The sequence below is a fragment of the Amphibalanus amphitrite genome, unplaced genomic scaffold, assembly GCF_019059575.1.
Source record: "Amphibalanus amphitrite isolate SeventyFive unplaced genomic scaffold, NRLGWU_Aamphi_draft 000751F_arrow, whole genome shotgun sequence".
NCBI lineage: Eukaryota > Metazoa > Arthropoda > Thecostraca > Balanomorpha > Balanidae > Amphibalanus > Amphibalanus amphitrite.
The window spans coordinates 260,995-332,440 of NW_024882245.1; the positions used below are offsets into that span (position 1 = coordinate 260,995).

At 51.3% G+C, this 71,446-nt stretch overlaps 2 protein-coding genes across 6 annotated transcripts in view; one reads left to right on the forward strand and one right to left on the reverse strand.

Annotated features, from left to right (window-relative positions):
* The first annotated feature begins 8,493 nt into the window (after positions 1-8,493).
* On the forward strand, positions 8,494-59,910 carry LOC122365611 (heterogeneous nuclear ribonucleoprotein K-like). Of its 5 annotated transcripts, none has more exons than XM_043336975.1 (12): positions 8,494-8,650; positions 12,553-12,655; positions 47,522-47,619; positions 50,126-50,182; positions 50,676-50,719; positions 51,391-51,463; positions 51,897-52,010; positions 54,192-54,320; positions 54,693-54,877; positions 55,447-55,612; positions 55,913-56,082; positions 59,653-59,910. In XM_043336975.1, the coding sequence occupies exons 2-12, from the start codon at positions 12,553-12,555 to the stop codon at positions 59,681-59,683; spliced, it is 1,170 nt and encodes a 389-aa protein (XP_043192910.1). In that variant the 5' UTR covers positions 8,494-8,650; the 3' UTR covers positions 59,684-59,910. The 5 variants fall into 5 exon arrangements, with proteins under 5 accessions (XP_043192910.1, XP_043192908.1, XP_043192909.1 ...); XM_043336973.1 differs by having other exon boundaries at positions 8,545-8,650; positions 54,693-54,925; XM_043336974.1 differs by lacking the exon at positions 8,494-8,650 and adding an exon at positions 8,860-8,954.
* A 4,246-nt stretch (positions 59,911-64,156) lies between these two features.
* The window catches only part of LOC122365613, a 33,921-nt gene continuing 26,631 nt past the window's right edge, over positions 64,157-71,446 (reverse strand). Inside the window, exon 2 of the mRNA XM_043336978.1 lies at positions 64,157-67,015. Coding sequence (XP_043192913.1) covers positions 64,991-67,015 — 2,025 coding nt within the window. The 3' untranslated portion in view covers positions 64,157-64,990. The remainder of the gene's footprint in view (positions 67,016-71,446) is intronic.

A 71,446-nucleotide genomic window follows, 5' to 3' on the forward strand; every position in this document is an offset into this window, starting at 1 on the left:
CGACGTCCAGCCGATGTCGGGCCGAGGTTGAACAGACTTTGGGCCGACGTCGGGCCGAGCCTCGGCCCGACGTCGAGCCGACGTCGGCATGTTTACTGGGTTACTTTAAAAACACTTATAATTGCTTTTGTTGACCAGTTAGCCCACTCCTGGTCGGTGCTTGGCGCAGCCTTCGCGGGCTGGGAGGTGTCCGTTGGACACCCCTACCGTTCGGCCCCTGATCAAGCTAGAGCTTCGCGGAAAAAAAGAAGCGTGTCGCCCCCCAGTAAACATGCCGATGTCGGCCCGAGGTCGTTTGCCGAGGTTGACGAGATCGTTTGTCGTTGGACCGACGGGGCCGACGTCGGCATGTTTACTGGGACAACGCGCCAAAAATATCAACCGGCGGCGGGATTCGAACCCCCCAGCAAAGGCGGCGGAACGGGGAGGGCACCGGGGCACCGTGCCCCCCTTTGATTTTGGCATTTTAACGCTAGCCCCATGGGCGTTGCATGGAAAGAATGGGACCAAAAGTCGGCAGTGCCCCCTTTAGTTGAAGGTGTGCCGCCGCTACTGCCCCCCAGTCGCCGACGTCGGCATGTTTACTGGGACAACGCGCCAAAAGCATCTGCCGGCTACGGGATTCCAACACCGTGCGATTTGAATGCGAGGCTACTGCGCTAACCACTACACCACGCAGCCAGATGGCGAATTAAGTTTGTTTTGTTGGGTTTGAGTCGGCTTACGGGCAATCCCAAATGGGATAAAGTTTCCCGTCCAGTCCGGATCAGGGGGTTGCGGCATGGAGGAGGATTTGACTTCCCTGAGGATATTTTGAATACAGAAGCTCTTTATGAAACATGCATTTTATATTATTTTAACGGTCAAAACAGCGGCCGATGTCGGTCCGACGTCGGCTGGACCTCAGCAATTGATCTCGGTCCGATGTCGGCCCGACGTCGCCTGGACCTCGGCTGGACGTCGGTACATGCGGGCGTACCCGACATCCAGCCGACGTCGTGCCGAGGTCGGGCCGACGTCGGCATGCTGATGCCGAGATGCCCAGAGGCGGATCCAGCTGAGAGTTTTTTTGGGGGGGGGGGGCAAACCATAACAATTTATCGATTCTTTCCATGCCTCGTCCATAGGCGTAATGTTAAAATTATGCCGTTTGGGGGGGGCAAATGTCCATTTTGCCCCCCCCCTGGATCCGCCACTGGAGATGCCGACGGCGACGTCACCCCGACGTCGGGCCGACGTCGGCATGTTGACTGGGCCGTGAGTAACGAGAGGAAGCCGATGGTACCCGATTTTAGGGTTCTTGGTCATTGGTTGACCTTCCAGTCCAGGTCACAGTAGTATCCCAAAATTTGTCGATTTGGGTACGAACTGACATCCAAATGAAAATTATTTTGCAAAATAATTTTGGATTATCTTTTGGATTAAAATTATTTTGGACACGGCCTATGACCACGATATAAGCTAAAACTGAATTAGTCAAGATTCTTACAGATAGTATATAATTATGCCTACTATCTGACATCTGTACCTAAGAATCTTGACTCAGTCTAGCACTTATACCGGGGTTACATGAGCGATCCGTTCCAAATACGCACTACGCTAATGCGCATCAGCTCCCCACAAACGGGGCCCTGTTTCACCGGTGATAGCAGCACGCTGCTATCACGTTTCGCGAGCTGACGTCATGTCATGACGCCATACTGTTGACGTGATGGGCAGTTCTGGCGCACGATTGCCGCGACCTTGGCCGAGGCATTAAGTGACGTATGAGCCTCTAAAAGTAAGAGTTTACGCAGTCATGATAGTATATTCATTTTTAATATATATATTTTTTAATATAATGTATTTAAAATAAGTTGGGTTTAAGGAAAATTTGGACGTAAACTTCGAACATTTAGTTGACGACGTAAAACAATATTGCGGCAATCGTGCGCCAGAATTGCCCCTTACGTCAGCAGTATGACGTCATCACATTACGTCAGCTCGCGCAATTTGATAGTAGCTTGCTGCTATCACCGGTGAAACAGGGCCCTGATCTACGGCACCGGTTACATGAGACTAATTCGTTTTATCTACGTCAAACGGATCTTGTTTGGCTCACCCGGGCTGGCTCCTCGACGGCCGGTAATTCGCATCACAAACGGAATAGGATTAGCGTACAGTCATGGCGCAGTTGCGGCATTTACCGGGACGACTGAGCTAAATTTTAAATACTTATATCATTTGATAGGCTCAAAAACATTAAAAATTAACATGAAATCAAAAAATGAAAACAAAGTTTTCTTATTTTAAGTCAGTGAGCACTGATTCGCCATGCAGCGACAGCAGGGTGGTCAGAAAAAATTATCCATCAAAATATTTCATTCATTTTATTTCACATGCAAAGACTAAACCAAAATACCAACATTTTTTTTTTTGCTATTTTCTACGAGGCAGCCAATAAAAAAAAAATGCTTAGTATTTTGCATTTTGACGCTTCCAGTCAGCCAAGGGCTCCGCCACGGACTTTTGGTTGGGGGGGACGGTCTGCTGTTCGCCCATCGCCAGGGGCGGCGCCACGGGTTTTCGATAGGGGGGGACGGGGACGGGGGCTTGCCTGACCGAAAATCCCAAAAGTAGATACTGATCGTGTATGCAAAAAAAAAAAAAACGAGGCACGTAACGCCGCGAAACTTGGCAAAGCCCAAAACACATCGAATGGTGCATCCCGTTTCCAAACTTATCCTAGGACACCGAAGATCGATCACTTTTTCAAGCATCCTTGCCTCTAAATCAAAATTTGCAGTCTTGCCAACTCAAAGCTGGTTTCCCCCAAGCTGCGAATTGCTTAGGTATGGGTAGCAGTGCCAACTATTTTTACGTTTCGAACTTTCAAATTTTCGATCTTACGTCTGGTCAGCTTCATGGCTTCACCATCATATAGTCATGGAGGAAAAGTGGGAATGTCTTCTGCTCTGACAAGTGCGCCAAAACTGCAATATAATTTCAGAATCATGACATCACCACCTGATCCATATGCAACGGGCAGGGTGCAGCTAATGGCTAGCCGTCACTGTCAGTGGTCACTGGTCATGTCATCGGTGGTCACTCAAAAGTTCATGCTAGGTCATGAAAGGTCACCAGCCGTTATTTGATCACACTTTCTGATGGATTTTACTTACCAAGAGCTTCGCGGGAAAAACGAGCGCATGCACCGTTGAAAAAATTGAGTGAAAGGGTCTCGGGTCCGGCGACCTCTGCAGGTGAAATGCCCCAGGGTAGGATTCCGGTCCTTGTTGATAAACTTCGTCAAAAATGGCAGTATGAGCTGTGATGTCGGCACCATTGTGTTCGTCATGATCGAGCTGGCACGACCTGCATCGTTCTCATAACTATTCATTCACCCTCCAATCGTAACAACTACAGCAGGGATTGGCAAATGGCGGGGCACCCCCTTTGGGAGGTAATGAAGGTCTCTGGGAACCTCATCCCTCATCTCTCTAGCATTAGTGGCTCTACTTGGAACAGGTTTCTTGACTGGTCTGTTTCACCCCAGAATTCAAAGACTAGTCAAGGTAAAACCGAGCGCACCACAGTGAGTACAATTTGATAAGCCTGCATGTATCTCAATTTTCATGTAGAACCTTTCACGTATCACGTACCTACCTAAAACTCTTTCGTGCACTCATGCAAAAGCAACTGCCATATTTCAACAGCTGGTAATGGCATTTTCACAGCCGCTGACGTAAGAAGGGGAGGGGGGGGCTCGATTAGACCCCCAGCCGTTCGGCCGCCGACCGAACTTAGTTTTGCAGAAAAAAAAACGAGTGCTATCGAACCCCTTGACGAGAGGGAGCCGATGCTACCCAATTATAAGGTCTCGGGCTACTGCGTGCTTTTTTGGTCCTGCCTGTGATCTATCCGAACACTTCTCCCCACAAGTGCTGGGGTTAAATGGCATAGATTTCAAATGGTTCCTGTGGAAGATCTGCCATGCTTGAATTTGACTAATTAGGAATGGAAAATATCCATATAATAACGGAAATCTATGGAATTTCAGTAAACTTGGTTTTGTCGGCAATGGGGTCTGGCAGTGGTGTGGGGAGGTAATAACCCTGCCTGGCGCCCCAAAGGGGGGGGGGGCACGATCCCCGAGGCCCTGCCGATCACCTTATAACTACAGGCATCACAGCTCCACACCTTTTGCAGATGGCCAGGACCCCCTGCGATACATCCCAACAGCAATCTTTATTCAGAATCTGCCTTGATTAACCAACGATGCATTAAATGCGACGGATAACTCTACAATGCATTTTTATCAACTTTTGAACGGGCCTCGCCGATAGGGGGTACTGTACCCCCCTAACTTTCGATAGCGGGGGACCTGTCCCCCCCGTCCCCCCCGGTGGCGCCGCCCATGCCCATCGCCCTATTGTCTCCTCTAAACCTAGGGTACCCCCAAATTCAGTTTTCTCATCGGATTTAGGCCACTTGTTTTTCGTCATAGCCCTGATACGATGATTTTTTTTTACTAAAAAAAAGTAGAGAAATGTTAGGCCACCTGACCCATGCAATACCTTACCTATTAGGTAGGGTAAGGTGCCTAACTAGCGACCCCCTTAATTTGAACCGTCATTGCTCACGCTCTGTGGGTGTCACTGTACTACTGGCTTGATTTTCGGAGAGATCGTTCATTTTTCTATTAAAATATAGTCATTTTCTGCCCCAATATTCACTAAATTATTTGTAGTGAACATTTTGGCAAACCATTGCAAAAAACGCTAATAGGGAACTCTTCCCGATTAGCGACCGGGGAGGGTCGCTAATAAGTCTATGGGTTTCCCCATATTAAAAATGGCAAAAAATGCGACGCCTGAAAAGATGAAATATGATCTCAAAAAGGTAACCTATACGCAAAGCACTCAATCACTCGAACAGGGACGTTTATCCAACACATTTACGTAAGTAAAAACTGATCACGTGATGCACCGAAGGCGAAAAGAAGGCGGAAACCCAAATTTTGCGGGCTATCTCGTATGATTTTCGAGGTCCGCGCTGAATTCGGCACCCCTGCAGTCCGTGACGACATTTGGCATCCCCTGCCACACATTGCAAGCGCCAGCAACACCTCATTTTCATTTCTCTCTTTTCCCCTTTCTTTCCCTTCTTGAGCTATTTGCGACCATGTCAGGCGCAAATAGGAAATATGAGTTGCGACACATTTTTAACCGCCATGCTGTGCACAGTTGAGCGATTCACTATGGGAAAACGGCAATCAATTGAAAAAGGAATGTCGATTCAGAATAAAAAAGGTGCATCATCCTAATGTGCATCGCTTTTCATCAGAGAGGGCCCAAACACACACGTTTTGGATAAGAAACTCGTCATTTTTATTTAAACGCACCTGAAACGTCCCACCAGAAACATCGACGACCGGAAAAGAATTTAATTTGATAACCAAAGTATGGCTGACCTTTTGACGATGTTTTTACCCCGTTTTCTCCTGCCAGTTTTTCTGTAGAGAGGTAGGTCGCAAATCGGAAAGGGTCGCTAATTAGGCACCTTACCCTACCCAATATTAGATTGCACCTTCCTCATATTGTCACACCAGACGAAAAAAAATAGAAAAATAAACCTCAATTTTTTAATGGTATCTGGCTCATAGTTTTGCGCTGAATCTGAATCAGTTTTTAGCATTTGGCGAAGGTCGGGTCAGGTTAGGTGAGTTCAACAAGTGCGTCATGCGTGTCCCGCCGGCTAGCCAAAGTAGGTGTCAACCACCACAGACAGCTTCGTAACATGTTGCATTGGTACCAAACCTACTTCTCAAATGTTCAAATGGATGCTTAATTCGACATCATCTCCAAAAAGTTTCCTAGTAACATGCCTAACTCGAAAAAGTGAACCAAATTCATCTAACGGTAATGACCTTGACCTGATATTCACGTGACCTTGACACCAACCATAATGCATGTGTCTACCGTCATTTCAAATGTTGGCTCGGTTTTACGACATAACAAGTCTGGAAACGTTAGATAATGTGCGCTAACATACGCCGAATCGGTGTTTCGGCCTGACATGGTCTGGAGAAATAGGCCACAGGCCCAAGGGTCAGGGGGGCTAGGATCATGAAATTTTCAGGGGATGTGTAAAATTCCCGGGAAATACTTATAGTTTCGTCACGTTAAACCACTTTTTACGCGAGTTACTTGCGAAAAACTGAGGGATGGGGCAACCGACCCACCATAAGAACGAGGTTTAACCTCTCAAACACTGGAAACAAACATCTTCTCTCATCCTACAGTTCTGCGATATTCTTATTTGACCGATGGAAGTTTCCAAAGAACGAACGCGTTTACCCGAAAGAGTAATTTCCGTGTTACGCGTTTAATTGATTGAGAAATCCCTATCTGATCTGGATATACCTACTGGATTCATCATCGGAATGGCGCGTGTGATTGCGAACATTCGTCAGTAGACTCAAGTTGATATACCTAACGCGAAAACGCCTGTCGATATGGTCTACCAAAAAAAAAAAACAAAAAAAACAAACTGAAATCCGTTGCCCCCATAACAGAAAAAGACAAAAAGCACAGCGACAATATAGTTATCGACGACAGGTTAATTAAATTATCATTACCTATGTCTTTTTTCTTCGGAGAATCCTTGCACCTATGTTCTGTTTTCGGTGTCAGTAACAAGAGTCGATTTATCTACCAGCAGGAGAGCCGATTATTGGGGGGGACAAAAGATAGTATGTCCCACCCAACATTTTGGTTGGGGGGGACATGTCCCACCCGTCCCCCCCGGTGGCGGAGCCCTTGCAGTCAGCAAAGAATAGTTCTTGTGAAATACGGCCCGAATCGTGTGCCTCGGACGTTTCGGTTACATGAGCGATCCGTTCCAAATACGCACTACGATAATTCGCATCAGCTCCCCAAGAACGCATTCAGGGCCCTGTTTCACCGGTGATAGCAGCAAGCTACTATCAAATTGCGCGAGCTGACGTAATGTGATGACGTCATACTGCTGACGTAAGGGGCAATTCTGGCGCACGATTGCCGCAATATTGTTTTACGTCATCAGCTAAATGTTCGAAGTTAATGTCCAAATTTTTCCTAAACCCAACTTCTTTTAATTACATCATATTGAAAAAATATATATCAAAAATATATATACTATCATGACTGCGTAAACTCTTACTTTTAGGCTCATACGTCACTTAATGCCGCCGCCAAGGTCGCGGCAATCGTGCGCCGGAACTACCCATTACGACAACAGTATGGCGTCACGACATGACGTCAGCTCGCGAAACGTGATAGCAGCTTGCTGCTATCACCGGTGAAACAGGGCCCAGTGCACCGACTACATGAGCAAATTCGTATCAGTGACGTCAAACGGATCTAGTTTGGCTCTCGGCCCGATGCGCATTACAAACGGAATAGCATACAAATGTGGCGCACTTCCGTAGCAATAGAGGTGACTAAATTAACAATTTATTATCTTATGTCTTTTTTGCATTTAATCTGCTCAAAACATTCTCAATCAACTTAACAAAAAAAGTTGAACATAAAGTTGTCTTGCTTTGACTCATTGGGCAATTGCCTCTCTTGATTCGTCTGTAGTGCTGTCAGAAAAATGTTTCAAATGAAATTATGTGGATATTTACTATTTGGTTTTCACTATATTTATTGTTGCATACTTGACAAAATACCGACATATTTTTTTAATATTATTTCAAAAGAAGAAAATGAAAAGAATACCTATTATTTTGCATTTTAATGTTTCTTTTTGCGAAGAAATAGTTCCTGTAATACGTATCTTGGTCCTATTCGCTTCTAACCCCGCGTTCGATGTCTCCCGGACGGCAAAGATTCTATGCCGTCCGGGCCCGAAATGGCGTTCGATGTCGCACGGACGGCAAAGATTCTACGTGACGTCACGTAGAATCTTCGTCGTCCGCGCAGAATCTTTTGAGCGTACTACGGTGGGCAGAGAGGCAATGATGGCGCGTATTTCAAAAGCGGCGCAGCAGCTGTTTGCAGAAGTTGTTGACATTTGTGCGCGGTCTCTATGGAAACGTAAACTTGGGCCTTTTTTCGAAACTGACGCACATTGTGTAAGTGGCGCACAAAATGGCCGGTCTCGCCGTCCGCCTGTGTGCTTCATCGAACGCAAAATAGAATATTCTGCGTAGAATGTTCTTCGTCCGAGGAGACATCGAACGCGGCCTAAGCCTCTTTCCCAGCGGATTTTGTTCGGACCGCCGATTCGTATTAGCAGGTGGATACATGAGTCGGTAGTACGCTCCTGATTCGCATTAGGGGTGAATCCGATCGTGATACGTATTTGCTTTGCTCATGTAACCGCGGATCGGATCGCCGATTCGTACTAGCAGGTGGCTACATGAGTCGGTAATGCGTTCCTAATTCGAATTAGCGGCTAAATACGTATTTACTGTGCTCATGTAACCCCGATATTAGTGCGTAGTGCTACTGTGCTATACTGTTTTTGAGGAAATCTATGACGTCATAGTGGGAGCCCGAAATTTCGCGGGAAAATGACTAAATGTATTCGAAGTAGACTTGATCTAGCCGGCCTTGATCTGAAGCACGTTTACATTTCGGCGTGGTGTGGGAGTGTGTATTTCGCTGTGTTGCTAGTAGATTAGGTAAGTGTCGTTGTACTAATTATTTTCACTTTTTGCAAACATTTCCCCGAATTGAGAAGCTTCATGGCAGTAACGGAAGTCATTTGATTCGAAATAAAGAGTTTTTTCAACTGCGCCACAACAGTGCTGGCTGCGCCATTCTGCTTGTTTGCTTCTGCCTTGAAGCAATTCCTTTTTGAATGAATTTTTCACATTCATTTTGTCAGTATATCAATGGGAATATAAATCCAGACTCAATGTTGGACCCCATGTAAATGCCATTGGCTACGGAACAGTTTGGGACAAAAGTTGGGGAAACTACGAGGTAGGGATTTAAACATTGATCTTCAATCAACGGCATGAGTGAGCGGGGCTATGATCATAGGTATATTGTCATAAAATCATAAAATAGAATTCATTTCATTACGGAGCGAGCGAAGCGAGCGTAGTCTTTCCTTAGATTAACGGAAATTTCTGAGTATGAGCGGCCGGCCGGCCGGCCGGCCGTGCGGACGCTTTTGCGAGGCTTATATCTCAGCAACCACTTGACCGATTTACATGCGGTAATTTTTGTAGGGTAGCTTCATTCCTTCTACCAAGTATTGGACTATTCCCGATGCATGTGGGTGACCCCTTATGCACGTGCCACGTGCAAAACGAAGAGGTGTCAGTTTTGTAATTGTTGCAATATCTCGGTAACTACTTGGCCGAATGCGCTGAAAGTTGGCATGTAGGTAGGCACCCACTAGGCACTGCATATTCATGTGCCAGAGTTGGGGTGCTGCTGCACGTGCGCACGTGCAGGGGTCGTTTCCAGATCTCGAGAACGGCTGGACCGATGGCGCTCAAATTTGGTACACAGTTAGGGACAGGTTAGTAGGGTGCCGTGCATAAGTCAGTTGGGACCCATTTTGCACGTGCGCACGTGCAGGGTGTCACTCCCAGATCTCGAGAACGGCTGGGCCGATTGTGCTCAAATTTGGCACATCGCTAGAGACCGGTTAGAAGGGTGCCGTGCACAAGTCAGCTGGAGGTACCCCCTCGAAATTTCGCACGTGCAAGGCTCACCCTCTCGCTCGCTCCGTTAGTCGCCCCAAAAGGCGTTATACTGGTATGCTAAGCATTCAATTGAAAAATAAGGCATAAGTCTTTGAAGTCTTTGGAAGTCTTGTGTATATACGGAAGAAGGCATACTGCCTGTAACTTCCATTACTCCTTACTGATTGAGTGGGTATATGGCAGAGCTGGGTGAGGATGATCGTGGGAGAAAGTTTTAAATTGTACAAGGCCTATACTGAATACTCACTCAGTGCACAATTAAGTCAGTTGGGGAAACTACGAGGTGAAGATCCAAAAATTGATCAAGACTTTTGATGACCTGGGCGGTGTTTCACGGGACGCTGCTACCACGCTGCTATCAAATTGCGCGAGCTGACGTCACACTTGTGGTAGTGTTGGAGCAATGGGCCTGTTGATGTTTCCATGGAAACCCAATTTGACACGTATAAAAGCAGCGTGCTGCTATCACCTGTGAAACAGGGCTCATATATGGGCATAGATGGGTATTAGTGTACCTATATTAGGTCCGAGTGGACAATTGTGATGCTGTTGATACAAATATGTAACAGCAAAAAAATAGGTTTTAGGTTAGGTTAGGTTGTAGTAGGTTTTAGGTTTGTGGGTTTTAGGTTGTTAGGTTGTAGGTTTGTAGGTTGTAGGTTGGTAGGTTGTAGGTAAATAGGTTAGGTCAGGTCAGGTTTGAATATGTTTTTCTTTTATTTCCAAGAAATATAAGTATCATTTTTGGATTCAGGATGTCAAATAATGTAAGTATGTGAAAACTATCTGTTAACAGTCACTCAGACTGTCTCAATGTATACTTTTACCCATAAATGCAGCCCTCGCTACCACAGAAGAAAAACGGTATAATGTGCCGGTACTTGCGGTATCGCGTCTACTCATCAGAGAGAAAAGGCTTCCATTTTCCACTACGAATTAACGCGATTTGATTAAATTCGGCGAATTCACTTGTAAATAGAGATAGGAAAACGGCTTTTGTGTAGGTTTTGGTCGTCATAATCATCTGGCCATTCCATAAATGGATTGGTGTTTTGAAAGAAAATTGTTAAAAGATTTAATATTATTTTTAATAAATAAAGATATTTGATTTGAGAGTAGGTAATAATTTAGCAAAAATTGGAAAAACCATAAACAAAATAATAAAAATGACATTTTCGAACCATGGTGCTGCTTATATTTTTGGCGTGTCTGTTTCAGTCCACCATATTTGCCAATCACTGTTTGACCTTGTATTGTAACTCTGCAATTTAGATCCGCCAGTACATTGTGCACCGAGTGAGTGTAGGCCTTATGTGGTTAAAAAACATTCTTATGCCTTATTTTTTCATTTGGATGCTAGGATGCATGGAAAAGATGAAGTCTGATTTTATGGCCATATATGGTCATCGCCCCACTCACTCCAGCCGTTGATTGGCTGATCCAATTTTTGTTTGGCTCCTCCTAGTTTCCCCAACTGAAGTGGTGGCTCTAAATCACTAAGTAATGATATAAGGTTAAAGGAAAAGGGCCACCTTTAACATGGGGATTGAACCTGAGATAGCCATCTTGTAGCCCGTGTCCGAAAACCTATCTGTCTACTTCCTTACGGCCGATTTCGGCCTCCATTCGTAGTTATCGGCAATTTTAAAAGAAAATACGCCAGGAATGCGTCCTTATCCCAGGAATGCGTTCTTATCCGACAATACAGCCACCCGCGGCGAGGCTTTGGTTTTTTACCAATCAGCTCCAACCAGCTCAGCTTTAACCAATCAGCTTATCTGACACAATCCGACGAGTCTGTCTTCTGAACGCTGATTGGCTTGAGTGTGACGTCATCGCTATGCCATCATACAGTAGGTGCCGTAGAGAGTATCAACATAGTACCAATATGTTAAATAGTTTTAAATACTTTTTCGCGAATTGTGCACTTCTGGCACCAGTTTTAAAAAGAAAATGAAAAATAATAATGTCAAAATGAAAAACAACGATATCTTCATATTTCACGAAGGTGGCCCTTTTCCTTTAAGCAGCGATTGGCAGCCACTGCTGATTGAAATCGATGCACCAAAAAAGTAAGCAGCCTAAAGATTTTAAAATGTCATTTATATTATTATCTCGTATATGGTATTGCCAATTTTGGCTATTTAAAAAAGTTTTTTTTTTAAATTAGGTACCTATTCTCTACTTATTGTAAAGAGATTTAAACTTAAAACAATTAATTTTGAGAATATAGGGCCGTTTATTACCCGTAATTGCGAGGCTTGCATTTTTGCCCTTATATGGTCATACAAAATCCATATATTGATCTGCCAATTTTTGGATCTTCACCTCTTAGTTTCCTAAACTGACAAGGGGTGGGGGAGCACAGACCTATTGGCCCAAGCCTAGGGCACCCCAAATCCTGTTTTCTCATCAATTTAGACCACTTATTTTTTTTTGTCAGCCATGACACAATGCATTTTTTCATAATAGAAATTAAAAGGTGTATGGCAGCCCTTCAGACCCATGCCTTTATATTACTTTTTTAAACTCCTATCAGTATCATGAATGCCTGGTATTTATATAGGTACTAGGTAGGTACCTTCTTTAGGACTGATCACAAGTTTACTTTCAGTGTGATCCCAAGTACCTGATACCTGATACCTGATGAATGAATTCTTGAATGATTTTTCACCCAAACAGCTCATAGTTATTTACCTTATTCTTTATGCCCTTTTGGCTCATCAGTTTGAACAATTTTGGTCTAATCTGACTTTTTAGGCATCATTATTCCACCACTTCGAAGCTTTTTTCATAACTGGGTAGCGCACAGTACACACCATCTCTTACAGCAGCCTTTCATGTCACGCATTTGTTGATTCCAGATGTCGGAGATGTCCGTGAACGGCTCTGGTGAGGCGGCAGCGGCAGCGGCAGCCGCGGCGGCAGCAGCAGCGGCGGCGGCGGTAGTGCCTGCTGCGACTGAAGGTAAGGTGGTCTATGATCAAGTATTTTATGATGCATGGTTTTGCGTCTGAAGCAGTGGAATTGTGGGGGGGAAATTAGTTACCATACCGCTTATACAGGAACATATCGTTTCTTTTGAAATCACGTCAATGTTTGGACGTCTTGCGTGTGCCGTAGTACTCGATCCAACCTCCTCTCACACGGCACCAGGCATTATTACTCAATCCAGCCTTCCACACGACCGCTGAGCGTGCCGAGCCTGCCGCATGCACCTGCTCCGGGACGAACTGCACCACCGGTGGCCGAGGCTTGCATCGGCCGCCCCGGATCGTCCCAGTCAGACGCTGCCCTCTGACCACTAGAATGTTTGACACAGTGCAGCCCCCCCCCCCGCGCGCGCCAACTGACGCCAACCACGGTTGGTAGACGACTGAGGAGAGCAGCCATTTGAATCTGCCACGTAGAGGACGTGCCTGTGGAGGACCGACTTCAGGTAGTGCCTGCGCCTCTCGCCACCTACCCACCCGGCCCTGGTCTGGACGGGGAGCCGCACATGAATCGTGAGACGGTTGGGACGCACCTCGCAGTCCTCCCACTCAGAGCGAGCCGTACCAATGGCGGCGGTAGCTGGGCCGCAGCGGCCGTCTCCGGACACGGACACCCCTCGGCTGCTCCGGTGGTCAACTGCCGGTGCTTCGTCTGGGGAGGAAGGGCACACACCGGAGCACGTGCAGCTCAAAGTGACCTTCCCACCTTAACATTAGTTTTGAGTTCAGATAACCAAGATGGGGCCCCTGGCTTGCACTTACCGGTTTGAGCACTCACAACAGCGAGAAGTGCCTCAAATCAAAAATATCTCAGTTCAAAGTTACAGCGCTTTGATTCAGAGGGGCTAATGCGTTGTAATGCCCCCTCTGAATGTGTGACGTCAGCGCAGATCTAACGATTTTAAAACTTTTACTTAAACGTTTGGTAGCACGCGGTGGTTTATGCTGCTTTGTGTGCAACAAATGCCGCACTTTCAGCAGCATAAAAAAGTCGCTAGGAACAGCGGAGATCCCAAAAAGTAAATAAAAGTAAAAAAGTAATATCTGGTGAATATTTTTCGGTGAAATTTGGTAGATATTCGTTTTCGCTCTTTCTGAACCGAGCAACATTACTTTCATGCCAATTCATTAACTCTTTTGAAGGTGGGAGGGTCCCTTTAATGGTGACCGAGCCTCGCCAGCCTGCGTCTGCGGCTACTCTACAATTTCCACGTGAAACCTGTGCTGCTGCGCGACCTCTACAGGGTGGGGCAGAAAGATTTACCTCTTGATTTTCTTTAATATTTCGGCCCCGAACAAAGATATCAAATTGATTTCTGGCACATATATGCAGTAACATGTACACATCTCAGCGACGGCATAATGACTCAATATGGTCACCTTTGCCTTCACCACTGCTTCGAAACGTCCCTCTGCGGAGGGGCACGAGCGCCGCACTGTGTCCCCGCCAAGATTCGACGGTGCCGTCTCGAGGGCCAGCTTCAGGGCGGCGATTCTGCTGTGTGGCACTGCACAAACCCTCCTCTCTAAGATGGCCCAGATTGCGAAGTCCATCGGGTTCAGGTCTGGACTTGATGATGGCCGAATGTCTTTGTCCCAGAACCCAGGCATGTGGGTCTTCCACCACGGTTGAGCGATGTTGGCCGTTTGCAGCCGCGCACCGTCCTGGACGAAGACGTATCCGTCTCAGAACGACTGAGTGACCCAAGACAAAGCATGTTCCTCCAGCAGATGGACTTGAACCTCTGAATTCACTTTCACAGCCTCCTTGATGAAGACCAAGGCTCCTTTTGAGCCGTCGGATGCGACGGTAGCCCAAACCATGACACCAGCAGGCTTCAAGCAACAAAAAAAATGGTGCGAATAGCAGGATCAATGCTGGATGGACCATCTGCCAAAATGTTGACGCTTTGGGAGTGTCTCTGGGGCTCAGGCATGAACATGTTGTCATTGGACCAGCAGAATGCCTTGTTACCGGCGCTCCTGATCTCCTCCAATGTCTTTGGGACCCTGTGTAGCCGGTTTTCCTTGGATGCCGCCGAAATTAGGTGTCGACGTTGCATCCTGTATGACATAAAGCCTAAGCCGTCGTTTATGATTCTCTTGGCGGTTCTGGGCTAAACAACGAGTTCCCTTGGCAGTTTGCGCATGCTTCGCCTAGGAATTGAAACACCTTCTTGTGCACGATATCAACTGGCTTTTTGAAGCGGAAATCCCTTGTTCTGCCTGGCATGTACTTCGACGACACTAGCACTGTCTTTTTAAGTCATTTAATTATACTGCAAACAGTTTTTACGGCAACACCGAGCTGTTTGGCAACGCTTCGGGAGCTGTGGCCAGTCTACTTCAGCGCCGCAATTTGGGCTCACTTAGTCATCTTCGCCATAGCTCACCAACAACTATTACAAAATGTAAAAACGATCTTAAAGTTGATACATGAGTCAGTTGGGAAGCTGCATGTAAAATTTTATCAAAATCCGTTCATAACTTTTTAAGTAATGGACTGAAAACAAACAGGTAAATCTTTCGGCCCCACCCTGTACAGCTGCAGGCGCCATCTGGAGCCCCTGGCTGACGAGAGATCTTGAGTCGCACAGGAGGACTAACAACAGCCAGCTCTCTGGACCGATCGGCCATTGCGTGAACAATGGCGGTCCTAAGGGGTCAGACCTGCCGTGGCGATCGATTGCAACAAACACTTCTACCTATATTGTTTACTTTATTCATTGTATTAAAGGGACCCTCCCACCTTAACATTAGATTTGAGTTGAGATAGCCAAAATGGGGTCCCTGGCTCACAATTACCGGTTTCGGCACGCACAACATCGAGAAATGCCTTAAATCAAAAATATTGAATTTCAAAATTGCAGCATTTTGATTCAGAGGGGCTAGTGCATAGGAACACCCCGCTGAATGTGTGACGTCAGCGCAGATATCTAACGATTTTATTTTTAAATGTTTGACTTAAACGTTTTGTAGCACGCGGTGGTATATGCTGCTTTGCGCGCAACAAGTGCCGCACTTTCAGCTGCCAAACTATTGCTTCCAAATAAAGTCGCTAGGAACAGCGGAGATCCCAAAAAGTAAACAAAAGTAAAAGTCTAATATATTGAAAACCGGTGAATATTTTTCGGTGAAATTTGGTAGATATTCGTTTTCGCTCTTTCTGAACCGAGCGACATCACTTTCATGCCAATTCATAAACTTTTTTGAAGGTGGGAGGGTCCCTTTAACTTGGCTACTGGATTAACAAAAGTGTAAGTGAAGGCAGAGGGGTAGCAACCTTTGAGAATGAAATAAAGTAGAGCGACATTACCACAATATGTTGGTCATGAAGAAGCATCTCCGGGTAGCGCCTATACCTACTTGGTTGGAAAAAAAGAAACACGCGTTCCCCGGTGGGGCGGGGCGCAGTGTCCAAAGCTGGTATTAGTAGTATCCTGCCTTGTCGCCAGGTGGCGGTGCCATACTCTTCAGTTGACAAACAGGTCCATGTAGCTATTGGCAGGGCTGCGAAGTCGGAGTCGGTTGGAGCCGGCAGTTCTGCTCGGGTCGGTGTTGGAGTCGCCAAAATCTTACAGAGTCCGGAATCGGAGTCAACATTGCATGCCTCAGAGCCATGCTCTATACTTGTTTGCTTGACAATATCACGTCAGGTGACCTTTCAAAATGAAAAATTCTGTCGAATTTTATGCCATATCCTCATATATAAGGTCGGTCCCGTAGCTCAGTCGATAGAGCGTTGGACTCGGCTCCGCGTGGTGAGACCACGCGTCCCGGTTACAACAGTCCGGGGTTCGCCGATGTTCATGGGCCTCCTGGCGGGTATGGTTCCAGTTGTTGGCAGGCCGTAGCCAGGCGAAGTCAGTGAGGAGACCGGCCGTACCCGACTATGTGCGCACGTTAAACTTTGGACTCTTACTTCTGGCATAGACCAGCAATTGCGCGATCGGAAGGTAGAGGGCAGGGCCAACGCAACAAGCTCCGTTTAGCGGGGGTTGCGTTGCGTCCTTGTGAATCCTTCCATTCAAAAGGTTCGAACTAAATTTATTTTTAAAAACTGCATAGGTACATTCAAGTAGGTAGTGTACCTAGTTAACTCCAATGTCGGCGGCAGTCGCATTCTGGCCGGCCGGCGTGCGGGCTGCGCGCGCGGCGCAGAGGAGTGGAGCACTTGTTTGCAAGTCATGAACTTTTAATAAGCTGTTCTACGACAAATAAGGACGCAGGAAGAAAGAAAAAGGAAGAGGAGACAAAGTGATAATGAGAATAACGGTAGACGGTGGCTAGTGGACAGCAAACAATATGCATAAACGCTAGAGCAGAGACAGAAGACAAAAACGGTAGACGAAATTGACAGAGACAAAGATGGCAGACCAGAGACAAGTGACAGAGATAGAGATTATAGACGAGAGGCTGGCAAGGGAGAGTGAAGCATATTGCATGTCTACATTTTCAGATTAAGTCATCCTATCTTCCCCTGTTTTATTCCTTTTCGGCCCTAAGATCCTTCAACAATATTCCTAAGGCATTGTGGAAATGTTATGAAAGATTGAATATTTTTAACCCCAAAAATAATAAAATTTTATTCTTTAAAATTGAAAAAAACGAAATATAACTACATATGTGGATATCCTTAATTAAATAAGGCCGTGGAATGTCACATACGTACCTAAACAAAATCCGGTAGATTCTGTTTCGTTACTCCTTAAATGCACCATTGCCTGTAGGAAAGTAGGGCAGCGGAGAAGTTCGCTATAAATTATTGAAGATTAAATTCTTTTAATTTTGTAGGAAATAACATTCTGGAGAGCTGTAGCTAGAAGGAGTGCTTATCGTTTTTTACATACATGATACACCGATCTGCATTGCATTCTTCGTCCTTATTCTCTCCGCGCGAGATACGACATATATTCACGCAAGAATACCTGCGTTAGCGTGTGTCTTGTTCCAGCCCGTAAGAGCTCCGCGTCCCTCTGAGCCCGAGCGGCGAATGACAAATGACCGGTCCCGGTGTTGCGGCGCAGTGGGCGGAGCTTAGCTGCGGCGCAACAGCTGACGCTGCAACACCATGCTAGCCTCTACCACGGCGCAGAATTTTCCGATCAATTTTTACCATTACAAGTCAATGACAAGTGCCTTTCATTTTGACATTTTGTTAAAGGGAAACTATCACCTTTTTTATTTTTATAAGATTGCACTATTCGAATTTTAGAAGTCGTTCTGTGCAGGTTTCAGACTTACTAGATTCTTCAAACACGATCTTTCGATAAATGATTCCAGAGTCGCTTGCGAGTCTAAAATAGTACGTGCGAAAAGCCTTCATGATGGCCGACGGCGAAATTGTCACCTTGAATGGCGCACTTCATTCATCTATCACGCAATTTCCGAAGGCAAGCTACAACGTTATTTTTTTCAATATAAGCCTCTCGCCCGTTCCACATTTAAAGAAAAAGGCAAAAAATGATACCAACACACAACCAAATACCTTCGTACCATACCTACCCGAACGTTAAATCTCGTCAACCCGGCTTTGTTTACCTACTTTTGCGGCGTATCGATTCGCCGGGTCCAAAGCCGGGAATTCCGGCGCCAACGTTGAGTGAATGGTACTAATGTTTACTAATCTCCAAAGCTTGTCCAAAGCCTTGCTTATTCGGAAACTTTGGACATTTTTAAAATACTCTACCCCATAATTACAGGAATTTCGCCGAAGTTCATTTTCGACTTAATTCCGCTTTTTTTTTAAGCGCCTGGCCCACTGTGAGACAGAAGCTGACGTCGTCTGGTCGGCGCTGTTCTGTATGCAGGTTGACGTCGTCTGGTCGGCGCTGTTCTGTATGCAGGTTGACGTCGTCTGGTCGGCGCTGTTCTGTATGCAGGTTGACGTCGTCTGGTCGGCGCTGTTCTGTATGCAGGTTGACGTAGTCTGGTCGGCGCTGTTCTGTATCCAGGTTGACGTCGTCTGGTTGGCGCTGTTTTCTACGTTTTTTTTTTTTCGTTATGTTGTTGGCCAGTGTCTGGTCGGAGCCACATATCCTGCTGTGGCGCCGTGGCTGCAGGGGCTCAGGCTGCAGTGTCGGCCAGATTCTCTGGGCACCAGTAGCCGCTAAAGCGCATTCAACTCCCAACTAGCACCACCAATGGGTGCGGATTGCGGAAACATTTGCCCCGTCACCGATGGTTGCGGAGACCCGGCCCCATTACTGATGGGTGCGGAGTGCCCATCCGTATGCACGGGTAGGAGGGCTTGGTGACCGCCGGACCGACGTGAGTGGTCTCGGGTCCGGGTGGCTGAGCTGACCTAGTGATCCGACCCGCCGGAGAGTCGCCGCCGCCCGGACGGTATTTATACGCGCCGGCCGGCCAGCCGAGGCGGTGTGGCGCCGCCGCCGGCCGCGGCCGCAGTCTGTGGGCGGCACGGCCCGCTCCCGGGGCGCGTGCGGCGCGGCATGGCCAGCGGCGCCCGTGGTGCGGCGCCGGCGCTGCCGCCCGACCTGAGCCGGCCGCCGCCGGCCGTGCCGCTGGCGCCGCTCTCCGATCAGGAGCGCCAGACGTACATTCTGCAGCTGAGGGCGGCCGCCATGCTGGCCGGCAAAGGTAGGCCACCGCCGCTCGGGCGCGGGACCGAGTCCCATGTAACTGCGGCGACGGCACCACTGTGACCACAGAGAACCGCGGCTAGTGTCTATGTGCGCGAGCTACGGAATCATGTGGAGATTCCAAACTGGTCAGGTGGCGGCTCTGGCTTCCTGTGCCGATGGTTCAGTAGCTGCGGGTCGATGTGCGACGCGTTGTAGACGTGGCCGGTGTCCGCCCGATATAAGACAGGCTCGTTACGTCACGGCGAGCGCGGCCCAATCGATGCCGGCTGAGTGCAGCACCGCGGCCGCTACCACCGCCACTCGAGCGTAGTCATGGCAACCGGCGTACACAAGACGACTGCCTGTTATGGCGCCCGACGACGGGTGCCCGTCCAGAGACCGCATTTTAATGATCGATATCGGGCGGCGGACCTGGTGCCACGTCGCCTTTGTTGGGCGTCTGTCGCCGCGTGCCGTCTCCACCTCCCCTGGGTAACGGCGGCCTCCGCCGGAACGTCGGGCCGCCGCCGACCTCCCGCTCCGCATTGTGTGACAGTCGCTGCGAGCGGCTCGCTGCGGGGCCGTCCCCGTACGAGCAGTACCACCCTCCAGGCACGCCCCACCGGTGACCCCCGTCTCCGAGAACGCCGGCTTGGTTTGATGGATGGATCGGCAAAACACGGAATGCGTTTTCAACAGTACAGTGCGTTGCCTGGGTGAAAACTGGATACTAGGCAAGCAGGCGAAATAAGTCCGTGTTTTCAGATCGGATCGACTGCATTCTGCATGTGATCTGCTTTTTGCTGGAGTATCGTGCTGTGCTCGTTCTCGTGTAGGGGAGAGTGGGGTAAGATGCCCAGGTTGGGAAAGACGCCCCACCTCCTCTAGCGGCGAAACAAAGAATCGAACCTGGAAATTAATATTCTTAGCGTAAAGCGGAAGCCTGCCTTGTTAACTGCACACAAATTTGCGAAGCTCAGTGGGGCAACGACTGGCTGGTGATTACATGTTTTTTATTTGATGCTTTCAAAAATATTTTGGTGTCAAAACATTGTAATTTGTAAATATCAAAGAAGGTAAATCATTTTTATGTCCCTTGCTATGGTCGTGATACATTAATATGCGAGTACTGTGTCCCAAACAGTTTGTTTCAGGGTGCAGTTTTATAGCTAAAAATTGTACTGATTTAATGTTACTTCGGTACCTTGGGGAAAAATGCCCCCTGCCCTGATGGGGAAAGACGCCCCCCTAAATTCGTAGGCTGTCCTTCAAGCAACCCGTCAAATCATTTATTACATACTTGTGATGAGAGACAAAAGCCGATCTGGGACTATAAGGAGTCCAGTACGGTCGGGTGCTCCCCATGCCGGTCTCTCGGCCCACACAGCGACTTTTTGGGCGGCATCTGACTGAGAGCTCTCATGACGGCCTCTTTGGGCCCCATTATTGGCTCTAAGGCCCCTCACGACATCCTTTGAGGGCTCCCACGCTGGCTCCACGGGCCGCGCTGGCATCTGAGGTCCCCACGAGGCACGATGGGCTCGAGGGCCCTCAAGCATCATGAAGGCCTACAGGGTGGGCCAGAAAGATTTACCTGTTTGTTTTCAGTCCATAATTCGAAAAGTTACGAACGGATTTTAATACAATTTTGCTTGCGGCTTCTTAACCCTCGCCCGCACATGGGGGGGGGGGGCACCCCCCAGGTAGTTTTTCTGCTCTGCACTCATCATTTTTATAGCTAGAAGCCTGGTTTTTCGTATAGCTGCTCCTCTATCCTTCCTTGATGTCCACTGAAAATGTCAAAATTCTGTGGTTTTTGGTTTCGGAGATATGACCTTGTTTTTCAGGTCATGTCATGACCCAAATGACCAATTCTCAACATCTTGCGTTGGCTTTGGGCACGGAATAAATAGTGTACGACAAACGATCTGTCGTTATATTCCGTGCTATGGGTCTTGTGAGCTTTTGAGTTTTGACAATGACCTCAGCAGCAAAAACCTGGCCGGATAGTGTGACAAAGAGGTTCTAGCTGGCTTGGCACCACAAAACGGCATCGCCATTGGTATATGATGAGCAGCGCACTTGATATCCAACGGTGACCCAAAACAGCAACATTAGATTTAGTTTGACCTGACCTGGAAGGTCAATAACTGACTTGAGAAGGTAAAACTCCTCCCCTCCGCCATCAGACAATCCTTTGTCCAATGCGGCGTGCACGAGTGTCGTGCGGGGCTAACGACGTGATATACCTCGCTGGCGAATTACCGAATCGCCTGTGCGGGCCCAGCGCCGCGGAGAACGCCTGTTGTACATGCTGATAGAGGCGACAAAAGGACTAAATGCACAGACTGTGCGGGCTGTGGCTCTCTATCGACTTTCTCTAGTGCTTAATCAAAGTTATTTCAGCATTAGACGTGTTTCTTGTCCAAGCTTAAGGGCCTGTAGCAATAGTATTGATCGCTATGTTAGCTGGTTGCCAGGAGGCACAATATGTATTACAGTTTTCCCCGCCGCTGCGTTTTGTGCGGAGCCTACGAGTCATGCGCACAGCATATCTTTAGGCGCTGACCACCAACGCCATCTATTAAGAGAACTATAACTACCAACTAGTGTGCTGAGTGCAGCTAGCTTGCTGTCAAGCTATGGATTTTAGCCACCTCGCTCCCCTCTTACCGGCATGTCTTGCAACAAACGCTGTTGCATGTGTGGGGCGGGCAACAGCGGAAGAAGTGTTCCTGTGCCCCAAGACTCCTGAAGAGGTCGTGCTGGACTTTGCCTCTGGCTCCAGCTGAAAACAGCAGCAAAAGAACGGTGCGTGGAAGTTGGCATTTAAAGAATCGAGGTCCCCTTCAGATGTCTGCGTTATTATGCACCTCCTTAACCCGCGCCGTGCTGGTGGCCTGAGTTTTCCGTGTGGTGCTGGAGGAGGGGCGTTTTCACGCCCCCCCCCCGTTTAACTCGGCTCCTGGGCCACGTAGCGACATGCGGTAATTGGCAATGGAAAGAGCGTCAAAAAGAATGGCAAAAATGCTTCATTAATTTTAAGGTCAGGTCAAAGATGAGGTCACCAGAGGTCATCAAAGTTCAAATTTTGTCAACAATTTTCGAAACATCCGACGGCTAACTTGGAAACCCGGGCGCCCGAAAACCCCAATTCATCATCATCATCATAACTTGGTAACCAATAATGCTACAGCGCCGCGAAAAAGCGCATTCGATAGCCCTTCCAAGGTCCTTTCTTATTGTTGCTCGTAGATTTAACCTCAGGTCATTTTGGTTTAGCCTCCAGAGGGCAGAAACTCTAAAAATAGTCGTTTTCACGAAAACGCTTTTCGTTAGTAACTTTTGACTCACGAGAGCCACGACATTGCTTTTGCCAGTATCGTGTTGAGACGGGTCGAATGAACTAAAAGTTGACCTTGAAATGTCATATATCAGATCAAGGTCATGACCTGAGTGGAAAGGGCGCAAAATGACCTCGCAGTCGGCGCGCCCCTAACCCCCAACAAACAAACAAACAAACAAACAAACAAACCAACCTTAGTGGAAAGGGTCGTTGTTGTTGCATATCTATATATATACAGGGTGTCCCATAAGTTCGTTCTCACCTTATATTTGCATGTAAAACAGAGTACATTGCGTTTTGATTTGTTTATAACCCCTCAATGTGCTCCCCATTTCATAGGCAAACACATGAATACATGCTGCGACATACCAACCGGCATGTTTGGCAGCATAGCAGGCTTGAAGTTAGCCCAGACTGACTTGGCATGCGCCGTGAGCTCCTCAATGCTGGAACACCGCTTCGCTTCGACGAGCCTCGATTTCAATATTCCCAACACATTTTTATGAAATTTGGATCCGATGAGTTGGCTGGGATGTGATCTTACCACACACGCCTATCACAGTCTCCTGGCACTGCTTCTAAGCTTTGCTTGACCTGTGCACTGATGCACTGTCTTGCTTGAAGATGGGCCTACGACCTCCCGGATGCCATTTTCTCCTAAAAAAAAAAAAATGTGGTCATACTTGCGGTTCGAGTTAAGCTAGAAAGCTGAAACCCCTACTAGATCTTCTTGGAGAAGCATTCTGCGTCCCAAGACTGTTTCTGGAGTATCAATCGCAACGTGCTCAGTGTCTGGGCGCATATTACCCCACATTACCGTGACCCTGGCCTTTTGCATAGGAATAAAGCGGGATGACATAAAAGCCTTTTCCGTCGCCCATATGGGACCGTTTTGGGGTTTGGACCGGTGTTTTATCTCGAGCACGGACTAGGTAGTCCAGATGACCACATTGATGTCATCGGTCCTCCAGTTTTTTATCCGACTCCGACTCCGACTCCGGGCTCCTGACCGACTCCGACTCCGACTCCGGGTGTGATACAAAGGGCAATGGTGGCTGCCAAAATTCCGCGTGATATGACGCGCCATGTTAGGTCTATGGATGTCCGGAAAGTCCAGGCGCTTTTCAACATTTTTAAAATAAATGCCTTTGGTCCATAGATACTCAACAATAGCACAAAACAATGACCAGGAACACCAAGCCACATGCTTCTGCTAAGTGCCCATTCATTGTAACCACCGTCTGTGCCGACGACGGCCTCGACGCAAGGGCGGAAACGCCTGCGAGTTTTGACGATGCAGGACATTTCCTGTCCTCCCATGCTGTCATGATGCGAGTCTTCAGCGACTCCAGGCTGGGATGAGAGGCGTCCTATAGCTTATTCTGCAAAACGCGTAGCATGCCTTAGTCGAGCGAGCTAAGGCTGGGATAATAAGGTGGCCTAATCTCATTTCACCACGGTGATCTGGTCCGCCGAGCTCCTCTGTTAGTTTGGTTCGGACGGCAGCGGCGTTGTTGGAGCTGTTGAAGTGCGAACTGACCCTTAGGGCAAGTCGCCTTGATTGTCGTGTCCAGGAACCCCTCGTGGACCAGCCTGTCAGTCATTTATTTGACCTTGACTAAGATGATGGAGCATTTGTGTCCATCAGGCCCAAGATTTTCTTCGATTGCCGCTGAAATGCTGCTTCAGTCTCAGCAGCTTTGGCATACTGTGGTGGTAACTGAGTGAGAATATTTTCTAAGAAATTTCCGATCCGAAATGCACCTTTGCCAGCTCAACCGTTCGCCGGGAAACGCCGCATCGCGCTGCAACTTGCGCCTCGTTCAAGCCGCACCGGGGCCCCGCGCGCGGGCTCTCAGCGACAGGGCGGATCTTCGCCCATATACCTAGCACTGAAAAAGGTTTCAAGGTCATATTTACGCGACCCCTAGCTGAGCGGTGAACGAAGGGGCATATCTGCGGTGATTGGTTGAAAGTCAAATAATCACAGCGCGCGTTAGAAGACGTCCAAAAGAGGCGCCAGAACTTTCCGGACACCCTGTTCGCGCCCCGGGAGATCGCTCCGGTTTCGTTCATGCGGTCACCATTTCTCCCACGTGGACGCAGCTGAATCCTTAGAGACCAGCGGCCGGCGGCCAGCTTGAAAACCCGCCGAGAAGCACGAGTGTGGCCGTATCATGACCACGGGTATCGCCATCATGTTGGTCTGTGTTTGTGCTGGGCACTTTTTGGAGCGATAAAAGAAGAAAGTAAATATACAGATGTCTGACACTGGATAGTAGATGTTATACCTAACGCGAATACAAAATGCTTGCCTACTAAATTATGACATAACTTGAAATTTGTAAGATGCAATGTAAGCTTTTCAGAACAAAACAAGATGTTTGAAAAAATAGCTTATTTGTGATCACCGGAAGCGAATTTTTGCCGTGGGGCCACTAGTTAAAAACAACTGAAAAGTGATATAGCACGAATTTTAGCTTAAGTTAATTTTCCGGAGTCGGAGTCGAGGCAGCTGGACCGACTCCGACTGCGACCCCGACTCCGACTCTCCGAAACCCTGCTGAAAAGCCTGTTTACCAACTTTCTAACGCTAAGACCTTTTTGACGGCCATTTTGGCGCCACACAGTTTTGGCCACATGGCTCACTCGTGAAAGCTGACAAAAAAGAACATAAACTTGCAGCGATTGACTCCCGACAAATCATCGGCGTCACTTGTTGACTGTGCGTCCAGTTAGCGACAGACATTGGCTACATACTGGATGGCCTCAATCACCCTCAACCGTCGTGAATGGCCCAGTGCGGACTAAATACCGAGACGTTCCCGTATCGGAGACCTCTATGTTGCGGCGTAAGCCGTCTCCACAGGAAGTGAACTCTCTGGCAAAAAAATATTTTGTCTAGACGAATTAGTTAGCGTGGAGCACATTCACAGTTGCCATGGCAACCCCAAAAGCTCAGTTACAAAATAAATTAAGCGTGGCTTTAAATAAGAGAGCCTCTAAAAGAAAAATTTAGGTGAGAAGGAACTTATGGGACACCCATATATATATATATATATATATATATATATATATATATATATATATATATATATATATATATATATATATATATATAATATTACATACATAATGTTGCATATCAGTCGATCCGTATCGTCGGACTGAACATATATGGCGTGTTTTCACCGCTCTAGCGCGTCTCTATTAAAAGTTATAGCAAAACAAAACTGCTGGTGACCTTTCATGACCTGAGCTGGCCTCAGGGGCACACAGATGGTTCACATGTGCAATTTTGAGATTCAGTGTGTCATGTTAACCTATGAATCGATGTTTGAGAGGGTTTAGAATGACATTCGCCCAAAAGAGGCGCATTTCAATTTCCTTCCGTTGACTGGAGAGGTCGCAAAATTGACCTGACCTTAGGTCACATATCAAAAATCAAAGATATAGATTTTATGCATACTGTAGCTCTTATCATTCGCTGAAAGTTTCAAAGTGATCGTTCTGTCGGTGTAGCTACAGTGAGTCTTTGAACTTTTTCTGAGGTAAGGTCACTTGACGTGACCAGGTGACCTGACCTTAAATGACTCGGGTCTGAAATTCTTTCAACATGGCGTAAAAACATCTGGAGGACGCAAAACGCCCCCATCACGGCGCAGGTTGAGAAGATACATGATTTCCGGGATTGTAATATTCCAAATGACAACAGTTCGGAGAAAAACCTTTGTATTCTATGTTCTGTAGCAAGGTATTTTAAGAAAGAAAGAGAATAAATAGCTGTATCTTCGCGGTTGATCCAGCACCGCGGTCCTCTGAATTCAGTTGGTTGTAGAAGAACAGATAACAATTTGCTGCTGTAATGAGCTCGATAGTAGAGCTTGTGATACAGGGGAGCTTGAGAGTCGTTGAAGAGATCCTGAGATAGCTATAGAGAGGGATCCAGATGGTGATAAGATCCACCTTGCATACAAATACATCTGATGGAAGATGCTTTTTAATTTAGAGGCTTGATGATTCTGTTCATCGTATAGACCATGATGCACGAGATGCTTCTTCACTGCTCGGATTAGGGATAGAGGGGTCCGATCAGCTGGGTTTGCGGCACAGTTGGGTAGGTGAAGGACAGGGCATTCGAAGTCCCGATGACCACTGCCAAACATATGGGTGGTAATTACGTTGATAAATTGAATGTGATCATTCGTCCAGTCACCTATTCCTATATCACTGGCCTCCCCATTAAGAAAATTGCCCACTTAATTCGTATTAGCGTCGCTATAGTTTAGTTGCCCTCGAGGGTTGTTAGCGCGACTGCCGTAACCGAATTCTACGCAATTCCTATCGGCCTTATTCTAAGATTCATCCTTCACCATTCTCACACCCTTGCTCGCGTTACATTCACCTTTCATGTATTCACCCAAATTTAATTCGTAGCCCTCGAAATTCCCTCCGATAGTGTTAGGCGTCGGATCAACAACGATCTCCCCGGCGAGATAAATGTCTCCTTCCGAAATCCATATGCATGCTCCGCTAACCGGCGACAAAGATACTTATCGCAGGGCCGTCCAGAATAATTGCACAAATATCCACCCTACTAATTTATGGAATTCACTACACGTCCGATAGACTTATGGTACACATATACACGACTTATATCCGACTTATCTCTCTACCGGGAGAGATTACCTATGCCCTCTTCCGGTCCGCGTGTAACATTCCCGTCCACGACCCAGGGACCACAGTTCATATCCTGGAACTGTCCTTAAACCATGGGATTTACTCTTCAAGGCCTTACGTGTCCTGGAGTACATTCTTCCCTCCCCTGAGGCTGTCCAGTACCGATTAGAGTACCTTTACGAAATAAGTATGAGGACTTATTCGGGACACTACGGCTCGCTTTATCCGCCCTTTGGGTGACTCACCCCTGACCTTCGGCTTCTTGCCTTTGGCATAACTTACTCTCCACTGCATACTGTGCCAATCTTCCCCCTCCCCCCTGCCGTAGAAACCTCTCACTGCCTTCTCACCCAGTGTTACCTAAGCGGGAAAATTAACAGTGGCCGGTACCACTGGCGGAAAACGTGCATATGCCCTGCGTACGTGACGGTGTGTCCCTCTTATCATTCCGGTCTGGACGTGGGTTTAGAGAAGTGCATCTGTGTCTCATACAGTCATGCTGGTAAACGTTACGCCATAGGAGACGGGCAAACAAGCCGTCTGTGCCTCACAATGCCCTGTGCCAATATTGGTGGAATAATTATTGGCGCTAACTCGCAAGAACACGAACAACAGAAACGCATTATTTATCCAAACCAAATCGTAATTTCAAGTCATAAATTCTGCTGCACACGTGAACCTAATCATCAGTTCCCGTATACAACCCTAGCAGAACTTGAACCGCTCTTGATTTAATCAGATGATCTAGAACCAATTAGTACGCACCGATCTGTCGTCTGGTCGTGATCCATCGTATCATAGTAAATTACTGAATGCTCACACGGAGATGACTCATTGAATTTTGGTTCAATAGCTTCTGATGGACTACTAGTTACCTATACAAATTATCTTTATAGAGTTTCAAAATATTGTCATAGGGGTCCCTAGCCTTCCATAGAAAATCTAATTTAAATCATCCTATTAGCAGTAACCAATGCACATCAAACGAACTGCAGTCCTAGATATCATACCTATAGCATGTCATATTTGAAATTATAAATTAACTGTTTACGTTCTTATCCCGTTGCAACTTTCCACAACTAAACATGTTTCTATACGATGACCTTCACCTACCGCACGCGCCCCAATTACGGCTAACCCACTGCCCCTGTTGTGGCTGCTCCTCGCGCCCTCTGGCGGCTCAACGCCCGCGTCGGGAACGACGATTACCACGGCCGCCGGCCGGCGCCGCGTCGACACCGTCAGTCAGTCACGCCGCTATGGGCGCGCCAACACTCGCGGTACAGTGCTCGTGGGTGTTGTCTCTTCTGGCCGGGTAGATTCACCGGATGTGTCAGTGAGTATGAATCTGGTAAAATATCGCTGCAATATCTCCCTGTGCGACATTTCATCAGCTCCATTCCACGTAAGTTTTTTTTATTAAATGCCTGTCCCATTTAATCGTTCCCCAACAAAGATGGTCCTTTTTAGTATTTATTCTACAAAAGCACAACGATCGGTGCCTATATTAGTCGCATATTAGTTCTAACCACAAACAATTCTACATCTACCTGTTACTCGACATTTCGCAATTTCAATGACGCAAAGTGACCATCTAAAGTCGCAAAGTGTCAAACCGTCAACCTCAAACCACTGCTCACAACTCTGCACCTAAGTAACAGAAGAAATTCCGCCGTAAGCTCAAGCATTCGTATCTGTCGAAAATCATAATTCATAGCCATATTCATAGATCGATTGCATGAATCAGTCGCCACCTTAAAACATTACATTCCTTTTTAACCGTATTTACCTGTTCTATAATTGATTTCGACTTCGCAATTAATTCCTACAGCAATATTACTAATGATTTCGCAATGCAACTTTTAGTGAGTACAGCACGAATCTAAACCCTTAATTTCACAAACGTTCCAATCTCGAATCGCACCCGCCGATTATAAATCGAACGAACCAGTTTGACCAAAGACAAAGACATTTCAACGCTGTCACGCATCCTGTCATCAATTTCAGCGTTCGTAACAATGAGCTGCTTATTCAGATTTTAGCCTCTCGTTCTCGGCCTAATCGTGAGCTCCAATTGATAATAACGTATTTACTGGCGGCTCTGACATGACCTCACAATTCAGATCCTAATATGCTACTAGGGTGTCTGGACCAATAAGTTCAAAGTAATTTAAGTTTTCCAATTCCAATTGAGAGTGCATTTTATGGCAACCGAAAATGTTTGGCAGTCGTCACTGGCACGGCAACCGGGCAGAGGGGGGGGGGGGGGGGTCAAGGATTGGGATTGAGCAGACTTTTCAACAACACTCACATTCTGGAGTTTCTCTGCGCTTCCGCTTCTCAGTGTGGTCACAAGCGTCGGCTGCTGTCCTCGGTTCTGATCACTCGAACTGAAGAGGCTTCTCGCGGGTGACCCCGGACTGACGGCGGCTCCCAGGTGGCGTCTCCGGCTCCAGCTGTGGACTGTGACTCTCGGCTGCTCGACTGTGATTCTCTCTCTGGTTGGGTGGCGCACCCTTTTATAGTTGGGGGGGGGGAGGGGTGACTGCCACGCCCTTGCGACGTCATCTTCCTCTGCCTTCTTCTGGTGGGTGGGGCCGTAAGATGGCGCCCTCTGTCCTGTTTAGTCACCTTCCTCCTCTGTGCCTGTAATTTTTGGCCGTCGAATCGTCTTCGTGTTGAGTGCTTTATCATTTTAGTAATCGCTGGCATAAAACAATCCCCGAAAGGTTTGTGATTTTCGAGTTTTAATTTTGATTCTTCAATTTCATTTTATTCAAACTTTTGTTTCCTTCCGTTTCGTCTGCCGGCAACGCCCCTTGTGACGTCACTCTTGCTCCGCCCACTGGCCCGGGTGTGGCCGTAAGTCAGCGCCTTCTTCCTCTGCGGAGATCTCTGGAACTACCTCATGAGGCCATTGTGAGGTCGGTCACCCGGTTGTTTTGCCAGGGTCACTCACCCTGGGCTGCTGTGCCCGACAAAGGAGGCTGTGTGCTCCAGCCGGCATCCATCCTTGACACTGCTCCATGATCTGTTGACATATCTTACTGATCCAGCGCTCCCAGCCGTTATCTGTCCTCGGCGTGGGTCCATGAGCTGTTGACAATGTTACTGATCCAGCTGTTACTTGTTGGGGTTCGAATCGTTCATCCTGCGGTAGCTGTCTCCAAAAGCGCGCGTCTTAATGGGAGTTTAACGGCTGCCCATTCTGTGCGGACAGTGATAGATTAGGGGAACTGGGGGGGGGGGGGATTGGGTGTGGGAAAGCGAGGCTAGGCGTGTGGCCGGACTGCGAGGGAGAGGGACTGCCGGACCGAGCCGTGCCGAAAAGATACTACGTTAAATGTTCAAGATGTAGCGTGCTACATCTTCAGTCCAAACAACCCTAGTTGCGTCCTCGCAACTCATACGAAAAAAGTCATACCCCTTACTCATCTAAATCTACACAATCATTTGATCTTCAGCAACGCCTACAACATGACATCGTATACCTAGTACAGTACACACACGCACCTGTTGTTCCTCGTCCCCACCTCAGTTTGTCGTTCACCAGATCCGGGTCACGGGCACCAACCACTTTGGTTAGTCCGATGTCGTTGGCCGTCCCGTAAGCGGCTTCTCAGGAGGGTGAAGACCTCTATGGCAGCCCAGGTGGGCGGCCTCCACAGCAGTTCGGGTGGCGGTCTCCATGGCAGCCCGGGTGGGCAGCCTTCACGGCAGCCCGGGTGGCAGCCTGGGTGGGGCGGTCTCCACGGCAGCCAGGGTGGGAAGATTCCACAGCAGCCCGGACGGCGGCTCCATGGCGGCCCGGGTTGGCAGTTTGCACGGCGGCCCGTGTGGGCAGCCCACGTGGCAGCCCAGGTGGATGACCTCCGTGGCAGTCCGGGTAGGTGACCTCCATGGCAGGCCCTGCCGAGACCTCCGTGGCCGCCCGGGTGACAGGCTCCGTGGCAGCTCAGGTGGGCGACCTCCATGGCAGCTCAGGTGGGTGACCCCCGAGGCAGCACATCTGAATAGATCGTTTGGCAGTTGGTCTTGCAGCATCCTGGCACCCTCTCCTCGCTCACCAACTTGATCATCGCCTTGGCTGTGTTGTGAAGACGACCGTGTTTGATTTTGATTCAGTACAACACGAGCATTCCGCCTGTTCTTCTTCCTCTTCTGCTTTTGATATTGCTGTCCTCTTATCATCAATACCTACTCTAGAAGTTCGAGCTCTCCTTTGCAATACAGCAGCTGACCTTGACTTGGACTTGTTATGCAGCAGAACGAAGAATTGATATGCTGATGCAAACAATTGTCAAGTTTCATTTTCGGTCTGACTTCTGTATAAGTCTGATCCTTTGTTTCATGAGACAGCGTCATTTCCTTATCTTATCTTCAACAACTTCTTCTATGTCCTTTTCAGTTTTCGTAAGACCGCTTCCTCTCATCAGTTCCTTCACGTCGACCCCTGCAGCGCGTTCATTTCCACTGCTGTCAGTACTTCGAACACTTGCTCAATTCTTCAACTTTCCTGTCATCAGCCACCATCATAAGCTTCATCATCTTCACACAGCTTTCTTTAGCTCATCCTCTTTCTTCATATCGACCCCTGCAGCACGCTCATTTCCACTGCTGCCAGTATTTCGAACACCTGCTCTATTCTTCAACTTCTTCCTCTTCTCCATACGGATGACTTTCAATTCATCAACTTCGGGTTCGGCGGCTTGTGCCAGTCTACCAGCTTCACAATTTGAGAATTATCAAAGCCCCACGTTGGGCGCCATTTGTAGCAAGGTATTTTAAGAAAGAAAGAGAATAAATAGCTGTATCTTCGCGGTTGATCCAGCACCGCGGTCCTCTGAATTCAGTTGGTTGTAGAAGAACAGATAACAATTTGCTGCTGTAATGAGCTCGATAGTAGAGCTTGTGATACAGGGGAGCTTGAGAGTCGTTGAAGAGATCCTGAGATAGCTATAGAGAGGGATCCAGATGGTGATAAGATCCACCTTGCATACAAATACATCTGATGGAAGATGCTTTTTAATTTAGAGGCTTGATGATTCTGTTCATCGTATAGACCATGATGCACGAGATGCTTCTTCACTGCTCGGATTAGGGATAGAGGGGTCCGATCAGCTGGGTTTGCGGCACAGTTGGGTAGGTGAAGGACAGGGCATTCGAAGTCCCGATGACCACTGCCAAACATATGGGTGGTAATTACGTTGATAAATTGAATGTGATCATTCGTCCAGTCACCTATTCCTATATCACTGGCCTCCCCATTAAGAAAATTGCCCACTTAATTCGTATTAGCGTCGCTATAGTTTAGTTGCCCTCGAGGGTTGTTAGCGCGACTGCCGTAACCGAATTCTACGCAATTCCTATCGGCCTTATTCTAAGATTCATCCTTCACCATTCTCACACCCTTGCTCGCGTTACATTCACCTTTCATGTATTCACCCAAATTTAATTCGTAGCCCTCGAAATTCCCTCCGATAGTGTTAGGCGTCGGATCAACAACGATCTCCCCGGCGAGATAAATGTCTCCTTCCGAAATCCATATGCATGCTCCGCTAACCGGCGACAAAGATACTTATCGCAGGGCCGTCCAGAATAATTGCACAAATATCCACCCTACTAATTTATGGAATTCACTACACGTCCGATAGACTTATGGTACACATATACACGACTTATATCCGACTTATCTCTCTACCGGGAGAGATTACCTATGCCCTCTTCCGGTCCGCGTGTAACATTCCCGTCCACGACCCAGGGACCACAGTTCATATCCTGGAACTGTCCTTAAACCATGGGATTTACTCTTCAAGGCCTTACGTGTCCTGGAGTACATTCTTCCCTCCCCTGAGGCTGTCCAGTACCGATTAGAGTACCTTTACGAAATAAGTATGAGGACTTATTCGGGACACTACGGCTCGCTTTATCCGCCCTTTGGGTGACTCACCCCTGACCTTCGGCTTCTTGCCTTTGGCATAACTTACTCTCCACTGCATACTGTGCCAATCTTCCCCCTCCCCCCTGCCGTAGAAACCTCTCACTGCCTTCTCACCCAGTGTTACCTAAGCGGGAAAATTAACAGTGGCCGGTACCACTGGCGGAAAACGTGCATATGCCCTGCGTACGTGACGGTGTGTCCCTCTTATCATTCCGGTCTGGACGTGGGTTTAGAGAAGTGCATCTGTGTCTCATACAGTCATGCTGGTAAACGTTACGCCATAGGAGACGGGCAAACAAGCCGTCTGTGCCTCACAATGCCCTGTGCCAATATTGGTGGAATAATTATTGGCGCTAACTCGCAAGAACACGAACAACAGAAACGCATTATTTATCCAAACCAAATCGTAATTTCAAGTCATAAATTCTGCTGCACACGTGAACCTAATCATCAGTTCCCGTATACAACCCTAGCAGAACTTGAACCGCTCTTGATTTAATCAGATGATCTAGAACCAATTAGTACGCACCGATCTGTCGTCTGGTCGTGATCCATCGTATCATAGTAAATTACTGAATGCTCACACGGAGATGACTCATTGAATTTTGGTTCAATAGCTTCTGATGGACTACTAGTTACCTATACAAATTATCTTTATAGAGTTTCAAAATATTGTCATAGGGGTCCCTAGCCTTCCATAGAAAATCTAATTTAAATCATCCTATTAGCAGTAACCAATGCACATCAAACGAACTGCAGTCCTAGATATCATACCTATAGCATGTCATATTTGAAATTATAAATTAACTGTTTACGTTCTTATCCCGTTGCAACTTTCCACAACTAAACATGTTTCTATACGATGACCTTCACCTACCGCACGCGCCCCAATTACGGCTAACCCACTGCCCCTGTTGTGGCTGCTCCTCGCGCCCTCTGGCGGCTCAACGCCCGCGTCGGGAACGACGATTACCACGGCCGCCGGCCGGCGCCGCGTCGACACCGTCAGTCAGTCACGCCGCTATGGGCGCGCCAACACTCGCGGTACAGTGCTCGTGGGTGTTGTCTCTTCTGGCCGGGTAGATTCACCGGATGTGTCAGTGAGTATGAATCTGGTAAAATATCGCTGCAATATCTCCCTGTGCGACATTTCATCAGCTCCATTCCACGTAAGTTTTTTTTATTAAATGCCTGTCCCATTTAATCGTTCCCCAACAAAGATGGTCCTTTTTAGTATTTATTCTACAAAAGCACAACGATCGGTGCCTATATTAGTCGCATATTAGTTCTAACCACAAACAATTCTACATCTACCTGTTACTCGACATTTCGCAATTTCAATGACGCAAAGTGACCATCTAAAGTCGCAAAGTGTCAAACCGTCAACCTCAAACCACTGCTCACAACTCTGCACCTAAGTAACAGAAGAAATTCCGCCGTAAGCTCAAGCATTCGTATCTGTCGAAAATCATAATTCATAGCCATATTCATAGATCGATTGCATGAATCAGTCGCCACCTTAAAACATTACATTCCTTTTTAACCGTATTTACCTGTTCTATAATTGATTTCGACTTCGCAATTAATTCCTACAGCAATATTACTAATGATTTCGCAATGCAACTTTTAGTGAGTACAGCACGAATCTAAACCCTTAATTTCACAAACGTTCCAATCTCGAATCGCACCCGCCGATTATAAATCGAACGAACCAGTTTGACCAAAGACAAAGACATTTCAACGCTGTCACGCATCCTGTCATCAATTTCAGCGTTCGTAACAATGAGCTGCTTATTCAGATTTTAGCCTCTCGTTCTCGGCCTAATCGTGAGCTCCAATTGATAATAACGTATTTACTGGCGGCTCTGACATGACCTCACAATTCAGATCCTAATATGCTACTAGGGTGTCTGGACCAATAAGTTCAAAGTAATTTAAGTTTTCCAATTCCAATTGAGAGTGCATTTTATGGCAACCGAAAATGTTTGGCAGTCGTCACTGGCACGGCAACCGGGCAGAGGGGGGGGGGGGTCAAGGATTGGGATTGAGCAGACTTTTCAACAACACTCACATTCTGGAGTTTCTCTGCGCTTCCGCTTCTCAGTGTGGTCACAAGCGTCGGCTGCTGTCCTCGGTTCTGATCACTCGAACTGAAGAGGCTTCTCGCGGGTGACCCCGGACTGACGGCGGCTCCCAGGTGGCGTCTCCGGCTCCAGCTGTGGACTGTGACTCTCGGCTGCTCGACTGTGATTCTCTCTCTGGTTGGGTGGCGCACCCTTTTATAGTTGGGGGGGGGGGGAGGGGTGACTGCCACGCCCTTGCGACGTCATCTTCCTCTGCCTTCTTCTGGTGGGTGGGGCCGTAAGATGGCGCCCTCTGTCCTGTTTAGTCACCTTCCTCCTCTGTGCCTGTAATTTTTGGCCGTCGAATCGTCTTCGTGTTGAGTGCTTTATCATTTTAGTAATCGCTGGCATAAAACAATCCCCGAAAGGTTTGTGATTTTCGAGTTTTAATTTTGATTCTTCAATTTCATTTTATTCAAACTTTTGTTTCCTTCCGTTTCGTCTGCCGGCAACGCCCCTTGTGACGTCACTCTTGCTCCGCCCACTGGCCCGGGTGTGGCCGTAAGTCAGCGCCTTCTTCCTCTGCGGAGATCTCTGGAACTACCTCATGAGGCCATTGTGAGGTCGGTCACCCGGTTGTTTTGCCAGGGTCACTCACCCTGGGCTGCTGTGCCCGACAAAGGAGGCTGTGTGCTCCAGCCGGCATCCATCCTTGACACTGCTCCATGATCTGTTGACATATCTTACTGATCCAGCGCTCCCAGCCGTTATCTGTCCTCGGCGTGGGTCCATGAGCTGTTGACAATGTTACTGATCCAGCTGTTACTTGTTGGGGTTCGAATCGTTCATCCTGCGGTAGCTGTCTCCAAAAGCGCGCGTCTTAATGGGAGTTTAACGGCTGCCCATTCTGTGCGGACAGTGATAGATTAGGGGAACTGGGGGGGGGGATTGGGTGTGGGAAAGCGAGGCTAGGCGTGTGGCCGGACTGCGAGGGAGAGGGACTGCCGGACCGAGCCGTGCCGAAAAGATACTACGTTAAATGTTCAAGATGTAGCGTGCTACAGTTCTACAGAATGGAATTTGATATACGGTTACCTTTTAGTTTCTTTTATTCAATCACCCCGTAAATATTGTGTTCGTTTTATGAAAAAGAAGGCGTAATATTTTCATAAAAAGTCGTAATATTTTCGCCGCTCACGGAATTCATTACAGAAGTGTAGTTCGTCGTCAATGCCTACCTGGACCAAACTTACGTTGTCGACGTGCAGCTTTATGGATGCCTACCGGCGGCGTTTGCGTGCCGGGCTGACGGCCCTGTGTTGGCGGTGAGTTGCCGGCCGTGCTGTTCGGAGCTCTCCCGGTCGTCGAGGAGGAAAGCTATCTGCGCCGGTGTACAGCCACATCAGTCTATCGGACAACCTGCCAGCGCAGACTGAGACCGCTAGTCAGCAGACTTCTGTCTCACTTGCACCCGGCCGCGTCGTATTATCAGCCGGTTTTATTTGGCCTTTGTCCGGTGACATAATTCTGAACACATATTACAAGGGGCCATTTTTGATTGGATGAAAAGTAACCACGTCATGTGAAACAGGGTGACGGATACGGGTCACACTTGACCGCCTCTTCATTGATTGCATTTCATGGTGTAGGTGGTATACGGTGATATAATTCAAACATTTCTTGTGACCTTCACTCCTCTGCCAACCGGCTCTACCGCGCTATTATTTTATCTCCACGATCATCTCCAGTCTCGGAAATGTTTAGGACTCCTTTCACCATTAGATCATCGATCGCTGTCTTCTACACCACATCGCGTGTTCTCCAAACAAAATCCACCGCTGCGAGCGGCAATGGTTTCATAGATCATGAGGCAAAAGCAAAACCTAAACCGCATTAGCCTGCTGAATTTTAGCTTTACCATATCGGCATGAGCTTGTGATGATGTTGGAATCTAGGACATTGCGTCGCCTAAGCCTTTGCGGTTTTCTCGTGGGATCTATTGACTATTTCCTGATTCTGACTCATTTCAAACCTATTCCACGTTTCCCATTTTTATGTAACTACTAACTTCATATTTATTTTTGTTTGTATAACCACCCGCGTCTTCACTTGAATTATCCTCAAGAACTGAATTCCTGTAACATTTTGTGGTTCCATGCTTATTTGCTCATCTTTGTACCTACATCCAGATTCATTCCTTAATCCTTACCGCGAAAACATATTTCTATCGCTAATTATCGAACTAAATGAAGTGTAGCGATTTAGAAGCGGCCTGGTTTTATACCGTGGAGTATAGAATGACTGGCCCATGGGCCCGCGATGTACCACAGCTCTGGAACGTTCCAGTGCAGAAGGCCGTTTGCAGCGGCGACGGTAACGATCTAGGGGGCGGCTGCCATGGAGACCTGCACCAAACAGACTGGACAGGCGGCTGACACGTGCCCGCCAGCGGAGCCCCCTGGTTTTCCGTGATGCCACCGCCGGACTGGGACTACTGGGAGCGACGGGGGTACGTGGACGGTGAGCGCCACGGCTCCGGATTCAGTCAGAGCTCTGCGACGTTCTCTGCGGCGCAGGGTCGCTCCGGATGGTCTGTCCCGGCGCCCGGTCGCTCCGGATGGTCTCTTTCTGTGCCGGGTCGCTCCGGATGGTCTGTCCCGGCGCCCGGTTGCTCCGGATGGTCTCTTTCGGTGACGTACCATACGCCATCACTTCCCCCAGCACCGTCCCAAATTGTCGGTGTGGGAAATCCTCCCGATTGAGACGGGTGCGCGCAGTGCGCGTGAGTAACATTGGCACCCCTGCGGTGTGGATCTGCGGTGTATTGCGTCTCGATGACTCATTCTAACTCCATCATGGACCGGAAGACCTATTTAGCTCGTTCCCAGCGTTACTAGTACCTTTGAGTCTATTTTTATAGTTTTCAGTCGGCTGGTTTAGCTGGAAGCTAGTTCGCACTCTGTTGCATCTGGAGGGGATGTTTGCAGTGCTGGAAGTTTGTCTCCCTTTCTTCGCTAGCCAACCAAAAGACCGTGAGCAACCGACGTCAGACGCCGCGGAATTAGCTGAGTCGTCCCCTATTTTAGCTGACCAAGTGAACGTTGACCTCGACTGCTTGTTGACTTTGACGTGCCTTTGTTTTTTTGCTTGTTTGTTTGTTTGTTTTGTTGCATTAGGATCTTTCGGTCTAATGAGACCCTTTCAGAGCCGAAAGGATGCTAGGAATTAGGGGGAGACATTGGACTGGGCGGGCACCCTGGTGCTCTGCCAAGGCTGAGCCCATCAGGTGGACACTGGCCAGGTCACCCAGCCCCGCTAACGGTCATGACCGCACCCGGCTACGGGCCTGCTCCTGGGCCCTGTTTCACGGCTGGACAGGGACACTATGTACCTGACGCCATAGAGATCTTATATACAAAGATCTCTATGCCTGACGCTACTGGTATCGTGGTATTGGGTTTCCATAGAGTTGATGTTTCTGAGTTGGCGTCAGGTATCGTCAAGCTGTGAAACAAGGCCCAGGTATGGAGCTATCCGCTTGGGATAAAAGTGACTTTCCGGGCCGGATCAGGGGCTTGAGGCGTGGACTGTGGAGGAGAAGTATCCTGATGATTATCCTGATGATGGAAACGACGACAGACAGAGAGACGCACGACGCACTCTTCGACGGAATAGAGGGCTTTGATGTTTCCCTGAACACCAATATTTTAACTAAATTAACAAGTAGTTGTTTGCAGAATATAGTTTAGCTCGGAAGTGGGGGCGCAATGTCATTTCTGCATGTTTTCCTATAATACTTTTGCTTCTTTCGCCGTAGCGAACATTTTATTCTGCTTTTGCTTGATTTTTCAAGGTGGTTCAAGAAATAGTATTAACTCTAACCTAGGATGTATCTTATATCCAATTTATCTTCTCTATCATTTTTTCTAATACATTTATTTTGTGAGGCATTTACTTCATTTTGTTACTTGCACGTTGATTAACTAAAAAAGCGCTTACCTTACGTTATGCCATAAATTGTTTTGTTGTCCTTTTTTATCGGATAAGTAGGTAGGTAGGTAGGTAGGTAGTTCCTACCTAACGAGCAGGATATCGGAGCAGCCCAGTGCTATATTCCGGCTTCTCTATCCTCCCAATGCAATGACCTACCACGGCCGTCATTCCATTCTGTTCTGCGGGACGATCGAGCCGGCGGCCAGCCGTGCCGGGACCAGCCGCGCCGGGCCGGCCGGCAGCGCAGCTCCGCACCGACAGTGGGACCGCCCCGTCCTGAGCCCACCTGGCGCTGACACCTGCCTAATGCCGAGCACGCCGGCTAATTAATTAGACGGAGCAGCGCCACGGTTCCACGGGCAGGGGTCAGTGCGGCCACAGTCGGCGGCCTTGCGCCCCCCACCCACCCTCTCCACAGCCACCCAGTCTTCTCACGCACCTATCTCCCTAGCCTACGACTGTCTGCCTCCAGTCTCCTCAGATTCCCGCTTTGTTTGTCTGTTCGCCCTCTTTTCTCCCGATGGTGCTACTTCTCCCCGCCGACCAGCCTTGCTGCCGCCCGGGGACCGTGGGCGCGTCGGTCGCCGCAGTGCGCCGTTTGAGCGGCCGCCGGCCGCTGACCGCTGATTGGAAATAGAAACTTACCCTCTTCTTGTGCACCGAGAAGTGATTCATTTCTCCCAACACTGGATTGCAAGTCTTCGGCGCGCGGCCTCAGAGTCGTGCAGAAATAGTCTTGAAATAACAACTCAAGCTGTACGCTTATTTACATTGGCGTGCTGCAGTTGCCAGTTACTGTTGCCCAACACCGGCATTGTTGTCCGGCGGGAGGCTTTGGTGTATTGCAACATGGGGCTGCCCGATCGACGTGTTAATCTTGGTTTTCCCAACAAACGACATCCCTGAGCCTTTTGTCTGATTGCGTTCAGTGTCCTTGTCTCCCATTTTGTGTTCAGCAGGTGGTATTTCACGCAGAAAATGCTAGCTTGTTAGTGCATGTCGCCACATGGAGACTCTTTTGAATGTTATTTCGTCGTGTTTATTCCCTCTCTTTCTCCTGTTCCTGTCCGTCAAGGTGCTGACTCATCGGCTGTGTGCTCGGTTTACGAGTGACTTAGCGAGAACATGGAGCGCTACCGCATTCGTTTCTGAGCTAGAAATTTGTGATCATCACCGTTCGTCACTGTTCGACGGGGTTTGGCACTTGCTGGCTGTTTATGCGGACTCGAACGGCTGAATACTCGTAGCTAATCTACTGTAGCTGATCTAGCTATTTGACTCCCGCTCCGGAGTGTGCGACTCCCCGTCCCGCCGCCGGTGGTGCGGCAGCCGTGCCGCCGATTCATATCCGTCCGACGCGCTGTTGTCGCCGGCGTGCAGTGTCATTTGTCTGGTCGGAGAGCCGTCGGGCGCAGACGGCCGACAGGTCTGACTAGACGGGCGGAGACGGCCGACGGGTCTGACCAGACGGGCGGAGACGGCCGACAGGTCTGACCAGACGGGCGGAGACGGCCGACAGGTCTGACCAGACGGGCGGACACGGCCGACAGGTCTGACCAGACGGGCGGAGACGGCCGACAGGTCTGACCAGACGGGCGGAGACGGCCGACAGGTCTGACCAGACGGGCGGAGACGGCCGACAGGTTTGACCAGACGGGCGGAGGCGCCGCCCCGCAGTGGGCTGCTGGTCTCGCGGTGGCTCATGAAGGAGCCGCGGGTCTGACACGCGGTGCCGCCGGTGGTGGCGGTAGCTGCCGCAGGGCCGCCGGTGGTGGCTGGACCGCGTCTGGTGTGAGGAGGGGATGCTCCCAGCGCCGGTGGGCTGGGGACGGCGTTTTCAGTGCGACTGTCCCCGCGTCCGGTCCGGCATCGGTCGTCGGACGCTCGTGGTAGGTAGACACACGTGGCTGGCGGGCGGGGTTACGTCAGCCGCCCCGCCCCGCCCCTGTGCCTGCGTCGGAAATAGCTCCCCCTCCCCTCCGTTCGGTAGGCGCGATCGCCTCCGGGTCCGGCAGCGCACATATCGCATAATGGACGGCTAGGAATGTCTGCTGACAGCACGGGTACGGCAGGCGGCCGAGGCCCCGAGAGGCGAGCGGGCCGTTTGCAGCGGCCGAAGCAAGGTCTCCCAAGTGCGCCGTTGACGTCCGGATTCATCCGCCAAGGCGTCCATCGGCAGGTCCGTCATCTGTTCGTCGTCTGTCGCTGTCTGGACGTCATCCGTCCGGTTTGTGATATATTCGGAGCGCGTCTGGCGGCTCGTCAATGGCTGACTAGTGACTATGGCGAGGGAACCAGAAATGGCAGCCGCTGAGGTCTCATCTTGAGGCGACTGTTTGTTTATCTCGACACCATCAGTTATCAGTGGCTGCGACTGTATTGGAGCGATCTTGATATTGAGTAATGTTGAATGCTCCGGTGAAAGAGCGAGCTGAATTGAGGTCGCTGCGCTGAGATGAATGTCTGGTCCGTTGGTACGTCGTAGTGGCGCGCTGAAGCCATCGGACGTTTGGTGATATTGGCTGGAGCGTAGGGCCTTTCAAAAGCCGGGATGACAGAAATGTATTAATGAAATGAGTCTCCGTGTCTCGCTCATTGCGCGGCGGTCTGCTGTGCCTGGCAGAGGGTCTGCAGCGGGCCCCTCGTGACGCCGTATTTATTTCTGCTCCGCGCCGCCTACCCGACCGGTACAGAGGCGCCGTTTCCGAGCCCGCTTTGATGCTCCCCGTCCACCGCTCGGGGAGGCGGCAGCTGCTGCAAACAGGCTGGTGCAGTCCGATGACGGGCGCTCGACACGGACCGATCATCGGTGACGCCGCGACCGCTGCGCCACATGGCTCGATCTGCCGTGCTTGTGTTGGCCGGGGCGGCGGAGGTTCTGAGTCAGTGTGCCGTGTGTATTTACTGCCGCGGCAGAGAGTGCCGTGAGTGGAGTGTGGACGCCCGTAGTCCTCCCTCCAGTCTGATCGAACGGCCGGCTGACGGCAGATGACGAAGGGCAGACGGCTGACGGTGACCTACCGATTATCACACAAAGTAGGCGGTAGCGGACGGTGAACGCTTACGGCGCGAGGTACCTATATTGGAAACAAGTATAGGTGGCCGTCCACTGGTTCAGCGCCTATCGCGCGCTGAAAAGTTCAATTATTTCAACTCGTCAGGGCGTAATTCGGCGCCGACCAGCCGACGAATAAACTGACTGCGCTTCATCGCGCCTTAGGCGCTGAGGCCTGAGTGGCAGTCAGCGCGCAGGCGATGGGCTCCAATGTTAAATTCAGCGCGTAAATGTGCGCGCCTAACCAGTGCAGTGGACGGCGACCTTAACTGTGTATACTAATCAGCTGGCCAGACACGGTGCCCGGTCACTGGAGGTCTCCTGGACGGTCCGCGGCGGACATGTGATGCCAGGACGGCTGTGTCTGCTCTGGCCCATCGGGTCGGCGGCAGACAGCGGGCGACTGCCGGCGAGCCGCGGGCGACGCACCACGGCTGACGGCGCCCCAGCCCCTCCTCCGGTACGGTGACAGGTGTCGCACGGACGTTCACCGCTACATTAGTGGCGCGGCTTGACAAACGCGGTGTGTTTGGGTGCGACGCGGGGCGTGCGGCCGACCACCGCCGGGCTGTCGGCCAGCGTCCTCCGATAGGGCCGCGACTCCCAGGGCAGGCTCCGGTGGAGGTCCCTGGATGCCGATGCTGGGATGCCGGGTGCAGGTCATTTTATCAATGTTTCTGACAGCTTCCGGTCCGACGTTTCTACAAAGAAGCCTTGTTATCTCAGCATCGCGCGGCAGAATATCCGCGCTCTCAGGCCGTCCGTGGGCCGAGTCGTCTCCCGCGGCGATCCGTGTGCTCGCTGACAGCCACTGGCGCGTGTCGTGCAGACACGGTCGGACAGCGTCCAGGCGGCAGCCGCCCAGACCTGCGCTGGCGGTGGGCTGTTCGACCGGCACGACAGGCGCCATAGTGGGGCGAATTCAAGGTAGAATCTACAATAGACGAATCGATTCTATATAGACGCCTTGGTTTTGAGATGAGGCAGTGGAGGGTGTTCCTGCCGGTGTCGGACACGGCCACTTGCCTTGTTAGTGCCTGGGCGGGCACCACGCGCGGGCGGAGAGGCTTGTGTCTGTGTGCGTGCGTGAGGCGAGGGCGGCAGGCGCTGGTCATGTATCAGCGCCACTGGCAGCCCCGGTTTGCCGCCGGGCGCGCTTCCCGAGCCGGGCGCGCCGGCCGGGCGCCGAACCCGATCCGTCGCCTCTCGGAGCTCGTCAAATCGGCTGATTGTGGCCGCTTTTTGCACCGGCCGGCCGTCGGAAGTGGAGTTTACTGGCGTGTTTTTGTTTGGTTGGATTCCGCGCTGATTTTCGCCTCTGTGTTCTGGCGTGTGCTGTTTGTTTTTGCAGATGCCCATGGGTGAGCGATGGTAGTCATCTGTCTTGCCTGTCTCATCCTCAGTCGGCAGCCCGATGATTCTCCGCACCCACAGCGCGTCTGCCGCATTCTGGTTTGTTTCTTCCCTAGCCGTGCGCGGGCGGCTGGCATGATCGTGCATCCAGGACGTGGCGTAAACGCTTCTATACATATGAAATAAATGGTGGGCCGTGGAGATGAAAATAAATGGTGAGATCGGATTCCTCTCTGACCCGACAGCAGCCATCTCAGATGACGCGGTCTACTCTGGGGACGGGGAAGGTCCTCACTCGGTCGGTCGGTCGGTCGGTCGTTCGGTGGGTTCATTGGGCTGTCCGTCTGTCAGTCGGCTCGTCTGCCGGGCGCGGTGACGCGTCGTTGGGGCGCTGATGCACTGGCGAGAGACGCGGCCCGACGGCTATTTGCGTCCGGCGTGGCGGTCGTCGCTCGTCCGTGGCTGCTGTTGGCCCGGCAATGTCCGCTCCTCGGCGGCGTCACCCCCGCTCCGGGCACCCTGCTGAGCCCCGGGGACCGCTGGGGTGGATGGTACGACTCTCCCTCGACAGGAGCACTGGGAGCGGCCACCGCGACTGTCCGCCGCGCACGACACGTGTCCCGTAGCCGGCGGAGGTGCCCCTGCTCCGGCCGTCCCACCCCGCCACCCGCCCCAAGCCAGTGGAACGGACCGTGAAACGAGCGACGTGACGGCCCGACAACGGCGCCGGCCCCGCGGTAGGCCACTGGCGAGGCGTGCTCAAGATTCAATATTATTTTTCGCAATTTGTTTTCTGTGCCATATTCAACATTCATTTACTGTGGTTAGCTAACGGCATTCCGGATTCCGTTGACTGCTCACTACTCGGTGCTCGGTGCTCTCGTTGGCCGCGGGCGGTACACTATGCCTGTAGTGGTAGACTGTTCCGCAGGACACGTGTGTGATGCGGTACAGTGGCCGTCCAGGCACTCCAGTCTCCAACGGTCCTGGCTCATTGGGAAGTGAGGACAGCTGACAGAGATAGACTAAACTCGACGAGACGGTCACATAAGATAGAGGAGAGAGGAGGGAGAGCATCGGAGCAGTGTCTGACGCGTTGCTCCTCAAGACTGGCCGCCGCCCGGATGCGACGCGGTCGTGTTCCTCTCCAAGTTCGCCGGTTTAATCAGGAAATGGTGGCTGTGTCGCGCGACGCCGGCTCACGGCCCAGAGCGGAGCCGGACCGGCCGGAATGTCAATCGGTCCGGCTGGGCGGCGGCAGCCCGGTCCGCCGGCGGTGGCGCGGAGGTGGCCAGGCGCTCCCGTCTCTCCGTCTCCGCTGCTGGCGCCGTCGCGAGGACGAGCCGGGCAGAAATCGGCCGCACGCCCGTGTTTCATGACTGGTGGCTATCACCATGGCAACCGTTTCAACACGCAAACATGGACACGACGTGGGCCGGTGGCCCAATGGCGGCCGGCCACGACGCGGTCGATCTGGCGCCGTGTTTGTCGACTTGTTGCCGTCCGACGCGGCGGCCACAGTGCCTGCGACCGGTGCTGGGGCGGCGGCCGCACTGCGGCCCGGGCCCGTCCCGCCGTCGGCCAGCTCCCGGAGGTAGGCTCCGCCGCGCCGGTCAGACGCACTCCCAGACGCTGGCGCCTCTGTCCCGCTGAGGGAGACGAATCGAGACGATTGTGTCCTGGTGTCGGCTTCCATCCGTTGTGATGTTTGTGTTCACTTGTGGCTATAGATACGCCACACATTAACGCTTTTTCTTACAGATTTGATCACTGACGTATGGCTTTATCAAGATAGAACTAAGCGTATGAGCTGAAATGACTTCACACGCGATCCACGCCCAGCTGAGCTATCTTTTGGGTGTCTAACTGGCGTAAATAAATGCCATGCATCAGGCGCTGAGCGCACATTGATAGGATCAGTCCCACAGTTTTGTCGGGTCATTTTGGCGTACAGCCGGGTTGATGCTCCCTCCTCACGGGTTACCTGTTACCATCCAGTCCTATGACCGGGTCGTTTTGCCCTGTTGTCTGCGATTCATCCCACCTATGACCGGGGTCGTCTGCCCTGTTGTCTATCCAGGTCCATCCAGTCTCATGGCCTGGGTCGTTTTGCCCTGTTGTCTATGGTCCATCCAGTCCCATGACCTGGGTCGTTTTGCCCTGTTGTCTGTGGTCTATCCCGTCCAGTCCCGGGTCGTTTTGCACTGCTGTCTGCGGTCCTTTCCGTCTGATTCGTTCGTCTGCCGTCTCGTCTCGTCTCGTCTCGTCTCGTCCCCGCTGTCCACGCCCCGTGGCTGTTCGATAGTTTCTGGTCGCGCGCTGGGCTGACACGCACGTGCTGTAGTCACACCAGGCCGTCAGTTTTTGTGTCGTCTCCCAGCAGCTCTTGGCACAGACGCTAATCAAAATAAGCCGCCTGCTCTCAGATGCAGCCAGTCAACACAAAAATGTCGCGGAAGGTGCGAAAATATGGGACGCTAGTGTTTGTTGTTGTCTGTCACATTGCGACTATCCGTTAAATTCATTTTCATTCTTGGAGTGACCGATGGCTGGTTTAAAGTTTTAATTCATTTTTATCTCGCTATATGCGTATCCTTATTTTAGAAACTGGAGAACAAAAGAACCTTGCACGTAATTAAACGAAGTGTCCTCTGCCCTCTGGAATCCGATTGGTTATGGTTATGCTCCAAAAGTCCAGTGACTTAAGATCTCGCCGTTTCTTAAGCGTTTTGTCATTTTCTACCCAAGTATGCGACTGACCTGACTGGTATATATAGTGCACCTACCGACTTGGTGTAGTTTTAAGTGCGAAACAATGCCAGTGCTGTGTTTTTTCTTTTCTTTTTTGGAAAGCCAACTTTGGTGGTCGCGCTCATCCCTTGCAGTGTTTCCTCCGTTCCTACCGAGTACCGACGACCCCGCCTGTGCGTCCCTCCATTGCTCCCGTGCTGTGGCTTCGCGTCCCCCGTCACTCCCATGCTGTGACTGCGCGCCCCTCCGTTGCTCCCTGCTGGAGCTGTGCGGCGCGTCCTTGCAGGGCCGGTCGACTGCGGTGGCCGCTCCCCCGCGGGCGTCGCGCGCCGATATCGACAGCCGCGCGCCTCTATCGATTCCGCCGCGCCGGCCGACGTCAGCGGTAGGCGCGCGGCGCGCCGCACGGACCGCGGCGCCGGCAGTGGCGGTGACCGCCGGCGGCAGCATTGGCCAGTGGCGGTGGCCGCCGGCGGCGCGGCTGGGATGTCCTCCGACAGGGCCGGCCGCCAGTGACGTGTGTGTGTGTGCGTGTGACCGAGCGGCCATCGCCAGGCGCACTGGTGGTGGGTGTCTGGGCGGCCGCCGCCGTGGGCCGCTCCGGGTGCCCTCTGTCCTGGTGGGAGTGGTGGCTGGGTGGATGGCGTGTCGGTACGAGGTGGGGGCCTCGGTGGCAATTTTGGGAACACTTCAAATTTTTGAGATTTGGTACGCTCAAGCGAAATGTGACATGCACGTGTGGCCCCTAGCCCCTCAGTTGTTTTCGAGCCACAGCGTTTCGACTGTAAGATCGTGTTTCACAGCCCACCTACGCCAGCTTTATGAGTCGAGTGGTACCTACCCGGTCTTGTGGCGGCCGCCCGGTCCCTGTCGAGTCCGCGTGTGCTGTCCGCACTGGCACCCTGCTCCTGCCCGGAGGATGGCGCCGTGTTCAGTCCCTGCCCGCTCCCGCTCGGTCTGTCAGTGCACCCTGTCCCGCTCCTCTCTCCCCCCACCGACCCCCAGCGACTCTGCGGGACCCTGCCACCGCCGTATTGATTGTGACGACTCTGACTCTCGCCTCCTATCTGGCAGGCATGAAGCGAAACCTGGAGTCGGACGGCAGCACCATGAGCACAACCAAGCGGTACCGTCCGCAGGACATGTCGCTGCGTCTCCTCATCAGCAGCCGGGTGAGACCTAACAGACTCCCCCCAAAGGGCAACGATCGGGCGTAACAGACTCCCAAAGGGGACGGGTCGGGCGTAACAGACTCCCAAAGGGACGGGTCGGGCGTAACAGACTCCCAAAGGGGACAGGGCGGGCGTAACAGACTCCCAAAGGGGACGGGTCGGGCGTAACAGACGCCCAAAGAGGACGGGTCGGGCGTAACAGACTCCCAAAGGGGACAGGGCGGGCGTAACAGACTCCCAAAGGGGAGGGGTCGGGCGTAACAGACTCCCAAAGAGGACCGGTAGGACACTGGGAAAGCGAGGTGACGCTTCAGAGAGAGGGAGAGTGGGAAGTGTAAAACATGAGAGTGTGAAACAAACATACCTATGAGTTGATTAGGTTGATTGGTATGAGTTGATTAGGACACGTCCCAGAGAGCTTGGCGGAAAGTCTGGGGAGAGCGGAGTGGCGAGGACTGACTGCGGCGGTGCCGGCCGCCGGGAGACAATAGTCAGAGACTGCGACCGGAGATCAGACGCCGATCGATAGTCGAGTGAGGGAGCCGCGCGAGAGGGGCTGGCAGAGGCGAAACGGAGCTGCAGACTGTCTCAGGATCAGCTGACGCCGTAGAAAAATGGCTGGATAAGGGACTGTTACACCTATGGAGAATTGCGATCGTTGTCTGTCTGAGTTAGAATCTGGTCACGACATTTCTCTGGTGGCGGTCTACCGTGGTGGGAACTGGTCATGGAGCGCCTCTGATCTATCCCGAGGGGTTTGTGGCGGCGTTTCTGGGAAGATCGGACCGAGCCCTGGGGAAATTTCCGGCGTTTCGCTGAGGACACTCCTGAGACGGGCTCTGAGCCGATTTCCGAGGGCACTCTTCAACTGCCGACTGTCGATTAGGGCAGCGCTTGATCGAGCTGAGCTAAAGAGTTCAAGCTCGCTTTTTTGCTAACTGCATATTGTAACACCGAAGATGAAGAATCATATTTGAGCTCTTTCATCGCTGGATGCCTCGCTACCGCCTATAAGCACCATCTTATCTACGATTTCCGCTATGTGGGCGCTGTAGCCAGCCGCGGAGGGCGTCGTCCACCACCGCTGGTTGGCGGGAGGGAGGACTCGGCGGCGCACTGCGGCCACCGGCCGACGAGCCCTGCCCCTGTCCATCAGGGCAGCGCTCGTGTCGCCGCCGTGGGGCAGCACGCGGTATGGCCGGCTGGACGGCTACCAGCGGCGACTCGCCGCCGACTTTTCGATGATCCGTCGCGGGTCCCCACTGGGAGGCCGGGACGGTGATCGGCGCTGCGATCTGGTGTTTCTGGGTCGTCGGCAGCCGTCACGAGCTGCCAGTGTCAGTCTGGAACTGCTCTGACGCCGGGCACGTAAATCGCTGCTTTTGTGACCCCGGCTCCTGGCAGACGACTGGAAATGCCTCGTCAACGACAATGGCTGGCGCCGCCGTCACCTCAGCGGTGACGAGGAAGAGAAGGGAATCGCACTGACGTCGGGGAGTCTGTCAAGACTTAACTATGAGACGGAGCGTGAACAAGGAACTGGCTAGCGGCCAAGAATGCTAGTAACTTTCAATAAACTCCTCGTCTGTCGTCATGGGGCTCTACCGAGCAGCGTGGCGCCTTCTGACGGCTCTAGGTGGTCGTTATCAGTTCGTTTGTTTCGTAGACCGCCCATACCTGCTTAGTTGCGGGGTGCCGCACCCTGTTTGTCGGTCTGCGGAGCCGGGACTGCCAGAGGTCCGTCGGGGGGGGGGGGGGGGGCGCTGCTGCTGCTGCTCACACTGCTGGGTGTTCTGAGCGGGGTTCGTCTCTCCCTCGTCCCCGCTCTCGGTCGTCCCATCCTCCCTCGGGGTGGTGCCGACCGGCGGCGTCGGACCGCGCTGGGTGCCGCGCGGCCCTGCGGCCGGTGGCCGGGCCATTTGTCGCCGGCGACACGCGATGGCCGGACGGCTGAGCGTCGTCTCTCGCCGTGCCCGTCGCTCTGCCGGCCCGCCCAGTGGCCACCTCGCCCCGCCGCCTCCGCGCGCAGGGTGATGTGATGTGATGTCCCTTATCATCGCTCGTCTTCCCACGTGTGCGGCACGGTGGATGGCCTTAGGTGGGTAGATTGTGTGCTATTCTCTGGATGGATCAAATTTAGGACAAGAGTTTTCTCTAAAATGGCAAGGGTCTCGTTTTTCACCGTTACTGATTTAACATTATTTTAGGGTCCAGCAATGTTTTTTTTTTTTAGCTTCAACGTGTCATTTCTCGTCGTACTGCTATTTGTTAGCGGCGTCCTGCTGCCGCGCCGTTGCGCGGACCGGTAGCCACTCCGCTGTCTCTAGCGCTGACCGGGGTCTGTTGACGCTGACCGCTGCGCTGTCTCTGAAGCGGACCGCTAGCCACTCCGCTGTCTCTAGCGCTGACCGGGGTCTGTTGACGCTGACCGCTGCGCTGTCTCTGAAGCGGACCTCTGGCCGCCCCGCTGTCTCTGTCCCTGACTGTTCGTGTGCGTTCGTTACAGGCTGCCGGATCTGTGATCGGGAAGGGCGGCTCCAACATTAACCGGCTGCGTGAGCAGGTGAGATCGGCCGCCGCGCCCGCCGCGCCGCCGCGCTGATCTAGTCTGTCGACCGCGCGCCGCTCGTAACGTAGCGTTCAGAGGAGACGTGGCGCGCTGTCGAGTTGCCGAGCCGCCTCTGCGGCCCGAGACGTGTCACGCGCCCTGTTGGTCATGCTCGCCGGTGACTGCCGTCGATTGTCGGTGCCCGTGACTGCCATCGGTTGTCAGTGTGTGTGTTTGTGATGCAATGCCGTCGTGTGTGATGTTTGCCTGTCGGCGCGGCGGCTGCCAGCCCCGCCCGGCACTAACGCTCTGCTTTTTCTCTCTCTCTCCCCATCTGTGCCCGCCCCCGACCCGGTTGGGCCCGCCCGCGTCGGCCGCCGCCCGCGCCGCGCCGCCCGCCGCTGCACCTGATGGCTGCGGCCCGCCCCCGGCCCCCGGCGGGGTGGTGTCCCGGGCCCTGCCCTGGCCTGGCCCCGGCCGTGTGACCACCACCGCCCCGGCCACACAGCACAGTGCCACAGTTTCAGTCCCCGACACACTGGGCCCGGAACGGTAACCGACAGTCCGTCTGTCGCCTAGCGCTCTACTCGTGTAACGTTAGCGGCTGCTCGCTCGGAGCGCCGGCTGGCTCAGTTCTGGCGGCCGCCCTGGCCGGCCAGAGTAGGCAGCATGCGCGCCGACCGCCGGCCCGGGGATAACGTAACGCCTAATGGTCGCAGGCTGGCGGCTGAGAGCTTGCTACCGGCGGTCGCAATGAGCCTCTCTCGGGGATAAGTGGGTGTTCATAGCGCGGTGGCTAAGTAAGGGGTGTGCTTGCAGCGCTGCCAGCCGGGAAAGGACCGTTTCGTTGATGGTGTTGCCGTGTCGTTAGTCTTTTGGTTCATATGACTTTAAAAGCAAGTTATTTCTTCGAATTGTGATTCTGGTAGTACGCCCAGTCTACTTGCTCTCAGTACCTTCACATTTCCTAGTAATCTACTCAACAGGTGTTAGTTTTTGTAATTGTTTTGTTTGGTAATTACAGTAGTCTTACGTCCATGATTATTGTAGTCTTGGCTTATTTCTCAATTGTCCCATGGGCCACTGAGCCCGTTGTGCTCTTTCGGACACGGCTTTTCTGTAGTGTCCACTGCTGTGGCGGGGCCGTCGGACGCGCTCTGAGTTTGCCTGCGCTCCCGTGTGTGACCGCTGACCGGTTCCCCGCCGTGCCCCGCCGCCGGCAGTGTGGTCAACATTGGCGCCGACCGCGAGACCACGCTCAAAATCGTGGAGGAGCTGCTGCCCAACCTGGATGACGTGAGTGCGCGCCAGCGGGACAGGAGGCCGGGCCGGAGGGCGCGCCGGGACAGCAGGAGGGGGCGGAGGCTACGCCGGGCCAGATGGCTGTCGGACGGTCCCGCCGGAGGTGGCGATGAGGGTGGCGACATGGCAGTAGCTACTGTAAAACAGGCCGATAAGGCGCCGTCTGTTTAGTGGCTGTTAGTTGTAAAACTGTTAGCAATAACGTGATGAGTATAAAATTCCCTGGGTTCAATATGATTGTGTTTTTAATTGAGAAGAGTATTTTGTTATGATAGACAAGTGTAGTGGCTTGTTCTTACCTGTGTGCATATGTACACCATTTAGATCTACCGGATGTGCCTGCACAATTACGTTAGCCATTCGCCGTGACCTGTGAGCGCGAGCCATTTGGCCTGCGGCTGTGACCGGTGACGGGCCGCCCCGACAGGTGCCGGGCCGCGACCCAGACGCCACCGACGGCGAGGTCCGCATCCTGGTGCACACCAGCCAGGCGGGGAGCATCATCGGCCGCTCCGGCTTCAAGATCAAGGAGCTGCGCGAGGTGGGTCCGCCGGGCGAGTGCCGGCGCCAGCCGGTCGGGGCCGAGTGCGGCGGGCCGGACGGCGTATTGATTTGGTGCCGCCTCTGCCTGGACGCGTCATTAATTAGCGCGTGTCGCGGCGTCGGCAAAGACTGGGCGTGTCCCCGTGGGTGGGGCGGGTGGTCCACAGTCGCACTGCCGGCTGCCCTGTGTGCTGGCAGGCCCCAGTTAGGGCACCTGGTTCCGGTCGGATTTCTCGACCCGTGTATGGTCTGGTAGGCCGCACTTCCTGTCGCGCGGCCCGCCGGCTGACCAGCCCAGCGCACTATGGGTCCGATGCAGGAATTAGCACGCCAAAAATGATAACTGCCATTTAATGGCTGCTTTTACACCAGAGATGAAAGCCAGAACATCCGAAATGGATTTTGCGTGATTTCTAAACATGTAGGAACCGTGTGACATGTGATATGTGACGTGTGTACCTATACAGTAGTGCTGGACGTTTTTATGTCAACCGTTTTCAGGTTGCAGGCTCTGGCCTCTGACAGACAAAATGTCAGCTGAGTCCAATTTTGGTTTCTTGACAGAAAGCGATCTTCATTGCGATGAGCGGCTATCCATTTTTCCTTTAACTTGTTAAGCAGCTTTCCCAGTGCTCGAATGTCATCAGTCGTCAATTGAACATTCAAAATACGAGCAATGCTAGCTGAAAAATCCTCTACTTGAACCGGCCCTACACCATCTGGACTGGTCAAGACGGTGTCAAGAATGGCTTTGTAAGCAATACACATTGCTTATCTGCCTGTTTTGCTAGTGATGGAACGACAAGAATATACGTGCGCTCGCTACAATCAAGCTCAAACTACCCCGGCCACGTGGGTACAGTGGGCCGGGCACGCGGTCAAAACGCCTGAGGGCCAGGTCGCCAGACTAGTGCCGGAATGTCCGGAATTCGGACCGCTAACCCGAAAGAACTGCCATTTTTTTGCAAAGCCATCAGTTATGAGTTTCTGTCATACATTAGTCGTATCCACCAATACCCTGGTCTTTTTGCCTTTGTGACCCTGCCGCAGCGCTCGCCGGTATGTCACAGCCGCAGCTAAGCGCAGTGACATCATTGGAAAAAGCTTCATAACTTGCTTCGTCGCAGGTGGACGCAGCTAAATGACCTTGTTTCTGGTCAGGCAAGTATTGGGGAGCAAGGTAATACCAAAAATACCGGGGGGCATTGGGGGGCATTTAGTATTGCTCTGTATTTGTAAGTCTCTTGAAGCATTGCACACACACCTGTGACATGGATATTTAAATTAACTGTGACAATAAAAAAGCAATGACACAGCTCACTTTTTTTGCATTCATCACATTGTCCAAGCTTCAAATTATTAGTTTTGACCAAATATTTCCGTTTAACTATTATTTAGAACCGCCTATACTCGGATAATTCCAACATCCCTTTTCTCTCGGACGTGGACAAGGCAATGGCGTTCCACGATATGTGTCAGTTTGCGATGAAATATTGGGTACATGTGACATTTTTGGCAAAAGTTATTGCTGTGTTCGCAAAATATGGACATTTTTACGTTATTTGCGTCACATTTCAAGCCATTTTGAGAAAGTCACCTAAATCATTTTTGGCGTGCTAAATCGTGCATCGGACCCATAGTGCAGCGGGCGGGGCGGTACCCTGGCCAGGGAACCACCTCGTCAGCGGCACTAATGCCCGGCCGCCGCCGTATTGGGGCCGCTCTAACGATGTTGGAAATCGATTCCTGGTGGCGCCTCACCCGCTGCCGCCGCGCCGGGCCGTGGCCGCCGCGCCGGCAGCCGGTCCGCCCGGGATTGATGGCATTCCGATCGGTGACAGATGATCCCGTATGCCGAGTGATGGCGTGACTGGGCGACTATTAGCCCCTTGTGTTGGCATAGTCCCGCCGCGGGAGGCGCGGAACGACCGCGGCGGTCACAGGAGCTCGGCCAGTTTCTGAGGCCGCTGTTGTCGCATCACATTATCTCAGTACCCACTACTACCTAGAATGGCGCTCTAATGCGTAGCGTTCCATAAAGTGATTGGTCCATCTGACCGAGACCTTAGTTGATTCTGTGAAGTTTAGTGTTGTCGTGAACAGTCGGTGCGTTCCGCTGTTCAGCCTTGTCTCTGCTCTGCCTGCTGACGTCTGTGTGTGTGTGTGTCTGTGTCTGCAGGGCACCAACACGCAGATCAAGGTGTACACGGAGCCGTGTCCGCAGTCGTCGGACCGCGTCACGCAGATCTCTGGCCAGCGCACCAGCGTGCTCGACTGTCTGAGCCGCATCCTCACCCTACTGGAGGAGGTGGGTCGCCCGGCCCGGCGGCGGCACGGCCGCGGCGCTACCGGCCGCCGGCGGCGCTGGGTCGTCTGCTGGTGTGGTGATTGTATAGCGCCACCTTGGATGGTGAATGTAGGCTCTGGTGCAGTACTGGTATAAGTGATATATTTAGATGTTTTGGGGCACCAAAAGCATTTTGCTCTTGTTTGTTTGATATGGTTCAGGGTTGGGTTAACCCGCTTGTCACTTTTATTCGAATATTGTGGGAGGACTGCATCAGCGATGGATTCAGAGTTTCTACACCACTGTGTGGTGAGCGGCGTTCTGGGCCGATCCCGTGACGATGCCGTATTTCAGCCTGAGGCGCAGTCTGACCCCCCCCCCCTCCTCTGGCAGAACCCGCCCAAGGGCCTGGTGAACCCGTACGACCCGGTCAACTACGACGAGGTGTACGCGGCCGAGTATGGCGGCTTCTCGGACGGCCGCGGCCGGACGGCGGCCCAGCAGGCGGCGCTGGGCCGCGGCGCCGCGCTGGCCGCCAGCCGCGCCGCCGCCATGTCGGCCATGGCCGCGTCTCGCGGGTACGCCACCGCCACCGGGCTGGCCGCCGCCGCCGCCGCCCGGCCAGGGTAGGTGCGGCCGGCCCGACCCCCCGCCGCTCACGGACCAACCTTGGAAACTAGCCACCGAACAATTAGTACAGCTCGAGTCTGCTGGGGATACCGAATGGTGCTCCGTGAAGTGGATATGATTTGTGTGTGTCGGGCGGCGGCGACGGCAGCCGGAGGCGGGCCGGTCGGCTCCGACCCCTGCTGGACGGCCCCACAGAGGAAGATGGTGTATTCGCCGGCTGCGCCCGCCCGGTGTCGGTGTGCTCGTTATTGGGTGCAGCCGTTATCCTAAAATAAATCTCAATCACTTGAGATACCTTAGGAAACATGCGACACAACTTATCCAGAATCTCGCTTAACTTTCAGAGGCTCGGCAATCTATCGGAGAAGTTCAATTGAATCATTTAACGTTAAAAACCGGGTGAATGAATTGCAGTGTTCGGCTGCGAATCGTTTGGTGGCACGCTGAGCTGTCCGGTAGTGTGACCTCCCGTGTGACCTGTCTGTGACCAGAGTGACCGGGCGTGTGTGGCCGACAGGTACGCCGCCGGCACCGGCATGACCGGCATGGGCTACGGCGTGGCCGGCCAGATGAGCCAGATCCCGCCGGGCGGCATGGACTTCAGCTCGCCGGCGGCGGCGGCGGCCGGCGGCCTGGGCGCCGCCGCCGAGCTGCAGACGCAGCAGTTCTCCGTGCCCAAGGGCGTGAGTGTGGGCCTCGCCTCCGTCCCGGGGCCGGGGCGGCACGCTGTCCGCAGCGCGAAGGCGGTGCTGCCGGACACAAAATGAGAGCCATGACTCAAAATAACAGGTCCGCAACGCTCAAACACATTAGATGACTTGCGATGCTCGACAGAGCAACACAAAAGACTTGCGAGATAGGAACATGTATGCACGCTCCAAGTATTTGAAATATCTGTGGCCCGTCTGTGACCCTGTAGTCATGTGACCCGTCTGTGACTCTGACCCTGTGACCCGTCTGTGACCTCGGGATGCTGCCGACAGGCCGCCGGAGCCATCATCGGTAAGGGCGGCGCGCGCATCCGCAAGATCCGCGCCGACAGCCAGGCGCAGATCAACATCGACGACGTGAAGGAGGGCCAGGTGGAGCGCATCGTCACCATCACCGGCACGGCCGACCAGGTGCAGATGGCCCACTTCCTGCTGCAGAAATGGTGAGCCGTCGCGCCGGCACATGCCCACCGGGTGGACGGGAGTCGGCGGGGGGGGATAGTACCACCGGGCAGGGGCGATGACAGCACCACACCAGGTGGCGTTCAGAGGGATGGGTGGCCAATTGGCATGCTGTGCAATACATCCTCCAGGCATTTCCTCTGTGCTGTGTACTCTAGGGTTGTTTAAAAAAAAAACGAATTTTGGAAAAGTACATGGGCTCATGGCTCATGTGGTGCAGTATTCTTTTCTGAGTCCAATGATGCCATTTTTTCCGAAAAGTATTAACTGCTAGGTGCTCCTCAAACTGCTTAAAGAGGACCATGTTACGCCCGCCGACCGGCCGCTGTCAATACGGGCGAGAATTCGACGCCGCGCGCGGGCGGCAGCGCCTTTTCGGCACCGCGCGCCACGACATCTGCCGGGCGGCCGGCTGGACGGTAGGAAGTTATAGATGCGTGGTCTTTATCACGCGATCGGGGTGCTCTATCCCATGTTTTCGGGGCGGAAAGTTTCAGTGTAGCATCGGTGCGTCTGCCGCGGTGGTCTGTGTCGATGGTACAAAAAAATAAGTCAAACAGAGCTCAGAAAAGACTTAATGATTCCGGGTAGTTGCCTCGAAACAACCCGTTTCAAGAATACAGCTGCCTTTTTAACGTACTGTATCACTTGTTAAATCTTCAAAAAGCAAGCTCTGAGCAGTAACAGACCTCTTTGCATTGCTGTTGACAATTTAAGTTGCTTTTGGACGTTGGCTCGCAGCCCCAATATGCTGCCGCGCAACTTTATTCCAACGGCGAAACGGCAACTTCGCGAGAATCGAAAATTTATGAAGAAGGTACAACAGGAACTGGCAAGGCTCCTGCATTGGTCTATCCGTCATGAGTGACACGCCGGGGTAATGTGTCACGTCGGGGCAGAGCCGTGTTCTGTGCCGGGTTTGGATTCGGGTCTTGATCGGCATCGATGGGCACGGCCACCCGGGCCGGGCTGCCGGCGCCGCTTCTGCTCGAAGGGTTGGATGAACGGCGCTTGATTTATATGAGTAGGTACTCCGGCTATTGTCTCTACTCATGTCTCACTTCGTCACACTGTCAGGGTGGCCACTCATTCCCGGATATGTTATGTTTTCTTTCGACCTGCTAATCTAAGTTAAACCTGGCGTCGATTCTGTTGCTTCAGCATTTGACATCATCGCATCTGCATAATGACATTGGTGACGCCCATGCTCGTCAAAGCCACCCCCAAACTTGGGCCGATGACTGTCGGGTCTCCACATTCTGTCCTTGTGCATTGCCAGGTCCTGCTGTACGTAAATCGTGAATTTTCGATTCTCGCGAAGTTGCCGTTTCGCCGTTAGATTAAAGTTGCGCGGCAGCATATTGGGGCTGCGAGCCACCGTCCAAAAGTAACGTAAACTGTCAACAGCAATGCAAAGAGGTGTGTTATTGCTCAGAGTCTGCTTTTTGAAGAATTAACAAGTGATACAGTACATTAAAAAGGCAGCTGTATTCTTGAAACGGGTTGTTTCGAGGCAACTACCCGCAATCATTAAGTCTTTTCTGAGCTCTGTTTGACTTATTTTTTGTACCATCGACACAGACCACCGCGGCAGACGCACCGATGCTGCACTGAAACTTTCCGCCCCGAAAACATGGGATAGCGCACCCCGATCGCGTGATAAAGACCACGCATCTATAACTTCCTACCGTCCAGCCGGCCGCCCGGCAGATGTCGTGGCGCGCCGGGTGCCGATAAGGCGCTGCCGCCCACGCGCGGCGTCGAATTCTCGCCCGTATTGACAGCGGCCGGTCGGCGGGCGTAACATGGTCCTCTTTAAGCCGTTTGAGGAGCACCTAGCAGTTAATACTTCTCGGAAAAGGGCGTCATTGGACTCAGAAAAGAATATCGCACCACATGAGCCATGAGCCCGGATACTTTTCCAAAATTCGGTTTTTTAACAACCCTACTGTGTACCCACGAAGCTGCGATAAACGCTGACTGGCGGGGCGTCCCGGCTACCCCGTAACGTGCGGACTGGCGCGCCGGCCACTAATTACTGCCCCTCGGTGGCAGCTGGGCACGGCCGCGACCACTAACCGCGTCTGCCGCCAACACCGCCCGGCCGTCTAACCGCCTCTGCCGCCAACACCGCCCTGCCGTCTAACCGCCTCTGCCGCCAACACCGCCCGGCCGTCTAACCGCCTCTGCCGCCAACACCGCCGCGACCACTAACCGCGTCTGCCGCCAACACCGCCCGTCCGGCCGTCTAACCGCGTCTGCCGCCAACACCGCCCGGCCGTCTAACCGCCTCTGCCGCCAACACCGCCCGGCCGTCTAACCGCCTCTTCCGCCAACACCGCCCGGCCGTCTAACCGCCTCTTCCGCTAACACCGCCCGGCCGTCTAACCGCGTCTGCCGCCAACACCGCCCGGCCGTCTAACCGCGTCTGCCGCCACACCGCCCGGCCGTCTAACCGCCTCTGCCGCCAACACCGCCCGGCCGTCTAACCGCGTCTGCCGCCAACACCGCCCGGCCGTCTAACCGCGTCTGCCGCCAACACCGCCCGGCCGTCTAACCGCGTCTGCCGCCAACACCGCCCGGCCGCGTCTGCCGCCAAAACCGCCCAGCCGTCTGGAAGACTAGTGATTTTGTTGTTCGGCCATGAGTAACAAGGAATCACTAATCTCCTACGGCTGGGCGGGCCGTCCCCGTCCGACCTTTGGAGTGCGTCGGACGCCCGCCGAAAGGGCCTCCTCAGCGCCGGGACTGGTGCGCCGCAGACGCCTATCGTGTGGCGGTGATCGGACGGCTTTTGACCGCCACTTCAGCACTTGTGTGTGATGATGCGGTAAACGGTATCAGCGACTGATAGTTGCAGCTGGCTTAGAGTGTGCTTATTATTATTAACAAGGATTTAGCATGTAGGCTGCAAGATAGTGCCGAAGCTGATGTTTCATATGTATCAGTGTTTGGTATTGATGAAAGCGCGAGCGTGCTTGCTTGCATGGCCTTCTAACACTTTCCAGCGTGTTTTGCTTTCGGCAGTTTTCCATATACGAGTGTGGTCTTCTGAGGTCGCTGATAAGAACCGACGTGTCGAGATATGTGGTAGATGATTATTATGCCTGTATCCTTTGATTCAGTGTGAATGTTTGCAGGGTTCAAGTGAGACTTAATGTGCTATCGAGAATGCATTTCATGTGGTAGATATACCTACTCAAGGAACTCGTGACATGTATGACACACCACGAAAGTGATAATGTGTCTGATCCCCACCTACGTATCTATATGATAGAAATGTATGACAAGATCGCCCAGCCCGCGCACAAATGATGTTGAAGCACTGTTCGACGTAGGCTACCGTTGCAATCTAAAGCTTTGATTGGCATTTCCTATAACAGTCGCTAAATCGCCCACTAATGACCACTTCAGCCGCCCCAGGCACCGTCCGCAGCCGCCCCTGACACCCTCCCCAGCCTCCCCGTACCCCTGGCACTCCCTGGCTGCCCCCGACGCCCTCCCCAGCCGCTCCTGACGGCTGACACTCCTGCCGCCCCGTCTGCCGGCAGTGTGCGCGAGAACAGCGACGGCCAATACTGAGCGGAGCCGCGGCGAGCGGCCCGACACGCCGCCACCCGCACCAGAGACGAGCCAAGCATTCCTCGTGTGTCTCTGCGTGCGAGTGTGGCACCCTCATCCCCGGCGGCCTGCCGCTGCCCTCGCGGCCACGCCGCCTCATTGCATCGGTCAACAGTGAAGGAGAATCGATCCGGCTCGCATTTTGTAGTAAACCCGGCGCTTGCGAGAATACAAGTTTCCGAAACATTTGTGCGGTGTTTGGTTGGCGTTTAGCCATGTGGGGGCGTTTCGTCTGTGCACTCGGCCGGGGTTTCGATGCTCTGTTCGGGAACTGATAATGTGAGCCGCTCACAGCGTGCAGGACTTTCCCCGTGAAGGACCTGCCCACAGTGGCCGATGGCCCCCGCCTCAAGCTGGCTGATAGAGGGCCAATCTACCCCCGGCTGGCGTCCCGCAAACACTCGAACAGCACTTTCCTCCTGACTCAGTGGCCGACTATCTAGGCCCTGTTTCAATGTAGTGTGCTGTACCTAGCGTCGTGCCGTGAAACAGGCCCTCGCATGGATTAGGTATTCCCGGATGGGACACTCCGCCGATTTTCAGACCACCCCCATCGCTCGCCGACCACGACGGCGAGGGCTTTGGCGCCATTTTAGCATGCCATTTGACATTGACGTCATTTCCGGCCAACCTATCATAGCCTTTGGAAAAAAATTGGTCACAATGTGTAAAATTGATGTCCGGGAGGGTACTGAAAGCTTGGTGACGATCGGCGCAACGGATCTGGAGATATATTGAAAAGTCTGGAGGGGGGGGGGGGGGCAAAAAATAGCCCCCCACCAGGGCGCGGGTTAGGATCCGCCTTCTTGAGAGCTTTCGATTGCTGTTTTCCCCATCTTTCTACTACCATCGGTTCGGAAGTTAGACAGGGGGGGCAGAATCTGCCCCGCTCTCCCCAGCAGTGCGCGTATGGCTGAATAGCCCAGCGGGGCGCCGCGCGGGTTAACCCGCGCCCTGCTGGGGGGGGGGTGTTTGAACACCCCCCCCCCCCCTGTGGTTTTTCGCGAATATCTCAAAAACGGCGGCGCGGAGCGCCGCCGTTTTTGGTACACCTTATCATACATCAATTCTACACCTGTTGTGAAAATTTCAGACCAAGGTCATTCAAGGTCAGGTCACCAGGTCACTCGAAGTGACCTCACCTCATAAAAAGTTTAAATGTCTGTCATAGCTACACCGAGTGACCGATCGCTTTGAAACTTTCAGCGATTGCTAAGAGCAATAGCATGTACAAAATGTATATCTCAGAATTTTGATATCGATGACCTAAGGTCAGGTCAATTTTGCGACCTCACCATTATAAGTCAATGGGAGAAAATTGAAATGCGCCTGTTTTGGACGAAAGACATTATAAACACTCCCAAACACTGAATTACAAGTGGTTTAGACACACTGAACATGAAAATAGTGTCTGTGACCCCTGTTTATGCCCTGAGGTCATCTTAGGTCACGAATGGTATCTAACAGTTTTTCGCAAATAACTTTTGATAGAGGCATGCTAGAGCGATGAAAACGCCTTAGATGTGTTCAGCTCGATGATACGGATCGACTGATATGCAATATGACCCTTTCCGGTCAGGTCATGACCTTGACCTGAGGTCAAATTTTCAAGTTGACCTTTCAAGGTCAAATTATAGTTCGTTCGATGCGTCTTGACGAGAGGAACACGATGCCGGTAAAAGTAAGCTCGTACAATGCTTGGGTCAAAAGTTATTGCAGAAAAACTGTTTCCGAAAAAATCGGCTATTTTTGCAGTTTTTGCCCCCTGCAGGCAAAACCGTTGACGTTAGGTCAAATCTGAGGGAATTACTCAGAAAGGGCGTTAATAGGGCTATCGAATGCGCTTTTCCGCGGCGCTGTAGCTCTATTGGTTCCCGAGTTATGCGTTGGCTTCTTGGAAATTTTCGACATTCGACCTGGAAATCGGCGAAAATTTGCCTTCAATGACCTCTGGTGACCTGACCTTTGACCTGACCAAAAAATTGACCGAAGTGATTTCCTCATTATTTTTGACGCTCTTTCGAACGCCGCCTTCCGCGTATCGCTACGTGGCCCAGGAGCCGAGTTAGAAGGGGGGGTGTTCAAACACCCCCCCCCCAGCAGGGCGTGGAAATCCAGGACCCCCAGCCGGGCGCGGGTTAATAGCACACTGTGATACCTGACCCAGGAGTGACGCATTTCAAATAAAGAAAGAATGTCGTTGCTTTGTTTTCTTTTTAGAGGATGATGAGAAATTTCGAGAAAATGAAATTTTGGAACTTAAGGTCGTCTAGCTGTAATTGTATAAATGAGTAATACATTGTACCAGGGGTATAATACAATTTTCCCACTGCATTTGATGAACATACTAAAACCACCTCTCGAAATTTACGATATGAAGAAAAACTTAGTAGTTCAGCAGCCTGCAAATTTGGCTGCCTGATGAGCCAAGGTATGATGAGCCAATGCCATCTGGCGGCAAGGTACACAGCCCGGGCGGCGCAGTCAGCCGCTAGAGGGCAGGGCGTTACCATCCGAATTGAAGTAAAAGAATAAGAGGGATCACAAAGCCACAATTTAAACGGGAAATGTTGGCTAGAGTCTAACGAAACCCGACACAGTCATTTGTGTTTAGTCAGGTCACCAAGGGTCAGCACATGAACCCAACTTTACTAGGGTTGTGCGATGCATGTTTTATGGCAAAATTTTCATTTCCAACTCAATGGTGTTGGTTATAAGAACACCAAGTACGGTTTAGGTCACTTTTACGTGGAGGTCAGGTCAATTTCAGGTAAAAAAGGTCAACTATTTCAAAGTTGATTGTTTTGCTTAAAATGGGTACCTATCGATTGGATGCAGCTTGTCACGGGGAGTCATGTGGTGGTGTTTGTTTTGCGCTACGTGGTCTAGATTTGCTTAAAATTGAGTTTGAGAATTTGACGTCATCAATTTTTAACAGTTTTTATATAACCCTATAACTTGGCCAAACAAGAGGTACCTACCTCGATCTCAAATTTGGTATTTGGATAGGAGGCGGTAGGAACTATCACATATATTCCGTTTTTTCGAATTGCAAAAAAAAACTTCTGGAATTTTTCGGCTATTATATTCAACAAATCTATTTTTACCTTTGGGGGTCACAATCCAAAAAATTTACAAATCCGAGTCGCAGTTTTGTGGCGCTGTTAATTTTACACCTTTCATGTAAAAAACTTTTTTCTGTATCTCTAAAGCTGTAGGCCTGAGAGCTCTTCCCGCGGGCGCGAAACCTTTTTTTGGGTCGAAAATGGCAGAAATGACGTCACTCAGACGTCATTAGCGGCCAGCCTATCATAGCCTTTGGAAAAGTTTTGGTCATAATGTGTAAAAGCTATTCACGGGAGGATACTGAAAGTTTGGTGACGATCGGCGCAGCGGTTCTGGAGATATATCGAAAAAGCTAAAGGAGGAATGCCCCCCCCCCCCCCACCGCCTGGAAGGTTAAGCCCCAGCAATCGATAGCGTCGCGAATAATGCATATAAGTGGCCACCAGTTCTCGTCTATAGAGGAACTTCACTAAGTGATGCAGGATTTTGACTACAAGAAATCTTGGCTCGCTACGCGTTGCGTTGGCCATAAAATGATTGAGGAGAAAATTTGGGACCGATTGGTGTTCGTCCCGTGTTGATCAGACGTCTAGAAGCTTAGATATTCGCGAAAAACTTGCTGAACTTGCCAAAATACCTGCCAGCCTGCTGTATCACCTATTACTTGCTAATGAACTGAGAACTTGCTAATATACTGAAAACTTGCCAAAGTACTTGGTATTTAACTTGCCTAAATGCCGCGAAAACTTGTTACTTTGTGACGTTTATCTCATACGGCTTATAAAGAAGCAGTGCTTTGAACTTGCCAAAATACCTGCCAGCCTGCTGTATCACCTGCTACTTGCTAATGCACTAAAAACTTGCTAATGTACTGAAAAATTACCAAAGTACTTGGTACTTAACTGCGTAATTGCTGCGAAAAAAAAACTTGTTACATTGTGACGTGTATCTCATACGGCTTATAAGGGTAAATACAGATGGCTGTTTTGGATCCCTTTGCTATTCGCTCTCATTCGCCGCTGAAATAATGGCTTTACCGTCACTTTTATTCAAGTTATTAAACTTTTCTTGGATTTTTATGGTTAGCAACGACGCGCATGGCGATATCCCTCTGGCGGCCGCTGGCGGAACTATCGCGCACGGCGAACTGAAACTAAGGGGTTAACCAGTGATCGCGATCTTAGTGTATTTTTTGCTTTTTTTAACACACACGGGCATACTTGGCTGTGTAGGTAAGCGCAGGGCAGAGCGCAGGTGATGCGCGCGCTATCAGACGAGGTGCTGACGCTGCGCCGTACAGACACCTGAGGCCTGCTGAGGTCACCGTCATGAAAGGTGAGATTGTGCTGAGCTTGTGACGGACACCTGTGAGATATGTCATTTATTCGCGATCAACGCCACGTTATAATCATTGTTCATTGCATACACACTAAATCAGCGCTCTTCTCAATCATTACTACAGTCCGCAGGCTGAGTTTTCCAATTCGGGAGGTGCAGGCGAAATGTCAAAATCAGAATTGAAAATGCTCAATACGGTTGTGGCAAGCAGTACCTTGTCAATTTGAAACCTAAACAGGCCCCTAATTGCCGGGGTGGATAAATATGCCGAGTTGGGGTTGCACGGGCGCAGCAAATCCGCCGCCGCCCTGGCGGTGACCTTGACCTCCGCTGTCAGGTGCGGCTCCAAAGCCAAGCCGGCGCAGCCGTCGTGGAATTGGGAAGACTCGTGCTACCCCAACTCGGCACATTTGTCCACCCCTGCCTAATTGAGCTAAGTATAGACATTTGCAGTGTTCTTAACACATTTTCGGCAAGAATACCGCAACAGCTTCCCAGTGTACGTAACGTGCTATAGCGCAGCTTCCACTGGTGCACCAACGTTGCAATTTAGTTATTTGAGGCATTTACAAAACTGCACTATTTACATACCTAATTGTCCGTAGATATTCGTCAACGGGTCACGCTGGTGGCACAGCGCTACTTCTGTCAAATATTCTGTTGACTAGCACCAGCTCCGAGGCGGTTCAGTCAGCACCGATACAGGTTATTCAGCACACGTTCATGGGCGGTTCACCAGAGTCCAAACTGCCAGAGTGCGGTCAGTGACTCAGTCTGTCGACTACCCTCTGATGTTTGCAGCTGCGGCGAAGTTTGCCCACTCCGCCGCTCGCACTTTGCACCTCTCTGCTGGATTCATTTCATTCAGCGATCTAGCAGCCGTTCATACTCGAAAGGCAGGCGGGAGCGGTCATTCTGGGTATTCTGGTACAGCTGCGGCGGCAGTGGAGCGGGGAACGCCGGCACTCCCAGCGAGGGCTCTTTGATTTCCTCGTAAAAGTGGCCCTCCATCGAGGCGGGCTCCGAGCCGCTGGACGTGGGCCGGGTCCGCCCGCTGTCCACGAGCGACGCGGGAGGAATGCTCGCCACCAGGTCCAGGAGGTGGACGTCCGGAGCCGGCTTGGCGCTGTGTGCGCGGCGTCGTTTCAAAACCAGGAACAGCAGGGACACCAGAAGCACAATAGCCAGCGAGAGCACGGCTCCCAGCACCAGGAACACCAGCATCTGGTGCTGCTCGAGCAGCCCGCCGTGGGCGATCGGGGTCTCCGCGCGCCCCTCGCCCCCGGATGGAACCTCTGATCCCCCTGCAGGCTCTGCCAGAGTGTCCTGCTGTTTCCCCAAATTTGGCGAAGTGTCCGTGATTTGGTTGGGAACACGTGTTGTGGAGCTGTTGGATTCTTGCCCCAGCTTTGAACCCAGGCCATGGTTGGCTACGGGTGGGTGTTCCGAGTCCGTGTTCGTCTCATGGTCGTCGTTGCGCTCCAACTCCCTCTCTTTGATGCTCTCTGAATGCTCGACTGTCTTAGGCTGCAAATTGGAGTCGTTGAGTGTCACACAGTCGTCTGCTTCTTCTGGACGTTCTGCAGCGACAATATCCTCTGCACTATTGACAACAACAGTGCGTCTTCCGTCGCCTCCTTCTGGTGATAATTCAGCGAGGTGATCCAGGGGCTGATCCTCCCAATCCATATAGCCGTCGACCTCCTGCTCCTTTCCGCTCTCAGCGTACACATAGTCGTACCACTTGTCGTCATACTCGATGAAGTCTTCGTCGGAAGCACGTGTTTCTGTCTCACAACCTGAGCGCTGTTTGGGCAAAGATGTCCGCCTATCTTCGTCGCAAAGGTGTTCCCCCCAGAGCTCCTGGAAGATTTGGTACTGTGCCGTGCTCAGCTCCCCGCTCGGCTCGGCTCCTGTTAGCTGGCGCACCCACTTCTCCGTGGGACAGACTCGCGGATAGGGTGGCGTCAGATGCAGGCTGCTCACCCGGATCTCGGCGCAGTCGGCGAACGCCAGCGAACCGTCTTCCGCGTGCGGCACGACTAGGCCTGTCAATTCCATGGTCTGGTGTGGGCTACCCCGCCAAAGGTTCAGCCCAACCAGCGCGTCCTTGGTTAAATTGTCGATTTGCAGGTCTTCAAGTTTGAGCTCGAGCTTGGCCTTTGCAGATATGCCGTTTCCAAATAGTTTTTCAATACGTGATTTGCCAATTTGCATAGTGGTGGTCGTGACGTTAACGCCCATCGGTTTGATTTGTTCGAAAGTGGTGTCTTTGATCTTTAATTCCAGGATCCTGCCCACAAAGCCTTGAGTCTCGACTGTACTGATATTACTCGATTGGATGATCAGACGTGGCAAATCGCTGAAACAACCCGGCATCACTTCAATAATTGTGACGTTGTTCAGTGTCACGGTGTCAATTTTTCCATGGAAACTTTTCTTGTTGCATGTGATCATGGTAACGCCATTAAGCTTTAGGTAATATAACGGAGACATTACCCCTCCGGAGCTTAGGTCAAGCATATCAACCTGCCAGATGTCGAGGCTGGGTCCAACCTCAGCAGTCATATAGGCCAAGGCGTTAGGCTTCATATGAAGACGTGATACGCGACCGATTCGAATGCTAGCCCTTGCTTGCCAGACTCCCGAAAAAGCGTTGCTTTCGATGCGAAGTGTCCCAATGCCTTCAAACTTCACCGACCTCATTTCCGAATTCGCAGAAAGCGCCATTCCGTGTCTGCGTATTTCTACTTGGTCGACATCCCGAATGCTGAAGTTGGTCAGTTGGCTCAAATCATTTACTGCATCTTCATGAATGATTACTTGCTTCGCATGTGATATGCTGAGCGACAGCACACTGTGCGGAATTTCTCCCCTTCGCAGAGTCATCTGTAACGAGATTACACAAAATCAAAACCAAACTTAGGTGCCTAAAACTTATATCAACGCTTGACGCCACACCTAGCAATGCATAAAACCAGTATAACGCCTTTTGGGGCGACTAACGGAGCGAGCGAGAGGGTGGGCCTTGCACTTGCGAAATTTCGAGGGAGTACCTCCAACTGACTTGTGCACGGCACCTTACTAACCGGTCTCTAACGATGTGCCAAATTTGAGCACAATCGGCCCAGCCGTTCTCGAGATCTGGAAGCGGCACCCTGCACGTGCGCACGCGCAAAATGGGTCCCAACTGACTTGTGCATAGCACCCTACTAACTGGTCCCTATCCGTGTACCAAATTTGATCGCCAAATTTGATCAAATTTGATCAAATTTGATCGCCCAATTTGATCGCCATCGGTCCAGCCGTTCTCGAGATCTGGTAAAGACCCCTGCACGTGCGCACGTGCAGCAGCACCCCAACTCTGGCACATGGGTATGCAGTGCCTAGTGGGTGCCTACCTACATGCCAACTTTCAGCGCAATCGGCCAAGTTGTTACCGAGATATTGCAACAATTACAAAACCGTCACCTCTTCGTTTTGCACGTGGCACGTGCATAAGAGGTCACCGACACGCATCGGGAATAGTCCAATACTGGGTAGAAGGAATGAAGCTACCCTACAAAAATTACCGCGTGTAAATCGGTCAAGTGGTTGCTGAGATATAAGCCTCGCAAAAGCGTCCGCACGGCCGGGCGGCCGGCCGTACTCAGAAATTTCCGTTAATCTAAGGAAAGACTCCGCTCGCTTCGCTCGCTCCGTAAACACTGGGGCTGGGGCTCCTGGATTTCCACGCCCTGCTGACATGAGTGTTTGAACAACCCCCCCCCCCCCCCCCCTTCTAACATGTCCGTGAAGTTAGCGTCAGCAACATCGACGAGTACAGGTCTCGCGGGTTTTAGCGGTAGGTCGCTCGGCGAGCGGGAGGGCAACCAGTTCCGCCTCTGTATCGGTGACCATTTGCTCCGCCCAGTTACTCGCGAGCGCGTACTACGGCACATAGTAAAGTGGGGAGGGAAGAGTTATAGTGGCAGCCTGCGTAGAGGCTAAAACCGGTTTCTATCGTCTGGGCCGGCGACACGGCATGCGGTCAGGGGACGGGGAAAGGTCAGAGGTCACTCACAATGTGCAGTACCGCATCCCGTCCTCTCTGCGTGCTGACCAGCGCACGACCTCGGCCGTTGGCCAATCGGCATTGAAGGGTCAAGGTCACCCGTAGCTAGCGGGCGGGGTAAGCCGGCATCGTGCCGATTCATAGGCAGTCGTCAAAAGTTTTAGTCGAGGTCGGGAGACGACTGTAATGTTATATCTTGGGAACAGTTCTGTCATTTAACCCGCGCCCCCTTAGGGTCTCCCGAGCGTCGGTCCCATTGGGGGGGGGAGCATTTTGCCCCCCCCCCCTAAGATCTCGAGAACCACGCAAAATAACAACAAGCAGCAAACGGTGTTGGATGGCCCCAACGAGGAAATACCTTTTGGCTCAATTTCATGGACCTCGGTCAAACCGATGACGTCACAGGTCAGGTCAAATGTCGAATTTTCACCGTTTACAGGCAATTTCAAGAAATGTGTTGTAAAATCGAGTAAAATGCATGCCATACATCGATAAGGAATCGATGAATGACAATTTTCGATGGGGCATTGTTCGTCAAACACATATTGTGCTATTTGGGGTCACTGATACCAAGTCAGGTCACAAAGGTCAGGTCACTGAAGGTCACAATATGAAGATAACTATTATGCGATGCATGTTTTCTGGTCCATTTTACATGACAAATGCGATTATGTGGGTCAGGCAACCTTTGGGGCCAGTTTAGGTTATGTTCTGGTGAAGGTCAGGTAAAGGTCAGGTCAAATAAGGTCAAATTTCTAATTTGATATTTTTGCATGAAATGAGTATCGATTCGATGCAGCTCGTCACGGGGAGTCTAATGGTCGTCTTTGTTTTGCGTTACGTGATCTAGAATTGTTAAAAAATTGAGTTAAAAAATTGACGTCATCAATTTTGAACAGCTTTTTCGCTATAACCAGGCCAAAAAGAGGTATCGATCTACAATTTGTTATGTAGCTCGAAGAGAGCAGGGACTATCATATATATTCCGTTTTTTAACTCGAAAACTTTTTTTTGTTATTTCATACCAATTTTTTTTAATTTGGGGGGTCAAAAGCTCAAAAGTTTGAAAATCACAGATTGCAGTTTTGTAGCACCGTCTTTTTTTCTACACGATCAGATAGAGAGATTCGAAATTGCTTGTTAACTGTAGCTTTTGTGAGCGTTTCAATATTTAATGTTTTTTGCTCATTTTTGCTCGAACATGACCTCAGTTCGACCTCAATAACTCCTGACCTAAGGTAACCTAAGACTTGAAGTTTTGTGTGAAGGTGTCAAATTGATGCCCGGGAAGCTATTGAAAATTTGGCGGGGCTGCGCGCCGCCGTTTTCCTGCTATTCAGGAAAATACACATACACAGAGCACAGAGCGAGAGAGCGAGAGAGCGAGAGAGCGAGAGAGAGAGAGAGTGAGAGAGAGAGAGAGAGAGAGAGAGTGAGAGAGTGAGAGAGAGAGCGAGAGCGAGAGCGAGAGCGAGAAAGAGAGAGAGAGAGAGAGAGAGAGAGAGAGAGAGATAGAGAGAGAGAGAGAGAGAGAAATTAGCCTTTTTAGAAAACGGTCGGTATATATAGGTATTAAGCGACAATGCACGGATTTAAAATGAACGTTCATCCTTCTCACAGCTAGCCTGTTCAACGTGTTTCCAGTTCCATCGCTAGTGACCTCGCCTTTAGGCCATGTGACCGGAAACCGGCCTAGCTAAACAGCAGATATTCTATGGGCGCGGTCCGCGGAAACCTTGAAAATTGGCTGTGCCGCATTGTCATTCCTAGTGGTTTTAAACCTGGCTAGATTGGCTCCATGCGCTCCGCAGATCGGCAAATTTGTAGTTAAGCAGCCCTGAAGGCACTGGCCGAGTTGCTCCGCTGGTCCCGGCCAAATAAGACACAAGGGACCAAACACAATTTCACATGTTGCGGACGTTTCTAATCTTAAGTCTAGAAACGAACGGTTAATGAGACCTGACACGCCGAATTCTGGGCTATAATGGGCTCTATGTAGAAACTGGTCACAGACCAAAGATCATTTTGGTCAGGGTCATGAAATTTTCAGGGTAGGTGTAAACTTTCAATTGCAGATGGCCTGAACTTATCCGACTCCTGACCGCATGGGTATTTATTTACTTATGGTGAGAAAAATAACTCACGGCACTGAAAGCTTCGCTGCTATCCGCCACTTTAAACGCAAGTTATTCAGGAAAACCAAGGAGAGGGGTTCATTTTATCACCCCTAATAAGAAGAAGGGTTTCCATTAAAAGAAAACGGTAACATCGATAAAAAACATCTCCTGTATATTTCTCAATTTAATGTGGTGAGTTTTCCGTAATGTTAATAAATCCTTATTAGGTAAACAATATTGTAAGTTGACATGGCACGTCATTTCCATTCTATTTTATCCCGTTCGTTCTAGCCCCTCTCGCCTGCCGCCCCCCCCCCCCCCACACCACCACCACTACCACCACACCGGCTAAGTTGGCTGAGGCGAGGCTGGCGGAGGCGAGCGCCTCCCCTCCCTTCATGCCAAACAGCGCCTGGCTGTCGTGACCTCTGGCCTCACCGCCCGAAGGCTCGTCCGCTGTCCAAGGACGCCCTGCGCGGGCCGCAGTGATAGCCTCTGCCGCGTCCCGCCTCTATCCACCGTTCACCACGCGCTGGATTCATTCATGCCTCTGTGTTTCAGCGTCCTACCCGTTGGGTGGCACCACTGTAGTCATAGGCGACTGCAGGGAAGCCGCGGTCAGAATGCCCCAAACGGCGAATTTTGATGTTTTCTTTTAATTTCTCCGAAACTAGCCGACATACGATCAAACCTTTTTCCATGATCATGGAAGGGAGCTATACGAATAAATAGGTCACATCTTCAAGCCTACAAAGCTGAAGACCAAAAAGATATAGCCGGAAAGGCAAAACCTACGCTTAAAACCCGCGGGACCTGTACATCGTCGGATTCAGAATTGCTTAAAACGCATTTAAGAGGGCAATTGGGGGCGGTAAACACAAATAAGACATTTTGCCCTACCTCCCCTCTTTCATGCCCTAGTCGTCCCTAAAAGGACGGTGCGCGTCAAAAGTGCCTCAAACGTTCGTCTGATCACCAAAATGAGGGTCACAATCGATTCCTCGGGTCAAATGTGACACTGGTGGCGCAGTTGGTTAGTCCTCGCCCGCACATGCCATTTTCCCATCCTAGAACGCAAATGGGGGAGGGTTGCCAACCCCCGCGCCATTTCGTTCCTTTTGGAGATAAAGCTTCGCGGTAAAGACCTAA

Coding starts and splice junctions, on each gene's coding strand:
- LOC122365611 (XM_043336973.1), top strand. CDS start 12,553: ATGTCGGAGATGTCCGTGAACGGCTCTGGTGAGGCGGCAGCGGCAGCG. Junction 50,720..51,390: donor GACACACTGGGCCCGGAACG/GTAACCGACAGT, acceptor CGCCGCCGGCAG/TGTGGTCAACATTGGCGCCG. Junction 51,464..51,896: donor TGCTGCCCAACCTGGATGAC/GTGAGTGCGCGC, acceptor CCGCCCCGACAG/GTGCCGGGCCGCGACCCAGA.